This window comes from Berghia stephanieae, chromosome 7, assembly GCF_034508935.2.
Source record: "Berghia stephanieae isolate SIO BIC M18660-M18661 chromosome 7, UCSD_Bste_1.3, whole genome shotgun sequence".
NCBI classification, from domain to species: domain Eukaryota; kingdom Metazoa; phylum Mollusca; class Gastropoda; order Nudibranchia; family Aeolidiidae; genus Berghia; species Berghia stephanieae.
This window is the reverse complement of record NC_088366.1, coordinates 30,079,573-30,151,661: the sequence shown is the minus strand read 5'-3', so window position 1 is coordinate 30,151,661 and position 72,089 is coordinate 30,079,573. Positions and strand designations below refer to the sequence as shown.

Sequence of the window (72,089 nt, the reverse complement as noted above, 5' to 3'; positions counted from 1 at the left end):
CAACCTCCACCACATCAACATCATTAGCATTACTACTAGAACCACCACCACCACATAATTATCACTACCACTACTACTATAATCACCATCACTACCAGTACAACTACAACCACTACCCATGTATCATTATCACTGAGTGGGGTTCCTTACCTCCGATTGTGGGCAGGGAGGCACTTACTGTGTCTTCTACCCACCTATATCTGTATTCCAACATGCTTTCTATCTTTGTCTTGGAATGAGATTACTTGGTTTTGTCCAGAACCTGGCTGGGAAGGAAACAGTCAAATGTTTAGAGTTTTGGGAGATGATATTTTTTTCCTTGCAAATCGTATCTCTGTTTTGCACTGTATTATGTTTTGTTTACATGTTATATATGATTTGAGTAAACATTTGAGTGTATTCCTCTTAGTAGGGAGCTGTGCTTGTGTCTGGATGAAACTTTTAGGTGATCTCAAGCTAAGTACTTTGATAATGTGCTCTTGGAATCTACATCTGTTTCCTATTTGAACCAATTCCCCTTTATCTTACCTGTTCTTGGATGCTTTAATTGTAATTCTAGAACTTTTTACTATCCCATTTTCTTCCTTTTTACTGGCGCTGATATGACCTTAATGTTTTGCAAGCGCAAAAAACCCTGTAAAAACTCTGTAAAACCCTTAAAAACATAAACAAACATATCATTATCACTGTCACCACTACCACAACCACAGCATTAGGTTATGGAGCTTTACTTCATTTAAAATAAAGGGACTTTGGATGGTATTTGGCATTGTTTATTTATCATATAGTACTCATCAGCTATCAATTTAGAATAATAGGAAATATAAACACAATGCCAAGTACCATCCGAATTCCCGTTTCTTGTATGCGGAATTCCTCTTTCGGCATTGTAATTCCTCCGAGTGGTGTCTGAAATTCCTGTGAGCCAAATTTTAAGTTGGCATCTCTGTATTCAGGGATGTAAATCTTTCAGACTTTCAGAATTATTTTGAATTCATATTATTTTAATTTAGTAGAATAAATAAAGAATCAAAATAGAATAAAAACAGATAAAAGTAATAAAATAATATATTTTAACAAAAAACTTCTGATTAAATACTACACTAAAATGGTGCATATAGGCTCAGGCATGGCGAGCACTCCCTATATACACGGAAACACTCCACTTGCTGTTTGGAATGGAACAATTTCTAACTCTCCCATTCTTTTGCTCTCCAGAATGTTTAGGAACTTTACCTTTACAGAGGATCTAGACATCTTGATAGCTAGAGAAGTTCTAAGGAATAATCCATTTGAGTTGGCCAATGGAGAGAAGCGGTGGATCCAGGCAGTGGACATATTGAAGGGAGAAGATACAAGACTCCTCAATCTCACACCAAGACTTATTAAAAAACGTATCAGATTTCTCATAGACAAATTTGTTGCCCTTAGTCACGGAAGGTAACTTTTGATTTAATACCAATACTATTATCCCACCAAAAAATGTTCAGTTCAATTCATCGATGGGCTTGCTAGTAAAAGAAATTAAAACATTTTTTTTTTGGTGGACATCTGAATTTTTCTTCCAGATTCATATTTTAAGTCACAAGAGGAGAATTGATGAAAATATTTCTGTTTTACTCACAAATATATTGTATACAGATTTTGGATTTGAAAACATATAGCCCAATATTTAACTTACTTATGCTTCATCACCCGTCCCATTTCCTTTTATCGTGGGCTGCTCACTTTAGTTATCGCCATGCCCATTACATATCTATCTAGAGGTCTATTCACCCAGCTTTATGGCCAGGTTATCCTTTTTGTTTTACATATTCCAAAGAAAGGCTTGATGTCTAATGTTTGTGTGGGGTTATCCAGATGGTTTGTTTAATCAACTTCTGTTTTCATCTCACTATTTCATTGCCAATTGGTTATTGATGAGTTTTCTCCAGAGCTTTGTAAGGCTGTTTTTTTCTGGTCTTTTATGTGAGATTTTCCTGCAAAAATTATTTATAAATATTTTCATTTTACTTATTGCGGTTTTTGTTCTTTAGGATTTTGCACTCTGTGTAATGCTTTTACATTATTTTAGTTTTTAGTCTCGTTTGTTCCTCTTGACTGTATTTTGAGTTCTAGACATTATAATGCAAAAAAACTCACCCCAGCTTATTTTCTTTGGGAATAACAAGAGAAACTATTCTGATGGTTTCCTATGACAGTTTCTATTGAAATAAAAGAAACCAGTCTTGTGAGACACTCATCATGCATTTTTATGTATTTTACAATGTGTTGACGTTAGGCAATAAATAGATATTTCTATTTTGAATTTTGAATATTCAATGATTTTCAAATTTCATACTCCTGAAGTAAATGTGACCCCGTCTCTCAAAATGGTATTGTATGGGAAGGGATACAGCTAAGAAAATTAAGTGTAAACTTAGTATGATCAGATTAAGGAAATTGAACTGTTTTGAAGTGTGAGACATAAAACCCTCACCTCAGTTAAAATATTTATATAAGTCAAATTTATTATTTTAAGCTTAAGAATTAAATTCTAATTCTAAGTATCAGGTTCCCCCCCTGATATAATACCATTTTCAAATTGTTGGTCACAAATGTTTGCAATATGCTTACTTTTTTAAACAAATTTAATTAAAAAACTAATATTTAATTAATTAATTTATTTGTTTATTCAGAATGCCCACAGCAGAAGATGAGATGGGAAATATTTTGTACGAATTGAATAGAGCTAAAAGAGAAAGATTGGATAATCCTCCTGGAAGAGGCAGAAAACGCAAGAATGCTCAGAGTGTGAAGTTCTCTCCCATTACTACAGACAATGGTGACTTTGATTATGAAGAAAGTGGAGCTGAGGAAGAGCCTCAAATAGGTGAGAAATGATTTATAGATTTTTTAAGGATTTAACTGTAATACAGCGCAATTTCCACTAAATGTGCTCAAATTGGTTTACAAGGGGTCTCAAGCCATGAGCTACACTTAACAGATAAGATGAGACATGATGTTTTTAAGGGACTGTTATTATTTTATCCGACAGACAGACAATACTGTTTATTGCCAGGTCCTCATTTTACACCCAAGTATGGTGAATGAAAGTGAGTAAAGATACTTTTCCCAGCTTTGTACCTTCAACAGCGGGATTGGAACCATGAGGATTTTACAGGTCTGAAGGTGGAATCATTCTTTACGAGAATAGAGAACAGCTGCTTCACATGTTTACTATCCTATCTTTCAATTCTTGATAATGGGTCATTTCACCATGGAGAGAAAAATAAATTGAGTAAATGTGACTCATATCGAAGGGGACAACACAAAACAAACGTTTCACATAAGGCCAGAGGCCAAAACATCATTTGTCTTGTGTTGTCTCCATTTGTTATGAGTCACATTTACTCACTTTATTTTTCTCCCCATCTTAATTAGCTCATTACGGCACTCCAGGGTGTCCAGCGAGGTCGGATAAGTGGGATAAAGTCGGATTTTTTACCTTAAGGTCGGATTGGTAGGAAAAAGTCGGATAATTGCATCCCAGGTCGGATTTTTTTGCCGTGTCAAGCATTTTCCTCAAAACCACAAAATCACCATTATGTCTTATGTCATATTTTGACACCTGTGCTCAGTCTCTTGAAATTGGTGACGGTCCCGTTTTTATGACGTCGGGCCAGACAGAATGGCACCAGATGTCACAATTGATACAGAAGACCAGTGGTGTTCTTTGATTAGCTGGTTGATGGTTGAAGGGGAAGGGAGGGACAAATGGGTCTGGATTTTTTTCTCCGTTGTAGGTACCTATTGCCTTTTTAATACCCCCTCTCTCTCTCTCTCTCTTTCTCTCTCTCTCTCTCTCTCTCTCTCTCTCTCTCTCTCTCTCTCTCTCTCTCTCTCTCTCTCTTATAATCATCTGGTTATACAGAGATAATAATATATTATTAAAATAAAGCAATGGTGATTGGCTTAATTTACTCTTTCTTTTTACCTTTGGGCTATGGCTTTAATTTGAGAGATTATTGATTATTGATTATTTAAGCTGAATAACCACTATGTTTCGGTAACAAAGATGTTGTAGTATGCTTTATGAAGTAAAAATCAAAACAAAACAACACTTTCTGGTCTTTTATTTGAATAGCATTGTAGGCCTTTTACATATGGAAAGGACAATTCATTACATGTTTTCAAATAGTAAATTTATGTCTAATAATAAGAATGGATTTATACTACTTATAGTAATATATTAAATAATACTAATACAAAACTATGTTCCTGTTATTTTTACACTTTGCTTGTGTTTGATCTATAGACGGAGACATTTTCCTCCTTTTTGACAAATTGCTATTATCATCACTGAATAAAAAACACTCACCAAAACCACTACATCAACATATCTACCACCACTACTATTACAACCACCACCACCACATCATCATCCCTACCACCGCCACTACTACTACAAATAACACCACATCATCCCTACCACCACTACTACTACAACTACCACCACATCATCATTGCTACTACAACCACCACCACACAATAATCTCTAAGACCACCACTACTACAACCACCACCACATCATCAACCCTACTACAACCACCACCATAGCATCATCCCTACCACCACTACTACTACAACCACCATCAAATCATCATCTCTAAGACCACATAACTACTACAATCACCACCACATCATCATCCCTACCACCACTACCACATCATCCCTACCACCACTCGCGGGTGGTTGGATGGGAGCATCACCCTTGAATCATATACCTATGATGTTCGCATGGGTGTACAATCCGATAGTGATGTCGTTTCTTCTTCTCTTTACTAGCCTATCCTGCTTCTTTGGTTTGTGATTGTATTTTTGACAGGGGATATTTTTTTTCCTGTAAATCCTCTGCCTGTTTGTTCTTGGTTATTTATAATTTAGCTTATGATATCTTTAGGTTATGCTTTTGATTGACATTTGTACTATTTTTGTTAGATTGCTTGTTTTTTTGTTTCAGCGGTCTCTCATATAACCTCAATTGTGTTGGAAGAGACCTAAAGCAACAAACAAACAAACAAACCTACCACCACTCCTACTACAACCACCACCACACCATCATCACTAGCACCACTACTACTACAAATAACACCACATCATCCCTACCACCACTACTACTACAACCACCACCACATCATAAACCCTACTACCACTACTACAACCACCATCGCATCATCATCCCTACCACCACTACTACTACAACAACCACCACATCATCATTCCTACCACAGCTACTACAACAACCACCACACAATCATCCATACGACCACTACTACTACTACAATCACTACTACCACATCATCCCTATCACCACTACTACTACAACCATCACATCATCATCCCTACTACAACCACCAAATGTTTAAATTACACTTTCAACTTTTGAAATTCCACCGAGTAGTGTCAGAAATTGCTGCAAGACAAATTTTGGATCGCATCTCAGTAAATTTGAGTGAAATTCAAATGTATAGGTTATGGTCGCATGGATGGGTCATGATCTTCACGATGAAAAATTTCCTCCTTTTTTGTGACCAGTCATTTTCACCCCTGCTTTTAAATTGCTTGGTAGGATTTTTTGGGGGGAGGTAGGATTTTTAAGTCTGATAATCTGCTGGACACCCTGCTATAGCTTTTAGTTTTACATCTCACCATAGGTAAGTTTGGTTGAGCTAATGGTTGCATGCAAAATAAATGAAACAAGGAGGAGAGAGTATTAAAAAGAAATAGAGTGTGTATAATAAATGAATGACATAAATGAAATGTTTAAAAAAAAAAGACCAACTAGATAGCATTTAAAACACTTAATTGGGCAATATTTTACCACTCAGACAAATTATACACACATCACATTTATTTGAGTAATCGCTTCAAAACTCTTGTCGACTGTTGAGATCATAACCCTAAATTTACATTAAGCTGGAAAATTTACATATAGATACTCTGACAATTAGAGGGGTAAATTTCTGGGACCTTTTTAAAAAAAATGTTAGCCTGAGTTGGATTCATTGCCAATATATTCATTTAAACGAAAGGAGTTACTATTTTTTTAAGTGTCAAATTCCCCCCCCCCCTGCATATTATGATAAAAAGGACTAGTTTTGAATTGAAATGAGTGTAAGAGCTTCAAAAATATAAGGAGTGAAATAATGCTGAACATTTTAGCCCAAGACCCTTAATTTCCAAAATAAAAAATAAAAAAAACGAAGAAAAAATGAAACAGTGATATCTTACTCAGAATCCATAAAGATAGAAGTAAAGCTCTATTTAAATTATTCGTTTTAATAATTTTTGACTTGGCTGAAGAAAAGTTTTAAGCCTAAAATATTCCATGTTATGTATTTTGTTCTTTTTTTAAGCTGCCATGCCCATTTTTGTTCAATATTTTTTACTTTATTTTATAGTTCATAACTTCAAGCAGCTTTGCATTGCATTGATATAGAATTTGAGGCGCTATTAATTTATATTTTTCTTTCTAGGTACACGAGGCCGGAAAAGGAAGAGAAGTACGTCGCCTCAACCTAAACCATCCTCAAGCCATGAACTAAGTGCATTTATTTCATATCTTAAAAGGAAAGATGAGGAGGACAGGAAGATACGATTACAGGAATTGGAGTTGACCAAGGAGGAGTTGACGTTTCGAAAGAGAGAAATGGATTTTCAGAAACAGAGATTTGAGTTTGAAAAATATGAGAGAAAAGCTCATTTGGACTTGTTGAAAGCACAATTGGCAGTTTTGGAAAGGAATCAAGTAACCCTCAAACAGGAAGTGGTGACAAAAGAACGAGAACAACCTGTAGAATATACAATTGTGCTGGATAATAATCAGCACACTGTTGTGCAATAAATTGATGTTTTATTTTCTTTTAAAAAATGTGTTTTTCTAATGTTTGGAAGTGCTATTTAACCTTTTACAGATGGGGTTTTGGTTTTGCTCTATTCTGATATTATAGTCTCGCTTTCATTACGAGTGCAAACATGATATGTGGTGGTTACTGCTCTCTCTGTAAAAATGATAAAGCGTGCAGTTATCATCAGATAGATAATGAGAGAAAGTATGCAGATTGACCTACTATAACAAAAAAGTTTGGAGAACTATAAATTAATGGGCCCAAGTGCAGAGCTACAGAAGCGTATTTAATCTTGAGTTCAACATGAATGTAGAGCAAATCTTTTCAATTGTCCATTCATGTGAATGCAAGGGTTAATGGAATTACATGTGGAGAAAGGTAAATTCTGGCAGACAGCCATTTATTGAGGCGTTTGAAGTGTTATTTAATATTCCTGAGACCAATACACATGTATATTATATCTCTCAGAGAACTTAACATTTTTAAAGCTTTCAATAGGGCAAGATCGAATTATAGTTTGTAAGAAATTTACAATTGAAATTTGAATTGCTTTTAATATCATGGGTACAGTACCTACAGTCTCTTGCAGACATATTTACTTTGTAAAGCAATATTTTAAATTTCATATCTTCCACTTTGGGAAGAAGTTCACTTGGGCTGTCTTCAACTTCTATCCCTCTATATCTGTTTTTCTCTTTCCATGTTACTCTCTATTTTTGTTCAGGATTGAGATTGCTCTTATTTTTCTTGGTCCTGGTGGGGATTCTGAGCCAAGAGGGAAGCAGCCAAATGTATATAGTTGTTTTTTGAGAGATTACAATTTTTCCATTGTAAATCACCCCACTGTTATATACTTTGTATTTATAGTTTTTAATCTATTGTATGTACTTTGTAAGCATTTGAGTGTATCCTTCATAGGGAGATCATTTGCTTCGGCTTGTGCCTGAATGGGACTTTTAGGTAATATCAAAACAGGCACAGTGATAGATTGCTAATGGATCCTGTTTTCCCTCTTTGAACCAGTCCCCTTTGTCATACTTTTTTTTGGTCCTTCATCTTCAGATCTACGACTTTTTCACTGCCATCTTTTTTTTTTGATTGATGCTGAAATGACATGAAAGTGCCGCTAGCATTGCAAAAGCCCCCTAAAATCTAAACAAACAACAAATCTGGGTACTGTATTCTGCCAGATTTAGCACCTTCCCCAATAACACAGATTACTACCAGTTGAAAAAGGCATCTTCATTTGAATTGTTAGAGGACTGAGCTAACAAGGAAATGGGTGTTTAAGGAATCAAGAGTATTTTTTTTTTCTTTTCTGATTTGTCTTTTTGTCCAGCAATGATTGGAAAGCAATGTCTAACAGACTTTTAGGTGACATCAAACTAAGCAGCCACTCTATGCTAGTACTCGTGCAGTGCATTAAGGAACAGTATGGAGAAAATGAGAAAGAGGGAGAAGAGCTCTTTTGAGTGAATGGCAACTCAAATAAAAAACATGTTTTTCCTTACTCCTGGCACTAGAGAACAACAGCTTGGCATTAAATTATATTCTCATTAATCCTCTACCAGCTGACTGTCTCACAAACTCATTCTACTTACTGCCCATAAAGCCTATTGGAATGTTGTATGTTGGGCAACCAAGAAGGACCTCCACCTTCCTCTGTCCGTGGCCGTCATCTTTAGGGAGCTCAATATCTCTCCTTCCACTGTTCTCCTCCAAGTTTCCCCTGGCCTTCTACTTCTACTTCTTCTCTTTCCTTCTGGTTTCAAGAAAATAATTCAATCCCCAATTATTTATCCATCTAGCTGTAACTGAAGGCCTAACAATAACAGAAATGCGACTCAGGTTTCACCGAAGCATCGCTGTATTTTATTTTTTAAAATAGAGATATATTGTCAGTGTCAGGCTATGATGAAATAGAACGGTGCTTGTAAAGTGTTCAGTTCAAATGATATCAATCTGTCAATGTTGGGGTGTTATTGTATTGTTTTGTTTTGTTGGACAATTTCATTCCTGAAGCTAACATGATACTGTGACAAAAGAAACATTTTGTTGTTGTTATTTGTATTTTTATTTATCGGGGATGCCAACTGATTTTTGAAGAAAAAAAAAATAACAACCCTGAGAATAAGTGGAGAATCATATCTCACCTCAAATAAACCTTGTAAATTTTTAAAATGAGGAAACAAAAAGCATCTCTATTACCTCTCTCCTTTCCTGAAAAAAAAAAGAACCCTAGGAAAAAACTGGAGATGTGGCATCTGATTTGTTCACTTTTATATTTCAAATTGCGTTGTGGTTTTGATTTGTGTCACTCACCTTCTGACCTATAGGTACCTGGGTCAAGTCATTGCCTTTGTAACAAAAAAAAGAAAATCGTCATAAAACAAGACAAAGATCACGGAAAAAGTTAATTGTGAGCTGAAATCAATAGCTCTGCCAATGAAATCATTTATTTCCTTGAGTGCCTCTACTTCTAACAACAATTCACTTGCATTTGGTGATCGTCGTCATCTTTTGTCTGGGTGGGGTCTTTGACCTTCCATGGTGGGCAGGAGGTCATGCTGTGTCTTCTATTCCCTCTATCCGTTTTCTGAGTTGCTTTCTGTCTTTGTTTTGGAATGGATGAAAACATGTTTGTAAACATTTTAATTTATTCCTCTTAGCAGGGACATGTGCTTTGTGTCTGGATGAGACTTTTAGGTGATCTCAGACCCCATGTCCACCAAAACAATCCAACCGAGTAAAACTGGGTGGGGGTCCCGACCTCCTGTAGTGGGCAGGGAGGTACATACTGTGTCTTCTGTCCCCGATATCTGTTTTCCAACTTCCTTTCTGTCTTTGTCTTGGAATGAGATTAGTTGGTTTTGTCATGGCCCTGGCTGGGACTGGGAGGGAAACAGTCAAATGTATCGTTAGTTTTGGGAGATGATATTTTTTTCCTTGTAAATCATATTCTCTTATACACTGTATTATTTTCCCTTTTACATATGTATGATTTGTAAACAATTGAGTGTGTTCCTCTTGGTGGGGATCCCTACCTCCACAGTGGGCAGGGAGGTACTTACCGTGTCTTCTATCCCCTTTAGGCTGTTTTCCAACATGCTTTGTGTCTTTGTCTTGGTATGAGATTGCTTGGTTTTTTCCTGGCCCTGGTCGGATGTCCTGACTGAGAGGGAAACAGTCAAATGTAGAGTTAGTTTTGGGAGATGATATTTTTTTCCTTGTAAATCATCTCTCTGTTATGAACTGTATTATGTTTGTTTACATGTTAATATATATTTGTAAACATTTGAGTGTGTTCCTCTTATTGGGGGCCTGTGCTTGTGTCTGGATGAGACTTTTAGGTGATCTCAAACGAAGTACTTTGATAGTTTGCTCTTGGAATCTACATCTGTTTCCTATTTGAACCAATTCCCCTTTGTCTTACCTTTTCTTGGGTGCTTTAATTGTAATTCTAGAACTTTTTACTTTTCCATTTTCTTCCTTTTTACTGGCGCTGATATGACCTTAATGTGTTGCAAGCGCCGTAAAAACCCTTAAAAACAAAAACAAAAAACGAGTGTGTTCCTCTTGGTGGGGACCTGTGCTTGTGTCTGAATGAGACATTTAGTGATCTCACTGAAAGTGTGCTCTTGGAATCTACATCTGTTCCCTATTTGAACCAATTCCCCTTTGTTGCCCTTATTCTTGGATGCTTAAATTGTAATTCTAGAACTTTTTACTGTCCCATTTTCTTCCTTTTTACTGGCGCTGATATGACCTAAAGGTGTTGCAAGCACCGTAAAACCCTTAAAAACCTAAAAACAAATTGAAACGACTAAAAGTATAAGTCATCAGTCTTTCGAAATAAAAAAAGGACCCCATTATTTCCTCTACCTGACTACTAAAAGAAAAACAACCTGTGTCTACTGGCACCGATACGAAACGATACATCTTTAGCCCATTTCCAGCAAGGTGCTGGGAATAGTTCATGCACTATTTGGGTCGGATCGTATGATGAGTCAGCAGCCATTTCCTTAGTCGTGAGATTTATAAAAAACACATTTTTGTGCTTACATCTATAAAATAATGTCAGAATCGAACTCAGCACCTCAAAATTAATCAAACCTATGCGGAACCTATGCGGCGTGTGCTTATGTTAAATGTTTTTTTTACCACATTTCCATTTTATTTGCTATTCATTTTTTTTATTCAGTCAGGTATGACCTTGTGACGCTGTTTTCTTGAAATTTTCCTTCCATCCCTTTTGTTTGTTTTTTATTATCATACGCACTCGTTCATTCATCCTGTTTCTTTGGCTACTACTACTACTACTACTACTACTGTACTTCTGCTAATCGCCCTCCTCTTCAATAATAACAATATTACAATTGTTGTTGTAGTTGTCATTGCTATTACTACTATCACTGCTACTAGTACTATTACTACTGTCACTGCTACTAGTAATAATAATAATAATAATAATAATAATACACATTTATACAGCGCTCATTCTCGTGTAAAACACAAGCTCTGGGCACTTTAGTACTTTTACTACTGTCACTACTACTAATATTACTACTACTGCTACTGTATACTATTTAAACCATCATCACCATTACCACTACTACTACTACTTCTAACACTATAGTTGGCTAATAAACAGGTCGTGTCGTGCCTGTCTCGGTGGACACACGGGATAAAAGAAACGACCCGATTAGATTTTGCCAACTGCACAAAAAATCTGGTTGTTTCCACGGTGGTGGACACGCAGCCTAAGTACACTCATAGTGTGTTCTTGGAATCTACAGCTGTTCCCTATTTGAATCCTTCCCCTTTGTCTTACTTTTTCTCCTGTGCTTTCAATTGTAAAACTGTAAATGTGTCGCGAGCCTGTAAAAGCCTTAAAACACAAAACATCTTTTGTGATGCCATTTTTTAAAGTCAGTATCAGACCTTAAGTTTACGAGGGCCACGGTTAAGTCTACCTCTGGCAGCACAAAGGCACGTCATTGGAAAAGGCTCCTTATTCACATTCTCTGAGCTCAGGCTGTAACAATAGCAGTGTTGTCTCTATTACAATTCTTTAAAATTGGAATATCACCTCACAGGCATCATGCCTTGTCCTACATTTTAAGAGTTGTTGTTGGCTTGGTTAAGGACCCCTTGTAAAGCGTTTCAAGCACATTTGGTGGATAATGCAATAAAGGTAAAAGCTCATGTTATTTTTTTTTGTCACTATAACAGTGAAAACGTCTATGTATACCTTCCTTGGTATTGCACAAAACAAGCTGATTGCTAGGGGCCGGGCCTTCCATCTCTCATGATGGGCTTCAAAGATCACTCTTGCTATGTCCTCTATTTCTATCCCCCTGCATCTGTTTTTATTTCCATTTCATAGCAGCCAACGGTCCTAATAAAATCTCCTGATTTAGCAATCTAAAAAAAAAAATTCTGAAAAAAAGGGACTGTTTATATTGTAACGAAATGACCCTTGCACATCCCAGGTTCACTAGAAAATTTAAACAAGCATCAGAAAAAGCTCAAAATCTAGATTATATTATAAATAATAATCCAAACATACTGCTGTTTTGGGTCATTATGGTATTGTGTGTTAGGGTATCCGTTTTAGCTTTTTGAAAAGTTGGCCATGTTGCTCTCTTGTTCTGGAATGAGTGTATCCATTGTAGGATCCTTTGCTTGAGTCTAGATTGGATTTATGGGTAATACTAATACATATAAAAATACAGTAGGCACTTTGATGGATTACTCATGGATCATCTGTTCACTATTTGAACCAGGCCCCTTGGATGGGACTTTTAGTTTTTTTGTTTTTTTTTGTTTGTTTGTTGCTTTAGGTCTCTTCCAACACAATTGAGGTTATATGAGAGACTGCTGAAACAAAAAAACAAGCAATCTAACAAAAATAGTACAAATGTAAATCAAAATCATAACCTAAAGATATCATAAGCTAAATTATAAATAACCAAGAACAAACAGGCAGAAGATTTACAGAAAAAAAATATCCCCTGTCAAAAATACAATCACAAACCAAAGAAGCAGATAAGGCTAGTAAAGAGAAGAAGACACGACATCACTATCGGATCGTACACCCATGCGAACATCATAGGTATATGATTCAAGGGTGATGCTCCCATCCAACCACCCGCTTTTAGTTTTAGTTTTTAGGTGATCTCAAACCGAGTATATGATTGCAGACCTGTCAACTCTTCATATTCCAAAAGTGGAATCAGAACATAAGAAAATAGGAATTTGAGACAAAAAATAGGAATTTCTTACCAATGGTAATTCTGTATCAAGATGACCAACTTTGCCACCAAACACATAAAAACAATATTCTGGCACAGCTAGCAAAACTACATCAGATGTGTTAGGAAATGGAATGGGGAAGGGGGTAAGAAATGCAATTAATTTTCCTGCTTAGCTCCCTTTTGGTAATCATAAAATAAAAGCATCACCTTTTTTACCCCCCCCCCCTCCCCTTTCCCTTTTATTTTTCTTACCATTATTGTTTTTATGTTTTTAAGGGTTTTACGGCACTTGCAACACATTAAGGTCATATCAGCGCCAGTAAAAAGGAAGAAAATGGGATAGTAAAAAGTTCTAGAATTACAATTAAAACACCAATGAAAAGGTAAGACAAAGGGAAATTGGTTCAAATAGGAAACAAATGTAGATTCCAAGAGCACACTATCAAAGTACTTAGTTTGAGATATTCTAAATGTCTCTTACCATTATCATCATTTCTGAAAATCGGAATTTTAGAGGCAATGGCGGGATAAAGGGAAGGAAGAGAAAATAGGAATGATTCTGCCAAAAGTAGAAGGGTTGGCAAGTATGTGATTGCTTGTTCTTGGAATTTACCTCCATTTCCTGTTTGTCTTACTTTTTCAGTCGTGCTTGAAATCATAAATCCAGAATTTTTTATTTTCTTCGTTTTAACATGTTACTCGTGTTGCTATTGGTCAGGGATAAGAAGGTCCTGGTTCGAGCCTTATTGCGCATAGTTGAGTATTTGTAAAAGTCTCTTTATTCTAATTCTCTCACCATACTCAGGTGTAAAATGAGTTCCTGGCCATTAACAGTGTTGTCTCTGACGGAAAAATTGTAATATTGCCTAACAGGCATCATGTCTCATTCTACATGTTACGTGTTGCTGTTCGTCAGGAACCCTTGTAAAGCGTTTTTAGCATGGTAAGTGGATATTGCGCTCAATTTTTATTTTATTTTTATTTTTGAAGTAACCTGAAAAGAGTCGGAAAGTGCCGTAAAAGCTTTAAAAACAAAAACAAATAAATAATCAAGTTCTCGACCAACTGAGCTTTAAGTATCCCCCAAACGTCATTGAACTCCTACTCAACAATCATAAAGGTAAACATCGATACACAAAAAACGTACTCATTAAGATAAAGGAAATATTGAATAAAGTTAAATAATTTACTCTGTACATCAAAAGAAAAAAAAGGTAATAACAATAACAATAAAAAGAACCGAAATTTCGGTTCAAAATATTATGAGGTACTTTGATTGAGACTAGCAGACATTTAGAAGTATTACATCGATTATATTAAAATTACAAGTAAGTTTGATGTATAAAACATAGATTGGTAATCTAGTAAAATTATTTTTGTCCATCAATGGAAGGCACAATTATAAATTAAATGGTAATGTTGAAATGTACGATATTCTAAAAAGAAAAAGCATGTTATTAACCCTGTATCCACATCACAATTCTAATTCCAGCATCTGTGGACATGAAGTGACCTCTTTCATATGGATAGGGTCAAATGTAACATAGAATTACTTTGTAGATTAAAATAACATCGTAGTAAGAGCAAACAGTTAAATTAAAACACTATTTTACACAAAAGTAAATGCCAAATGCTGATAAAATCACGCTCAACAACATCACCATTAGGTACGTTGTTGCAATTGCAGTATTGAAAATAATTGGGACATACATTAGACGTACGAATGATCATATTGGTTTCAATTCTTATAATGAATACATGAATATTATTAATTGTCAAATACATCTTATGAGTAAAATATGAAATGCTATTTCATTCAACATTGATGAATCATTATAATAAGGATGGTGATATTATAACTAACTTTTAAATAACAGTTATAATTTATAAAAATTACAATAATTATATCAGTTATAACATAAATAATGATAATAATAATGATAATGATGAAACAATAACAATAGTAATAATAATAATAATAATAATAATAATGATGATGATGACTACGATGATGATAATACAGTGCAACCGCTTGATAATGACATTGCCCGGGACTGGAAAATTATGCCGTTATCCAGGGGTGTCGATATTTCGGGGTTTTCAAGATGGTGAGAAAAAGGGGGTGTGGTGAGACCTGTGAATACATAACAGATCCAGCAGTTTTTCACTAATGGAGAAAAACATCCCAAGAACAAAGTTTGCTGAGTGTGGTTTTGCATTTTCGGCTCCAATCGTATGGAATTCTTTACCACCCAAAACCCGACAATGTGAAAGTCTACAAGTCTTCAAACGGCATCTAAAAACCAGATATGAAGTGAATAGAAAAGTGCCAGAAGACAATAGAGAATAAAAATTTTTTTATTCTCTATTGTCTTCTGGCACTTTTCTATTCACTTCATATCTTGTTGTTACCAACATAAGTGCCTGCTCCACTCACTTTTCTGAATTAAAAATTTTCCCCATCTAAAAACCGATCTTTTTCATTCTGCTTATCGTGATTCTATGTGAATTTCGAACAAGATGTGTGTGACTGTTGTAGTGATTTTGTAGTTGAATGAATGAACATGTGTGATACTAAAAACACGATTGTAAAGCACCTCTGAGCACTATTTGTGGATATTGGCGCTATATCAAATAATAATAATAATAATAAGTGCCATGCATGGACCAGTGCCTGAGAGAAGAAACGTCCCAACAATGTTAGAGTGTTTATTTCTCCTAGTTACAAAGGGTATACAAGTAACGCTTTCACTCTCTAATGTGTGTTGTCATTGTTTTGATCATAAACAGTGCTTGAACGCCATTTAACAAAACTAAGAATAAATCAAGAAAATCAATTGCCAATATGAAAATGCCACACAAGAACACAGAAGCACACATCTAGTTTTGATTTTAATTAAATTCCATGCGATACTGCTGATGACTGAATACTGAAATTTTTATTTAAGTGCACCAAAATTTACAAGCACTTAAAATTAGTAGATCCACATCTTGCAATATTAGAAAACAACCCCACCACCAAAAAAACAAAAAACAAAAAAAAAACAAGGTATTTACCACATTAATATCAAATTTTAACATGTTTAGAAAAACAACAGATTCTTCAAATGAAAATAATAAAGTGCAATCCCAACATATTATAAATAAATATTCATAATTGCCTCTATTGGGCATAGCAATGCCTGATATCAGTTAACAGACAGACAGGTAGCTAATAGGGAAAGTCTATGGACTCTTGAGAGTTCCATCCTCTGATAAAACTTCTTTTTGCTGCGGTTCCATTCTAGAGCTGATTCCACACAGTGTAGTAGACATGTGTTCTGATTGGTCGGTAATAAAGTGATCTTATTGGGAGGAAAAAAGCATTTTTTTATTGGTTAAGAGTATGAGATAACGACGATGATTGGGTATCAAACATCGGTATCAATTGCTGATTATTGTTATAACGATGTCACTACAAAGGTGTTGTACTAAAATGTATGTTGCTATTTTGTTTTTTAAAATTATTAATAACAGATGTCAATGTCGTCAGGGTTTTTCGTTATTCAGGGGTGTCATTATCCAGAAGTTGCACTATTACTATTACAATAGTAATAATAATAATAACAAAAACACTGTCACAATCACAAATAATATCAAAATGATTGATTTGAATGCACTAATATAGTAAAGACATGAATACAGAAAGAACTTGTGGTAAAAATATATTTGAAAAGCATTAGTAACTTTGGTAAGGATTAAATAGTGTCATTGACAACTGTTTAAATTAAACCATAAATGGTGAGGCTGCATTCTTTTCAAACAATTATCTTTCTTTCCCCGAATATGCGACAGCTGTAGACCTACTGATCTCATTTTTGGGGAATTTATGCTGTGTATTGGTATTACAATTTAATATTCAATTTTTGTTATTGCTGAAGAAGGCTTTTATCTCAAACGGTTATTGTGTCAACATTTTTATTATTATGGTTCACAGCTTCATACACCCTAATAATAAACACTTTTTTTATTTTGGTTGGCTCTCTGATTTGTCATTAGCTGTGCATGTTATTCCCCGCCACTCAATCCCATTAATGCCAACTTTTTAATATTTTTTTTTTCTGGTACCACCGTCATATGAGGTTACTTTGCTTCAAGAGGTGACTTTGTCTTAACTGATTTGGAACTTGTTGCAGATATTTCCCTTGTTATAATAGTATTCATTTATCAACTATCGGTAACTAAACTAAATATAATCTAATTTGTTCAAATCTAATGAGGCAAAGTCACCACATTTGATTGATAGTACTTAAGTACCAGGTACTGTTCCAAAGGTAAAATCAATTACATTTAACCCTTTACATGCAGGTATTATTCCGGATTCCAGATCATACTATTTTTATCAAATAAGCAGCTCCATCAATTCAGCCTCACTGGCATAGCTTTAGTGCTGTTGTGTTGTCTGAAGATATGACTCGACTTCAGACCTGTGGAGCCCCAATGAGGATGGAACAAAGTTGAGTTATTTGAAAAAGTTCTTTACTCACATTTTTGACCATACAAGGTAGCAGAATTAGTACCTGGTGTGTAAATAGCTTTGTCTCTGTTGAAAAGAGATTATAAAATCGCTTCATTGCCTTCTGTGTTACTGTTAGCAGTTAGCAGGACCCATCGTTAAGCGCTTTGGATATTGAGCTATATAAAAGCTGGTGTTTTTTTTTTTTACTACTCTCTTGCCATTACAAGATTAATATTGGCAGAAACAATGATTTCAAATAAATTTGGTCTGGTTGTAAAATGGGACCAAAAAGGGGAAACTCTGTGTTAAATGCTCTATTGGATGAAAGACATGCAAAAATTAAAAAAATTATGCATTTATGTTATATCAATATCATTCTTTCAACAGGCCTGTAAATCGTCTTTTCCAAAATTGTCTGAAGATTTATTTTAACCACCAATGACTTATCTTTAATTTTGCCTTTTATCAATTGAAGGTCGCTTCCGCAATATACAAATGTTTCAGGCATGTTGCAGAATCGTTTACTATTAGTACTTGTATTTCTTCTTTGTCTTATGAAAATGTGGCTTAGTGAACTTTTTTTTCTTGCAGAGGAAGCTGGCAAAACATAACTAAACAAAAGACATCCATTTCACTTACGAATTAAAAAAAAAAAATAATCGCTGAAAAATCATTTCATAGTTAATTGTACAAGGCCATTGCCCTCCCTCAATATTATGCCATCCAGTCATAAGTGTAATTCATTACATCTATTCATTTAAATTGCCCCTGATAAATTTCAGCTACATTTCTCTGTTTTTAGTTAATGCATATTATATTTTTAAAAAATAGATTATCTAATCAACTCATAGATGCACACACGCAATTGTAAACACACTGACACAAACATTTACAAACATACAAAAAGACTTGTGACATCTGTAACTATAGAATGTCAATTTACTTTCTCTTCATTATTAATTATTACAACTCATTTACCAAGACATATTTATTACAACTCATTTACCAAGACATATATGTTTCTTTCAAAACAGACGCGCAAATATTTATATATTGCAGGTCTGATAACGAAACACAATTAAGGGCATGATTTAAGATTGTTGTAATGGACAATATTTGGTCTTGTTTAAGAGTATTTCTGTTACAACAATGAGCCCACACCATTTTGGGTTAACAGGTGGGTTAAATAAGTATGCATCACAGGATACCTATAAAACTACCACTACCACAGCTAGTGTAAAGTAAAAAAAACTTTTTCCCTCTTTACCTCCCATTTCTCATATTCCTTTTCACTCACACCACCAACAGCACCGAGTAAACTGTCATCGAGCCCGCACTCCCCCACCTCGTCCTGTTCACCCATCAACACAAATCTGCTCTTCATATCATCTTCATTCTCCTCCTCCCCAAGTTCCATGCACAAGTCTGCATTGAGACTTGAGGTAGAAGTTTCACTGATCTGTAAACGGCTGTGCTCAGCCTGCCGAAGCATCATGGATGAAGAAACTTGTCGCCGCAGTCTCGACATGGCTTTACTTCTCTGCTTGAAATCTTCGCTGATATTTGGCTTGACTCCTTTATCTACTGCTTCTCCAATCAGATTGACAATACTATTGAAGGCAGATGGTCTATCCGCATAAACATGATGGCCAGCACCTCCAATTTCCTTTAGGAAAGTGAAATTAACAAAAGTAAAATGCAAATAAACAAAATATCAACTAACATAAACTTAATCAAAAGATTAATGTAAACTGAGCCCTTCATTAAACTGATATTGAGGATTGTCATAAGGCAGGGTGAACCGATCCTATGCATGTTGCTTTTACATTTTTAATATCTTAATAGACAAAGCTATTCATTTAGAAAGCAAATATGTCCTTTAAACAGCATAAACCTGCCATTTTGACAGTTCAAAATAGTGAGAATGAGTTTAATATTTGTATCATGCTTGTGCAGAAAAATTAATCTACCCACCCCCGCCAATTAAAAAACCCCAACAAACTTCACTTACATGTACTTCTACATAGCTGTCATGTCTGTGGTGTTTTGTCTGCCAGCCACACCCACTCCTGACCCATGATTTTGATCCAAAGATGAAAGTAATGTCAAGGTCCTCTGCCCAGTGATCTACTCGCTCCTCCAATGGCAGACGTGGCCAACCAAATGGAATGGAAAGTCTATCATATGCAATTTCTCCACTGTGAAAGAAAAGTACCCCTAAAACAATTATTGGCTAAAAAAAAAAGATGCAAAGATAATTATAATTGTTTAACTTTTGTATAAATTATGGTTAAGACCGACGTGTACATATATGCAGGTCTGACAACCAAACCCATTTAATATTGTTGTAATGGACATTTTTTGAGATTTCCATTACAACAATGAGCCCAGAAGGAATTGGGTTATCAGACCTGCAAATAAGTGCACGTCGGTTAAAACTGAACTATTTTTTGCCATGATTTACATGAAGGAAATGAAACCCAGCATGATTAAATGGTGGAGGTCCAGTTGGTAGTACACTCGCAAAGGGGTCGAGAAATCAGATACAAAAAAAACAGAAAAAAAAACAAGGTAATTTAAAAGTACGTTAGAAACATACTCATTCTCTTCAATAGGGCTTATATATAAACTTCATCCAACTCTTGTAGTATGGCAATCACCTTCAGACCAGTAGGTCCTGGGCTGAGTCCCGATCTGATTGATACAAAGATGAGTCATTGGAAAAGGATCTTAACTCACATTCTCTCACAGTACTCGGGTGTAAAACGAGTACCTGGTCGCTAACAACGTCATTGTTCAGAAAAAAAATTGGACCTTTTGTGAAGTTCTGAGCACCATTAATGGATGTTTCACAGACTATATAAATGCTCAAGTTTTTATTTTTTATAATAAATCTTCAAAATTCTCAGCATTTAAACCACCCTCATACAATTCTGTTTTTATACTTAGAATCACACATCATATGACTAAATAACCAAACCCATCCCTCTCACTTTTTACTATTCATCATCCACACATAGATGTAATCCTGCATGGTCATGTCAGGGAAGTATCCGGTTCGTTCCTCCATCATCAGCTCCCTGATGCGTTCAACGTTTGTCTTCTGAGGATCCAGTCCCTTCCAGAAAGCCATGAATTTCTCTTTCATGCCCAGCCTGAAGATTCTGTAGAGTGGCAAGGCTGGAGACAAAAAAAAAAAAAGCCATGAGGAAACAGAAATATCAATGGAAAGATTTTTCACTTGATCCACCTTGACCCTGGTGTCAAGTCTGTATAAAATTTCCATTTCAGAAAAATCATGAGACTGTCCTTCAATTCTGAATGGGTTTGTTTATAAAAAATAAAACTCCTCTTTCTAAATATCTCAGTAAAAATAATCTGATGCAGATGTGGGCTGAGTAAATTGGGTTGTTAGCTTTTGAGAGAATGTCTTTTTCAGGCAAAGCTTTCTTGAAAATATTTATATAAAAATGTAGATTAACACAACGCATTTCCATGGTTATTTCTTCAGAGAGCCATATGGTGCTTAATTTTCATTTCACACAGTAGTATACATACTGTCGGTTTTGCAATCTTCCATTTATGTCACTGACTACACTCAACGTTGCTTTACTTTAAGAAAGATGAGACACCAACTCAGCCATATACATCCAAATTATATCAGTAATAAGGAGGGCGAGGGGAATAGGAAAAACTAGACATGCGTTAACTGTTCTAAGAACTGTATGTGCAGCTTTGTGATCTTAGTTTTATGACATGACAATTAACACAAGGCCTGTGGGTCCCAAGTTGGAGTCCCAATATGGTTAGCACAAAGTTGAGTCCTTGGAAAAGGTTCCCAAATCAAATTTTCTCACTATACTCAGGTGTAAAATGAGTACATTGTTGTCTATGTAAAAAAAAAAATAATTGAAAAAACACTTGACAGATTTCATATCTCTTCCTACATGTAAGTGTTGCTATTGAAATAATTGTCCACTCTAGATCAGTACGTTTAAAACAAATGTATTAAATTGAATTCTTTACTTTGATTTGTTTTGTTGAATCTCTAGCAAAATAAAAAAGGGAGGGACACAAAATAAAGGACACTGCCAATCTGATACTTTTAAGCTGACTAGCTAAATTAAAGTAAAGAAGTCCTAACCATTGCTTGCTACCCTTTGGGGATAGGATGCCGGTCTATCATTAATTACATTCCACCAGGTCTAACAGACTCAGTTACGCAATCACTAGTGGGTTGATAGTAAGGGAGGGTGGGGAAGGTGGGGTCAGGTGGAAAAAATTTCGACTGCATCTGGATCGATACCGGTCCCTAATGATTATCAGAGTATTATATTTTGTCATGATCTGTAAATTAATTCATGTTGAATTATCATACTGACCAGTTTCAGTTTCATCAATTGAAAGACCAAGGTAGTTATCTAAACACAATAATTACAAATCCATTCATAGTTTGTATTTACTAGCTGACCCTCACCGATTTCTTTGGGCTACTATTTCTAGTTGATTAGATTGACATGACAACATTGACAACTACATAACAGTCCACTTATGATAAATGATAAACCCTCGTAGAACAGACTGAAAACTCGTCTTATTTTTATCAAGAGCTGCCTACCCAGTAAAACTGGCTAGGACTGCTTCTTTTTTTTTAAAAAGCGGGAATTAAAAAAATAAAACTTCTTTTCGCAAACATTGGTTTCTTAATTTTTTACTTTTGAAATTCAAACTATCAATATTATTAAAAACAATAAATAAAATATGTATTTGATGAATAAATCTTTAATTGTTATATATATGCCTGATTGCTCATGATGTAAATGATTCATGATGAGTCATTTTTTTTCACAGGATATTCAAAGGCCTTACTATATCTTATGTTATGTTATACATTATTAAATTCAAGAGAAAGAAATAGTAATAAATTCAATTATTCTTACAACAGTCTTGATGCATCAAAATAATGTGAAATTCGAAAGCGAAAGTCTTCAACAAAATGTAAAAGAATTGCCATGAGCAACACTTAAAGGTTGTCAGATTCGTCATATCATCCGTGCAAAAACTACTGAATCAGGAGTAACACAAATCAAAGACAACTTGGGGTTTAAAAAAACGACTGTCATGATTTTATAGCCTCTTGGAAATCTTGGTTAAAAACCCGGAGTCCTACCTTATCCAAAACCCATGGTAAAAGATCATTCATTTAAAAGAGATATCAGGACTAAATTCAAAGTTTACCTAAAATAAACATTCTTCTGCCTGGCACTGTAAGATGCAGTCACCTTTATATACCACAAAGGAATCTATGAAGCAAAAGTATGATGCTAACAGTACCTGGTCATGAGGTCCAAGTGAGAAAATTTGGAGCAATAATCTAACCCCCCCCCCTTACAAATTTTTTTTTTTTAATGTCAAAGTACCCAAAGTGAGACCTGAACCAGGGACCCCTTGGGCCACAATGTAATGTCTTGACCACTCAGCCATTTCTTCCAATTTATATAAAGGAAATGTTTATTATAAAGGAGGTTATCTTATCTAGACTACAGTGTAAAACAAACTCTCACTAGTCGTGTTACAACCAACATGACAACTCTCTTGATTCTTATCTTGTTCACGACCAAATTCCCAAGGTCAAGGTTATCTTAATTCAGCACATGTTATAATAGACTACAAATAAATAAACATACTAAGATTGACATTATGCTTAAACATACTACATTCTCCACTTTGTACAATATTTGCAGCTAAACTTTCAATGATATACAGTACATATTATGATGTAATATGGATTTAATATTTCAATCATTAATCACACTGATTTTATTGCTTTTTGTTTGTATCGAGGAGTTTGTTTTGTTTGTTTTTAAGGGTTTATGGCACTTGCAACACATATAGGTTATATCAGCGCCAGTAAAAAGGAAGAAAATTGGGAGAGTAAAAAGTTCTAGAATTAAAATTAAAGCACCCAAGAAAAAGTAAGACATAGGGGAATGAGAACAAATAGGGATCAGATGTAGATTCCAAGAGCATACCACCAATGTACTTAGTTTGAGATCACCTATAAGTCTCATCCGAACACAAGCACAAAATCCAACAAAGAGGAATACACTCAAATGCTTACATTATACATTCAAAATAACAAATATAATAATACATAACAGAGAGATGATTTACAAGGAAAAAATATCACCTCCCAAAACAGTAACCCTGCATTTGACTGTTTTCCTCCTAGCTAGGACTCCGGCGAGGGTCAGGACAAATCCAAGTAATATCATTCCAAGACAAAGACAGAAAGCATGTTGGAAAACAGATATAAGGGGATAGAAGACACAGTATGTACCCCCTGCCCACTATGGGAGATCAAGGAGTTTAAGAGCATTTGAAACACTTTTAGATCATATCAGTGAGAGGCCATCACTATGCCATTATCATATAAGATGATGATGATGACATAGTAAAAAGAATGTGTAATTTATAATCCATGGTCTATCTGAGCTGAAAATAATAATAATGTATAGCATTTATAACAGAAATAGGCAAATGGCGTGTTCCAATTTTTGATGTAAGCAATGCAAAAGTCTTTACCAGAATACAAACGAGGTTGGATTCTAATTTTAAGTGGGCGTCATGGTATTCATTGATTATTGGGCATTCCATTAATCTAGGTCGTAATCGAGGAATTTTTTGGTAATAATAATAATGATAATGTTAATAATAATAATGATCATGTTAATAATAATAATAATAATAATTATAATAATAATAGTAATAGTAATAATAATAATAATAAATAGTAATAGTAATAATAATAATAATAATAATAATAATAATAATAATAATAATAATAATAATAATAATGAGAACAATTCTCGTCATAATTTCTATCAACAGCATGGACTCTGAGCCAATTTTTATTCTAGACAAGGTAATAATCACTTGTTACCAATGTGCACTCTTTTTTTCATGTCTGATAACCCAATTTATTATGGGCTCATTGTTGTAAAGGAAATCTCAAGCAAATGGTGAACTCAAGAGAGTAAAACTAAGCCCATAATTGCGTTCGGTTATCAGACCCTTTGTATAAAATTCGGGTCTGTATCTATTTACTTACCAAACGGTCCTAGAATTCTTATGGGTGTGAAGATATAAACTTTGGCATACAGCTCTGAAACCATTTTGATTGGCTTGTTCTCCATGAAAGGTCGATTATCAGCTGATGGCGGTCGACGGCTGTAGCCCCAAGGTTCAGTCAAGATCAAATGAGCCACTCGGTGTGGGTAGAACATACTGTATATCGAGCACATATAAGAACCAAAACCATGGCCTTGTGGGTAAGAAATAAATTATTTTATAAATGATTAACTATGTCTCTAGCCAGCTTTCAAAACATGACATCCAAAGAGGGTCAAAATGTAAAAATTAAAAAAAATAAATATCATAACCTCCCCCCTCACACACATATGCCTGTGTTCTTTTCTTCTTTATTTAGTTTATACTTTACTTTTGAGGGAGTGGGGAGGGGGGGGGGGGGATGAACATTTTTTTCATCCCTAAAGAAATCTGTCTTTGAGTGAACAAAAACCTGAATCACAGTCAGACCAGTGCCCAATGAGCTGATGTCTGAAGAAAAACTGGAAAATGAATATAGCTTTTGAACCCAAAAACATGTTTTCAATCTGTAAATACAGAAACATAGGAATTCTCATTTTCAGCACAAATTTCAGCAATAATAATGAAGGCAGTATTAAACGCTTTTTATTTTAAGGTGAACTATCGTTTGGTTTTATTTACAAATGGAAGAAAGCCTTCTGAAATAACCGAAACATATGGTGAGAATGCAACATCTAATAAGACTCCGGTGTATCAGTAGTGTTCTTGGTTCAAAGACGGTCATGCAAGTCTATAAATGGACCTGTCTGATCGGCCAAAGATGTCAAAAAGTGATGAGAACGCTATTCGATAAGATCATCAAACGGGATAGGACACTGAAGATTTAGGACATTGCTTTAAAATTTAAAATCCCAAAAAGCGCTATTCATGAAATTGTCCATGACATATTGGGGTATCCAAAAATTTGTGCCAGATGGATTCCAAAACTTTCAACAGAAGAAAATGACCTTAAGAGAGTGGAAGTTTGACGAAACCTTCTGGATCGGTGTCAACAAGACGGCATAGCAGAGACACACCTCATAGAAGGGCCTGATGGGGACATTCAAGTAAAAAAAATAATCTTTTGGAACATTTAATTACCAGAGTCCAGATCTGGCACCTATTTGGATCCTCAAAGCGTCGCTTAGTGAGAAAGAAGTACATAGAATAAAATCTTGTTGAGGAAGTTCAAGTTTGGTTTTCAAAGCTCAATGAACAATTCTTTTGGTTGGGTATCTAATCACTGTTGTCATGCTGGTAAAAATGCATTGATCTGTATAGAGACTTCATTGAAAAGAACCTAAAGACTTTCTATCACAGTCATAGGTGAGTTTCAAGTGGATGTATTTAAAACTTTTTGAGTATTACTAAATTCTGGTTTCTTTTTGTAGGTCTCCCATAATCAAAGTAAGACAGAATTGTGGGTAAAATGAGAACCAGCTATGAGATGAAGACAACATCAATGCGCTGTGCATGGTAACGCTTACAATAAAATAATTTCTTGACTTTCAGTTGATTATTATTATTATTATTATTATTATTATTATTATTATTATTATTATTATTATTATCATTATTATTATTATTATTATTATTATTATTATTATTATTATTATTATTATTATTATTATTATTATTATTATTATTATTATACATTAAGAAATCATGCCCAGAAAAATAAGTCTTAAACCCATTGTATTTTCAGAGGTTGCACGGGTATAAAAAAACAAAAAAACAACACAAAATAAACCAATAATATTCCTTATATCATGGAGATCAAAGATGATTCACTTCGATCTGATTATGCAACTTAAGTATGAAAAAAACTCAGGGTGCATCTATTCAGGTGTCTGACATTTAAATTGCTAAATCTTGTTCCATAATCAAGCTCAATCACAAGTTTACAGAGCTCCATAATAAAAGCTTTAAATAAATACCATGCCATTATTTCAGGTCTCTAATAAATGTTTAACCTCCGATTCAAATAAAAAAAAAATATAATGCACTTTCCCTAACAACAAAAATCACCATTCGGCTTTGTAACTGCCTATTTATTAGGACTCACCAAGTAAAATAGCTTTCTCAATATTTATTTTCCGAAACCACATCTCCAAGGATTGGATGTAGAATCTTTCCACATCAGCAGCATCTGTGTCCACCCACCAGCCATTCTCATATTTCACACGAATTTCAGCTTCTCTGCTTAATCCCCAGCCAGGTAGGTCAATTAAATAAACATTGCGCTGGAAAATAAAATGAAATATTTACAGGGACAGATGCAAACGGAGCAAGTGTTTTAAAAAAAAATTAACAATTTTTGAAAATCTACATTTACAATAGATGTAAGCATCTTTCACTTTATATTATGACACACAAACAAATAAAATAGTCGCATGAGCAACACATGTAGCTCAATTGGAATTTTTTATTTCTTATTTATAAAAAAAAACTATACAAACAGCAGCAAAAGTATTTTCTGGCTCAAAATTAGATATTTGGGCTTCAAGGGATGTGGTTTTCCTCACACACTTTCATCATGCTTTAAGCACTGCACAATTCATTCCTCAATCATGTCAAATGGAACCAAACTTCTATTTTATAAAGAGCATCCTTTTTTTATTTTTTTTTTACAATACTCTTATAATACTCACATATACCAGGTACTCATTTACATTTGAGTGAGGTTTAAAAAAGAGACCAATTTTTAAAAAATTCAATCCTGAAAAAGAAATCCAAACTCTAAATCAGCATGAATGCATACAGATAAGATGAAATCTTTTTTCATATCAACAATATCTCCACGATATCATAAATCAATGCATTTCGAGACAAAACTTTTAAAAGTGAAAGAAATTTCATACACAAAAAAAGAAAGAGAATCATCACTTCTCATTATAAAATAATAATTCATTCCATAGCATCCAATAATGCATATATTATATACCCTAACATGAAAATACTTTGATAAAATACAAAAGCAACAAAACAATAGACAACCCAGCACCGATTTTGCCTTCTCTTCATAAGGAAAACCCAAAGCAACATGGCGCAGAATGGTGGAAAATGAGAGGAATAAATTAGGATGGCACTCCTGAAAGGTTAAGACTGCAGCCAAGGACTGTACGAAATAGAAGGAAAATATCCAGGCCTTATGCGCTTCTTGTTGCTGAGAGCTATAACGTTAAGGTAAAGCCTTAATAATATGATTCACATATATAGAATAATACCAAAAAATATTTTTTGAATTGTTTTTTTTATTTGGATTGTTTCTACAATACATGAGAGTCACATTTACTCTCAATATTTTCTTTACATTTCGATTGGCTCACTTGGGCATCTCTAGATTTTAAAAGTTTTAGTAGTCCTTCAGAGCCATTAGCCCCAAGGGTTTATTCCTGTTTCTATAGCTTGAAAAGGACAAAAGCAATTGATTGCAATCCTTTATATAGGATGCTAGTCTATTGCAAAGTAATTTCCACTAGACCTTATAGACCCAGCAACCCAATCACTGCTGGGTGGACGGAGGGGGGGGGGGGGGTAGAAAAAATCTTGACTTCGCCTGGAATTGATCTATGTCACTTTGTATGTGAAGCAAGTGCTTTACCAACTAAGATATTGGGACCCCTTTTTTTTTAGTTTTACTACTCACATATTTGGCAAATTCATCAATATTGTTGAGGAATAAATTACTCCCTCCTGTTATGCTATGAAATAAAATGATAGGGATTTCAGACTCGCCCTTGTCACTCTTCACAGATACCGTCCATAGGCTGACTTCCCGGCCATCCACATGCACCTTCACAAAATCTGCAGTATGTTTGTGCTTCAGCACTGGAAAAGAAAATACAAAAAAACCCAAAAAACAAAACTACATGGATGTGAAAAACATTTTATTGGTAATAATGACAGTTCTCACCAGCCATCCAAATTTTTAATTTAAAAATTTGGATTTTATCAATGCCAGCCTATGTTCAATGAACTGGATGATCAATATTCGTCGAAGGAATCAAACATTAACATTACCAATATTTTGTTACTTTTGAAATGCATAACTTTAAAGTTCCATTTTTACATGATTTACTTGATATTTTGTAAACTATCCACTTTCTCTGTCACAATTAGAGGAAATATACGTATACACGGAAGGGATGTAGAACTTGGTTCAAGATGTTTTGCAGTAGTAATGACTCAATTAACCAAATTCCACAATGATTTTGTTTGTACCTCATAGAGTAGCATACTATGTTGACTTGTTTTCAAAACTGCAGATTTTTGGGTTTTGCATAAATGCAGTAACACTCTTTGAATGGCTCAATGGCTACCGTGACTGCTTGCCAATCTCTCTCTCTCTCTCACAGCAAGATGGAGTGTGGCGTATTAATTGGATCTTGAATTTGGCTCTCTGACACCGTGATATTATTATTCTCTTTTTTCATCTGTCACTTCTCTATACCCAATATTTGTAATCCTTATTGATATAAGTGCCCATCCTACACGTTTCTGAATTTTTAACATTGAAAGTTTGATACACTGATTACAAAATTTTCATTTTATTTAACTTCAAGTGTATTGACCTCTTGGTATCTCTGTGTAGCCATGAATTTATATATATATATAACCATGCACTTCTGTTCTTCAGCTATCAATATTCACTTGTCTACTGATTAGATTTCATCTGCCATCTTCGACTTCGACTTACAGTTTCTGTGTTTTGGACAAGGAAGGGAAGTACCAGCACTACATTTACTATATCACAGCCTGATGCAGGCATATATTTAAATTAGGAATGCTTATAAAAGCCTGTAATAAATACTATAATCTTGGCGTATGAGTTGAATTTTCACTTGTATGCCGACAATACTCAAATTTATTTCCCTGTTACTAACGATACGAGAGTGGACATTGTATCTCGAGTGGAAGCGTGCATGAAAGACATAAAAGATTGGATGGTTTTAAATAAATTAAAGTTAAATGAGGATAAAACGGAAATAACAAGTTTTTATGGAAATAACCAGAAAAGAACAGAAATAGAATCATTGAGCATTACTGGTAGTCAAATAAAGATTGTAAATGGTGGAAATGTCAGGAATTTAGGTGCATATTTAGATTCACGCTTGTGTATGGACGCTCATGTTAGTAAAGTTGCTCAGATTTGTCACCTTCATCTCCATAAAATTTATAGAATTAGACATCTTTCGGATACTGAGACTGTCAAAACATTAATGACATCATTTGTACTTAACCGAATAGACTACTGTAACGCTCTGTAACAATCGTCACCAAAATATATAATTAAACAGCTTCAGAAAGTGGAAAATAGAGCTGCTAGAATGGTGACTGATTGTGGGGTGAAAGAGCATGTAACGCCGATTTTAATATCTTTGCATTGGCTCCCTGTTAACAGTCGAATTATGTTCAAAATTCTATGCTATGCGTTTAAATGCTTTAATAAGACAGCTCCTGTATACCTACAAAATATGGTTAATCTCTATGTGCCGGAGAGAGAACTTAGATCCAGTGGTCAAGATCTCTTCCAGGTTCCTCGCTGTAGATCGTCTTTTAGTGAGAGATCTTTTAGCCAGTCGGCACCCGTCTTATGGAACCAACTGCCTTCATCACTCAAAAAATGTCCCGACTTTTGAAAACTTTGAAAAGAAACTTAAAACACATCTCTTTAGAAAATCATTTGATGTTTAACATTTCTATTAGGCCTACATATTATAGATATCCTAAATTTTCATCTTGTAGCACAGTACGTGGTAATTAAATTACAAATTGATTAATGCTATTCCAATATGATAGATTTTATGCTTAAATTATCAATTTATTGTTGTGTTTTATTTGCGTTGTAAAGCGCCTCTGAGCACATTGTGGATCTAGGCGCTATATAAATTCATTCATTCATTCATTCATTCAAGAATGTGAATCATACTTACAAGATCTTGCTTTCTTATCAAGTTTTTTGAGCCAATCATTAGATTGTGGACACCATCGACATTTGCACATACAATAATACCTGATTTGAGATAAAATTAAAAGTTCACAGTAAATCTAATGAAATCAAGATAAATGTCGAAGTAAAAACAACAATGAAGTTTAATGTAAGCTCTAACACAATTTTTAAAAAACAATCAAAGTGGACCTTTCAGGTTTGCTTTACATCAACACTGTGGAAAAATTATAAATTTGACATTAATAATTGATTTGTTTTAATCAGGAGCTTACATTGAACTTCGTCCCTTAAAAAATTTCTTTGAGTTTCAACTTTACAGGCATTGATTGGAAACTAAGAAAGCTCTATACACTGTCAGTGATTTACCTCACCTCACCTCATTCTCCTGTTCGAGGTGGCCTTAGAGGAGACATGAGAGATGACTTTGCAGTGAGGGCCCTCCATCCAGATCTGTCCTCAGCTCTAATCATTAGTGTTGGGCTGTCCATCCTTGTCCACTCTTTTACATTTCCATCTAGCATTTTGTTTGCCATCCTCTCCGTCTGCCTCCCTCCAATGAGCCTTGCATAATGGTTTTTGTCAATGTCCCATGGCGAAAAAAATGAACAAACCAATACAATTTTCTTCTTTTTACTAAAGACAGGACAGATTCCTGTGGTCCTGTTATAGAAACAACTCTTCTGTTAACTTCTTCATTTACATAAACTCTGTCCAGGTGATGACCAAAATACACATAGGGCATTATTTTTGAATGATTGTATCCTCTTAAGGATTTCTGAGGTCAATATCCATCTTTCTCAATATTATATTATAAGAAGATTTATATTACAAGTGCCTTATATAACTTAAGTTTGGAACTAAGAGCCATGTTCTTGTTTTTCCACATCTTATCCAGTCTCGTCATTGCATTTATTGCCCTTGCTATCCTACATTTTAATTCTAATTGTTGATCTGCCATCTTTGGTGATTGTCGCTCTAAAATATTTAAAAAATGCTACCTCTTCCAGCTGCTGACCTTTGACCACGATGTTGGCTTTGATGTTGTCTTTGCTATTCACCATCACTTTGAAATTGTTTTTATTTAACTCCATTTCAAATGCAGCTGCTTTGATAACCAGCCAGTTAGTGAGATCTCGTAATTCTCCATTAATTCCTGTTTCAAGGTAAATCTATCAGCAAATCTGAGGTTATTGATAGTTGAAAGGAAATTGTGAAGGGTTTCAATGATGTTTTTCTTGAAGAATAGATTGAAAAGCACAGGAGATAGTAAACAGCCTAGGCGCACTCCAATTGATGTTTTGAAGAACTGAGCATTCTGGTTGTTCATAAGAATGGCACTGCTAGAGCTTTTGTAAAGAGCCTCTATCAATTGTACCTGTCCATCTTCTATTCCGAATTCTCAGTAGTGTGTGCCATAATGTCATGCCAAACCCTATCAAAAGCCTTCCTAAAGTCAATAAAATTACTGAAGAGATCTTTTTGATGTACTATATGCTTTGCAATTAAGATTCTACAGTTAAATATTTGCTCAATAGTGCTTCTGCCAGTTCTGAAACTCACTTGATCTTCTGCAAGATATTCTTCGGCTTCATGTTTAGTATAAAAAAAATAAATAAATTACGCCCTTTCCCAACCGTATAATTAGATCCCGTCACCTAGGTATTCCATAAAGGAATCACCCAAAATTTATTATGAGCATAGTAATATGTGTCTTATATTCCTATGCCCATACTGTCAATTTATATGCCAGAAACATCTAATTTTTTCAATCATTTATGAACTGCATCTTTAAGTTTATTGGTGTATAATCCTCTTCGGGCCTTGAGTCACATAGGACAAACGAAGATGCCACATATTCAATAAACATACATTTTTGATTGCTCAGCACTAAAAGTGAATGAAATCCAATGTTCCTTTAACTGTTTACTTCAGAGCATTTGCTTATAAATTTATTTCTGTTACTATAAGGAATGATTCTCTATAGAGGGATTGTTAAATCACTGTTCAGTTAGTCTTCACTTCCAAACCCCAAGGAAAATAATACGACAACAAAGACAAGAACAGAGTTGGAAAATTGAAAAATTAAAACTTATGCTACCTATTTCTTATTCAATGACGATCTATTTGGAGATTTGCCTCTAATTTCTAATAATTCGATATTTAAAAAAAACAAAACAAAAAACAAACGAACCCAAAGCCAAAACTAAAAATCCACCAGTATATAAAACAATACCAATAATAAAACAAAGGCAAAGGCTATTCGGACCCAAGTCTGACTTGCTTCCCGTGGCAATTCGGACCCCGAGTCTGAATTGCCTCCCATGGCAATTCGGATCCCAAGTCTGAATTGCTTCCCGTGGCAATTCGGACTCGAGTCTAAACTAAATAGAACTCCGTGGTAACCAGGGTCGAGTCTGAATAGTCTCCAATGGCTCTTCGATTCGGAATACTGCAATGCAATGCGCCCGAATGATGAACTTATAATTAGTATCATTAGTGAAACTCTCAGTTACTATTCTGTTTGCATTTACAGAAACCGTATTAGTCCTAAACACAAAACACACACACACTCACGAGTATCTCTAAGTCATTAAAAACAAAATAATCACAGCCCCCCCCCCCCCCCAACAACCATTTCCACAACCCAAGAGTCAGCAGCTTTTTCTCTTTGATCTCTCATCACCATGTTCGATGATCAATGTTTTGTTTTGTTTTTGCTTTTTTTTTAAGGCGCTTGCAACACATTTAGGTCATGCCAGCGTCAGTAAAATGGGAGAAAATTGGATAGTAAAAAGTTCTAGAATCACAATTAAAAAGTACCCAAGAAAAAGTAAGACAAAGGGGAATTAGTTCAAATGCAGATTCCAAAAGCACACTACCAATATACTTAGTTTGAGAGCACCTAAATGTCTCATCCTGACACAAACACAGGTCGCCTTTTCAAATTCTTTCAAGATTTGCATGAATTCGTTGAAAGAAGAATATAGATCACCGCTTTTGAAGCTACCACGCTTCACTTTCGCCCAGCTTCCACTTCCGACACTTCCTGTGATTTCGCAGGCGCATTGTGGCAGGAGTCCGAATTGCCACGAGAAGCAATTCCAACTCAGGTCCGAATTGCCACTTCATAAAACAAAACAAAACCTAACAAACACAACCTAAAAAAAAACAAATTTAAAAAAACAACACAAAACTACAATACTACAAAAACAACAAAACGTTTTCTTTAGCTAAAATTTGTGTCTGCTTTTTTCGGAGATATTTTGAAAATAGATAGGCGCATTGTGGCAGGAGTCCGAATTGCCACGTGAAGCAATTCAGACTCGGGTCCGAATTGCCACTTCGTAAAACAAAACAAAACCTAACAAACACAACACCTAAAAAAAAAACAAATTTTAAAAAACAACACAAAACTACAATACTACAAAAACAACAAAACGTTTTTTTTTTAGCTAAAATTTGTGTCTGCTTTTTTCGGAGATATTTTGAAAACAGACAGGGTTACTTTTCAATCTCTCCCTCCCCTCCTCCCCCCCCCCCTGCCACTGCCATACTCTGTTACCACCGTCATTGTTGTTTTAACTTTCGAATCCTTTTACTTTTATCTATTTCTTTTGTTATTTTTAGCCAACAAACCCTGTCATTATCAATGAACTATCTTTTTAAAAAAATATAATGTTCGAGTGGGGTTTGGGAGGGGGAAAACTTTTTTTTTATTTTTATAATGTTCTAGTAGGGTGGTTTGGGAGGGGGGAGACTTTAAAAAAAAAAAAGTTTCCCCCCTAACTAGAACATTATATATATATATATATATATATATAATATATATAATATAGAAGTGGCAATTCGATCCAGTCTGAAATGCTATCCAGTGGCAATTCGGACCCGAGTCTGAAATGCTTCCAGTGGCAATTCGGACCCGAGTCTGAATTGCTTCCCGTGGCAATTCGGACTCCTGCCACAATGCGCCTGCGCAATCACAGGAAGTGTCGGAAGTGGAAACTGGGGCGAAAGTGAAGCGTGGTAGGTAGGGTGGGGGGAGAAGCTGCTCGTTCTCAGTTGTCAGTGTCAGTTGTCAGTCGGTAGGAGGGCGAGTGAGCGAGCAAGTCACGTTTTAGAACTCCCGAAGGTGACTGCCTTCAAAAGCGGTGATCTATTATTCCCCTTTGTCTTACTTTTTCTTGAGTACTTTTTAATTGTAATTCTAGAACTTTTGCTATCCAATTTCTCCAGTTTTACTGGCGCTGATATGACCTAAATGTGTTGCAAGCTCCTTAAAAAAACAAAACATAGATCTAAATAATCGTGGTCTTTGGGAGATTACAATTGTAGTCGCAATTGTAAACGTTAACAATCAATTTGCCCTCGCAGATAAAAAGTGTCTTTGTGTAATGATTGGAAGATTTATTTGATTTGCTATGAGCGTGTTGCTAAAGATACATGCATGACATATCTCTACATTAATATAATTTGTCATTTGCTGCCGCGAAAAAGTGCAATATGACTTTGGGCATTGGGCGTTTTATTTAAAAGGCAGTATAGGTCGGGCTTTGACAAAAGGCAGTGTCTTAATTCTTTTTTAATTAAAAAAATATGCTGTTTCATTTTTAAATATAAAAATAGAGGCGATTCTTGGCAGCAAGCCATGCAATAGAGCCCCGCCACTGGGGTAGGGGCAGAGTACTGTCTAATACTAATATTATTAGATAATACTGGACTAGGTACCTAAATAAAATAAACACTGGTTGAATACGGAAAGAAAATGATCAACTGGTAATGGGATTGGTGGGGGGGTAACCCACAAACGACCGAGGTGCTGGACGCAGGGGAGAACATGGTGATACGAGATCAAAGAGAAAAAGCCACCGGCTCTTGGGTTGTGGAAATGATTGCTGGGGGGGGGGGGGGGGGGGGGGGGGGGGGTGTGTGTGTGTGTGTGTGTGATTATTCTGTTTTTAATGAATTAGAGATACTCATGAGTGTGTGTGTGTGTTCAGGAAGACCAATACGGTTTCTATAGCTGCAAACGGAATAGTAACTGAGAGTTTCACTAATGAAATGATACTAATGATAAGTTCATCATTCGGGCGCATTGCATTGCAGTATTCCGAGTCGAAGAGCCATGGAGTTATTCAGACTCGACCCTGGTGAGGCACGGAGTTCTATTCAGTTTAGACTCGAGTCCGAATTGCCACGGGAAGCAATTCAGACTCGGGTCCGAATTGCCACGGGAAGCAATTCAGACCCGGGTCCGAATAGCCTTTCCCATATATATATATATATATATATATATATATATATATATATATAAGAATACTTGGGGATGTAGGAGCTTTCGAAAGGCCTCCCGTGGAAAATCCCTCTTATAATAGTCGTATGGATCAATTACATGGATTCGAACACTGAAATGAATTTTGAATTTCTAAACTTAAAAAAAAAAAATCAACTTACAAACATGTTAGAAAGATTAGCAACACTCGAAGAGGAAAAATTAAAATACAACGATAAAGAGACATTTGTTGCCCGCATCAGACAAAGGCCGTCATTGACTTATACGTTATTCCATGAGTTCAGTCTCAATATTTTATTAATTGAAAACTAAAAAAAGACTGGTAAAATTTTTCTTCGTTGACTCAATGCCTCGATCATGTTTATTGTTTACAAGGATTTCTAAAATATATAACTTAAAAATCTTTCGAAATTATTCTTCATTGATTACAGATTCTGTCGTCAATAGGTTATCCATAGCTCTGAAATAAAATTCAATTATTCTGCCCACAACTTATTACCTAATAACTTTTTTAAAAAGTATTTTGAAAAACGTTTTGCACTTAAATTTCAAATTAAAGAAATAATCTTATATCGCTAATTTTAATTTCTTTTTTTCTAAAAACAGAAAATTAGAAGGGAGATTACTAGAAAAAAACCCAAACAAAACGATATAAAAGAGGCCCGAAAGCGTTACGCCCCATTAACCCTATCCCCCGTATTGCGACTGATTGCGACTGTTGACATCAGTAACCTATCCTCCTGATGCGGGCTGATGCGACAGATAGGTAGACATCGTAGTTTTTAATGAGCTCTTGCAGTAGTTTTAGTTTCGTTTTCGCTCTCGGCGCAGTAACTCTTTTAAAATGAAGAGTTGCTTTTTGTTTTGGTTTTTATTTCATAAAAATCGGACCGGAACTTTAACCGATACGAATTATTGAAGATTGTTTACACTTGACAACACATGTACAATGATTTCTAGCTATGGCGTTTCAATTCATGCAATCACTGATCGATTAAACGCAAGTTGTAGATGAAAATAACTACGAAGATGATATTATTGAAAGGGAAAGTGATATAGAAAGTGACATTGATGTAGATTTTGAGCCTCTAGACTTCGATTTTGATGAAATTTCAGACGGAATCGGCAGTGAACCCCGTGATAGTGATAATGGAGAGTGGAGTTCACAACTCCAACCTATTGAAGTTGAAGAATTCACCGAATTTACTGGAGTTAAGGCTGATTTGAATGGGAGGAAGAGAACTGCATCTACAGCAGGTCTCGTCCCAAATATTACTAGCTACACAGCAGTCAATCCTGACTCGCACAAACTTACTCGAATGCCTGGACGTCACCGCACCTGTTTTCAGTGTTCCAAGGAAAAAACAAAAACAAATGCTGGAAGAACCCCAGAAACTGTTTATGGCTGTGTGGTATGTGGTATAAGACTGTGTAAAGGATCCTGCTTCTCTAAGTACCATAATTTTTGACATTTATTCACTTAAAAGGACAAAAACATGATTGAAAAGTGAAAAACAAGACTGAATTTCAACAATTGTTTTATTTTCATAATTTTTTTTAATATGTATTCATTAACAAACATCAACATGTGACATATGTACTTTTTCTATTTTAAATGACCAATTTTTTGGAGTTAATTGCAATAAATTTCATTAATTAGTACATTTTCTATGATTTTTTAAAGTTTGTAACACCTTTAAGAAAAACAGTAATTAAGAGTTACGTCCCTTGGCTTAGGAGGATAAGGGTATTTGGACTTGAGATTTTTAGGAGTAGGTACGGAAAACCCAAATTTAGATTATATAATTGTTGTCTTTAAGTTGCATTCAATAGGTAGAACTTTTTTTCCTGATTAAAATGGTATAAAAATTATTAAAATTGGTTAAAAATTTAAAAAGATATGTTATTTCGAAATTTGTAGAAAATCGCCCAAATTTGGGCTGCTTTGAAGGCAACCTTTTGTCCGTTTTCAAAATGCCGTATTTTCATAAATATTCAAGCCAGACCTCTGTATCTTTCTAACAATACACATCTTTTTATAAACAATATGTGTATTTTTTTCCTGAGCTCAACTCTAAGTAAAAAAGAAATAATTTGCCCCCAAAGTAGCTGACAAAGCCAAAATTGTCAATTTCAACACGAAGTTTCGAAATATCAGCGATTGTGCCCCTTGCCTGAGCCGGCGTATGAGTGAAGTGAATACGGCAAATTTGTAGCTGTAGTTTCGTTTTCAGTTGGCTGGTGACTGCAAAGCTATAAATCTTGCTTTCGTATACATCATTTTAAAGCTGAGATTTTAAACTTTCTTTTGATACCAGAATCGTCCAAATTTTCAAATTTTTCTTAATTTTTTTATCAAATTAAAGTTTTTAACTTGAAACTTCAAACTTTGAAAAAGATCATAAAAATGCGAATCTGGTATCGAATGAAAGCTTGTTCAATTTTCTTTCTGATGCAGCCATTGGCGTTACTATTAATAGCGCTGACGCGAACAGCCGAGCGGAGAGAAAAGATGACCGTCAGTTACGGTGTTCGAGTAGCGGAGCGCCGGTTCAAAAATCGGAGTTTAACCCTCTTCTTCAACTCAAAGCCATAAAATAACGGCAAATCCTATGAAAAAAGCATAAACATTTTTTAAAAGATGAAGATTTGAGATTTAATCTGATACCAAACACGTTTTATTTGACGGACTGAAAATGAGAAAAAGAGAGTGACGATTTGAGTTGAAATTCTCGGTTTGCCAATAAAGCCATGACTCGATAAGAGGGTTTGCCGTACCTATTAGGAGGGATAGGGTTAAAAAAAAAAATTATAGTTGGCACCGTTGTGCTCATATCCTACATGTCTGATAACCGCAAACAAGTATAATTATGGGCTTGATTTAACGTCGTTGTAATGAACATTGTTTTACATCGGTTGTGAGAGTATTTTCATTACAACAATGAGCCCATAACAATTTGGGTAATTAGACCTTGCTTGGCACTTACATTACATTCATTTTATTTGTTTTTAAGGGGTATGCGGCGCTTGCGACACATTTAGTTCATTTCAACGCTAGTAAAAGGGACGCAATTGGGATAGTCAAGAAAGTTAAGTATAGATTTGCAATTGAAAAGCACATGAGAAACATTAAGACATCGGGGAATGGTTCAAAAAGGGAACAGATGTAGATTCCAAGAGCACACTATCAGTTTTCTTAGTTTGAAATCACCCAGACACCAGCACAAGTCCCCACTAAGGGGAACACACTCACATGTTTACAAATGGTATGTTAAGAATAAAACACAATAACAGTACATAACAGAGGAAAAAAATATCTCCCAAAAATAACTATATATTTGGCTGTTTCCCTCTCAGCCAGGACAAAACCAAGTAATCTCATTCCAAGACAAAGACAGAAAGCAAGTTGGAAAACAGATATAGGGGGATAGAAGACACAGTAAGTACCTCCCTGCCCACCATGGGAGGTCAGGAACCCCACAGAGAGAGAGAGAGAGAGAGAGAGAGAGAGAGAGAGAGAGAGAGAGAGAGAGAGAGAGAGAGAGAGAGAGAGAGAGAGAGATCATTTCAGTACCAGTAAAAGGGAAGCTGGTGGGATGGCCGACATAGAATATTAGATCTGTATTAATTTTGGGACTCGATCAAACACAGCAGATCCAAGAGTAATCTCTTCATTTCGTGATTAGTTTGAGGTAATCAAATCCCCCACAGACAAGCCAAAACGGAACACATTTATACAGTATTTTAAGATTATCTAAATCAAAAGCAATGCATAATTTTTAAAGTGATGCTATGCTGCTAGAAGCAATGTTTTTACTGTGTTGGTTATCAGCTTTTGAGCCCGGAATGTTCTGCGTATGGTATTTTGTTCTTTTTCGAAGCCATTAGATTCATTTTTGCCCATAACAAAGCATGCCATAGGGAGATGATTTACATAAACGGGGAAAATGTCTCTCAAAAAGATACATCCATCTGATCACCTCTCAGCAAAACGCACTTGTGGAGCCTGGGCAAAATTGATTGGTCTTATGTATTCTAGGACAAGGACACAGACATGTTTTATATAAAGGGACAGATGGATGGATGGGATAGCAGAGACAGCTCAGCAAGGTGAACTGATATTTAAACTCCCTCAACCCTGGGGATCAAATTTGCCTCGTCCCTCAGGTGGTTGGGGGGTTCCCCTCATCGCTTCACCAAGATCTTGTGCATTAGAGAATAAAGAGCCCAACACATCATAATATCAAACAATTTTTTTTTATTCAGATAATTGTGATTCCAATAAAAATATTACATTACATTGCATGACATCAAGTTTTAGTTTTAGAAAACAGTGGAACTGTAGCGAGATTTAACTAGGGTAATAATAATATAATTCAGGTCGTGTACATTTGACTGGTCAACGTTTAGTATATTATAGTTTTAGAAATTTCACAGCACTTGCAACACATGAAGGTCATTTCACCATGAAAAGAAGATGATAGATGATACACAAGACAAAAGGACAAATATTAGAATGGTTTAGATTTCAGTGTCAGGGTCAGTAACGACAGGCGCCTGAGAAGACATGGAATAAGTAACAAGAAGATATATCAACAGTACCCCACCCCTGTGCCCAGCCTTCGGTTACTTGAAGTCTCACACTCACACAGACAATGGAATGGGATCCTCTTGATATAAATATGCAATTGCTCAGAAAGATGATTTCCAAAAAAATTAAAAATTATCAACTTGTTCCCTCTGTCTCATTTTAAATAATTCCTTTCTGAATGCATTTCTTTGCTAGAGTTTAATCTTTTAAAAAAATTATACACCACCTCCCCTAAACAAATTTAACAAAAATTTAATGTGATTGTTTTCCTTCATAACTGTTACTGCATTAAAACATAAAAATAACCTGACATCTGAAAGCCACCCTTCAAGAGATATAAGCAAAGGCCTGGTCAAATACAAGTTGACCTATATAAAACATAAGGAGAGAGGAAAATGTGCAGAAGAGATTGTTGGAATTGATCTTTAAACAAAACATTCACCCACTACATTGGATTTTAAAAGGTACTGTCATCAATCTGTTTGATTAATAATGTTTTGTTTTTAAGGGTTTTACGGCGCTTGCAACACATTTAGGTTATATCAGCGCCAGTAAAAAGCAAGACATGGGATAGTAAAAAGTTCTAGAATTACAATCAAAGCACAAAAGAAAAGGTAAGACAAAGGGGAATTGGTTCAAATAGGGAACAGATGTAGATTCCAAGAGCACACCGTCAAAGGACTTAGTTTGAGATCACCTAAAAGTCTCATCCAGACTCAAGCACAAGTTCCAACTAAGAGGAATACACTCAAATGTTTACCAATCATATAATATAATATGTAAACTAAACATAATACAATGCATAACAGAGAGATGATTTACAAGGAAAAAAATATCATCTCCCAAAACTATAACTGTACATTCGACTATATCTCTCCCAGCCAAGGAACTCCGACAAGGATCAGGACAAAACTAAGTAATCTCATTCCAAGACAATGACAGGAAACAATTGGAAAACGGGTATGGGGGGATAGAAGACACAGCATGTACCTCCCTGCCCACTATGGGAGTTTGATTAATAAAAAGTAGATATTTGAAAGCAATGTATCCATGCAAGAAGTATCTAAGTACAGTTCAGATATTTTAAAATATATATATATATATATATATTGATTTCCGTAACATTTCTCGACCTTGTGTATAAAACTGTTTATCTTTTTTAAATTTTAATTTTCTGAAAACATTTGTCATTAACTCATGCTGTAAATAAGTAGTCTTAGGATTTAAGTCCCCCAAAAAATTCATTTTTTCCGTATTGTTGTACAGTTAATTAATGAAGACCAATGTATACTTTACCGAAGGTATTTCTTGCATAGAAGCATAGACATAATGTGAGTTTTACTGTGATATACAATTCAGAGTAATTTTGTGTGATAAAAGTTAAAATGAGAAATTTAAAATCTTCCCTAAGTAGAATTGAACACAAATTCCTTTTTTCAACATCTGCATGTGTACGTATGTATAAGCAAATGGTTTCCTATTCATATTTACAATGAAACAATTCTTCAATGAATAAAAATTTACTATAACTTTACATGACAAAAAAATACAAAAAAAAAACTTCCATTGAGTTTGCATAATTAGAAAATTGAATAATAATAGAATACAACAAAGTTTATTACTAAAGCATCCGTTAAATTCAAATGACAGCTCGAAAAGCATGATTACAATTACAATAAAGTGTTCACAAAAACCAAAACAAGTCCTACCAAATCCAAAAAGGCAGAACAACATATTAAGATTTCAAAGATAAAAAAAAATTCAACAAAAAAAACCCCACATGAATTTCTATTCAATGAGTTAATTCTTGAAGCAAAACCACAAACATAAATTCTCTTGAACCAAATAAAGATTTGATTAAGACTGACTTTTTACATTAAAACATATTTTTTAATCAACTGAAATACGACACAACCTAAGAAAACAAAAAATGAGAGAGACAGATTTTGTATGTGTAACTGTACGTTTTTTTTTTTTTTGGTAAGGGTGTTACGGTGCTTGTGACACATTGAAGTCATTTGAGCACCAGTATAAAGGAAGAAAATGGGATAGTAGGAAAAATTCTAAATGTACAATTCAAAACATACGAGAACAAGTTAGACAAAGATGAATGATTCAGATAGGGAACAGGTGTAGATTCCAAGAGCATGCCATCAATGTGAATAGTTTGAGATTTCCTAAAAGTCTCAGACACAAGCACAGGATTCCACTAAGAGAAATACACTCCCACTTACGACTATTAGCAAAGAATAAAGATAGAGACATTAAATGTATAAAAATGTATGAATGTGTGATGTTGGAAGGAATGTAGTAGTTTGCGTGTACACTAGCATGCATTTGTTATATCATATATTTATAATTACTAGATTGATACCACTAACATGAAATAGCAGAATCAAATTTATTTAACAGTAACAGATTGATTTGGTTAATCTTAATCTTAAAATTTAAATCACATTCAGACCTGGGTCAAGATTGCCATGGACAGAACTAAATGACATAACTTACTTACTTAGGCCGCCCCTTGGGGCGCCCAACACGAGCCACAAGTCTTCGCCATTCTGTCTTGTCCTCCATAAGCGTACGCAGCTCCCGGGTGTTGTCCATTCCTGTGTCATCTAGCAGACAGTCAATGTAGGTTTTATTCTGCCTGCCTCTGCTTCTGGTTTGCTCAGGTGGTTCCCATAGCACAAGGCTGCTTGCAATCTCCTCCTTGTGTCTCCAGCAGTGCTCCGCAAGTCTAAGTCTTCTCTTTTGAATCTTTGAGGTCACTATAGAGCTCTTCATTTGATATGTGCTCTTTCCAGCTTACATTGAGGGCCACCCGCAGCATACAGGTGTAGCAGCCGTCCAGTTGCTTCTCAAGGGCATAAGCCAACATAAATGTGGAATTATATTTGCTCAAAACTGAAGAGGTCAGCAGACCTGTTTTTTACCTGTTTTGACAACTGCACCATCTTTAAAAAATCACCAAAACATGCTGTTGAGCATTCGCTGACATTGTTATTCCTGCCATCACTTCCTATATCAAAAGGTATTACATTGATTAATTGATTAGAATGTTAACTCTCGATGACCTTATCTTGTTCTTGAATTTAAGGACATATATCAACACTATATGTCACACCAATACAATTACCAGAAAAAGAAGAAATGGGAAGAGTTAAAAGATGATGGATCTTGAAAACATCCATAAAAGGTAAGAGACAGGGTACCTACTTAGTTTGAGATCACCTTAAGTTTCATCCAGACACGAACATAGGTTTTAGGCTTTAAGGGTTTTATGGCGCTTGCAACACATTTAGGTCATATCAGCGCCAGTAAAAATGGGAGAAAATGGGATAGTAAAAGGTTCTTGAATTACAATTAAGCACCCAAGAAAAAGTAAGACAATGGGGAATAGGTTCAAATAGGAAACAGATGTAGATTCCAATTCTAAGAGCACACTATCAAAGTACTTAGTTTGAGATCACCTAAAAGTCTCATCAAGACACAAGCACAGGCCCCAACTAAGATACACTAAAATGTTTGCAAATCGTATAATATGTAAGCAAAACAATACAGTGCATAACAGATTTATAAGGGGAAAAATATCTCCCAAAACTTTAACTATACATTTGACTGTTTCCCTCCTAGCTAGGGTATCCGGTAAGGGCCTGGACAAGACCAAGCAATCTCACTCCAAGACAAAGACAGAAAGCATGTTGGAAAACAGATATAAGGGGATAGAAGACACAGTAAGTGCCTCCCTGCCCATTATGGGAGGTAAGGAACCCCACCCAGGACACGAACATAAGATACCATTTAGAGGAATACACTCATATGTGTACAAATTATTATATCTTAAACCAAAAGTGCCCCCCAAACAACAAGATGATTTACAAGGAAAAAAAAATCTCATCTCCCAAAAATAATAACTAATATTATACATTTGAGTGTTTCCCCCTCTGGAAAACACATTGGTTAGGGCCAGGACAAAACAAAGTAATCTCATTCCAAGACAAAGACAGAAAGCAACCACGAAAAGGATATACAGGGGGATAGAAGACAAAGTGAGAGTGAGCTCTTCACAAAAGACCCCAACCCTGAATGAGTCTTAATCCTCTTATAAAGTCCAACCAGACATAGGACAATGATCTCAGCCAGAAGGCATATAATATATATTAATGAAAATTGCATATATATAATTGCGATATGATTAATAAAAAAAAAAAAAAAATAGCTGTTTCCCTCCAAGATACACATCCTACCAGTGTCATGGGTGCCTTCGGTTAAGGGGACTAAAATCAGAAACTGAAATATCATTTTGCTAAAACTGGAAAAAGAGAGATGCCAATTACGCTTAATTTGACTTCTGCTCTCTGAACAGAGGTTTTATGTATTGTGAATCTGCTTCCACATATGAAAAAAATGACAAAGTAACTTTTGCTATATTTTACCAGAAACAATTAATCGATGAATAAATCCTGTCTTTGATGAGAGCCTGGAAGTTTTGAAACTGAATATTTTCGAGTTATCTATATTGCAAAACTGGAGAACTGGCAACCATGGCCAGCGTCCAAACCAAACCAAATAGTTGCATTCCAAGGATAATGAAACAAAGCCACATTGAAAGGGACAAAAGACAAAAGAAGTTAGAAGAGACTGCAACAGTTGACCTGAACTTCCCAGTCCATTAAATAAAAAAAAAAGTTATCCTTCTGGTGCCCCCCCCCCCCCCCCCCATTTCAAATCACATATTAAAATGATATCTTCATGACACAGAAACTCTTTTACATTTTTTCTATCTGTAATGGAACTGATTGTAGTCTGTCTGAGGCCTGATGTCTCTTGCTTGTTGCTGCGGTTGTTGTAGTGATTGGGGCTGAGGATGTGGTTGATGGGGCAGAGTTGTTATTGTCATTGGCATCAGTGCTTGGGGCTGTGATTGTGCAGGGTGTTGCTGCGGATGTTTCATCATCATGTTCTGTTCAAAGACCTGAAGCTGAGATTTCAACAAATCCAAGTGGACCTTACGCTCCGTTTTCTCAAATTCAAATCTTTCTTTTTGAAACGTGAGCTCGTCTCGTCTCATGTCTATCTCTTTCTGTCGCAATTTTCTATCCTCTTCCATTTCTCTTCGTCTTGCTTGCTTATCTTCCTCAATTTCCCTGCGCCTCAATTTTCTGTCCTCTTCATCTTTCTTTTGAAGATATGTCAACAACTTTGACATTGACATGTCCCCGCTGGCTACAGCTCTTACTGGAGTGGAGGATGGGGTTTGTTTCAGTTTTGGCTTCTTAGCTGGGCCTGGATTGAGGGAATTAATAAAATAGAGAAAGAAAAAGAAAAATTAGTATGTTAAAGTAGGGGTACAAATTAGAATGAAAAAATGATACAAATAAGTCAAATCAAATTTTTAAAAAGAAATCAGGGAGTGGGGGGGGGGGGGGGGGGTTACTACTGGGTAGGCCGGCCCTCTACCACTTGAACTGTGGGACCTTCAATAAGTTGCTAGATCCTAGCTCACAGACAGAAAAAAAAGAATGTAAATGATGAAGAAGAAGAAGAAGAAGAAGAAGAAGAAGAAGAAGAAGAAGAAGAAGAAGAAGAAGAAGAAGAAGAAGAAGAAGAAGAAGAAGAATCTCTTATTAATTCCCTATCACAATTACCACCAAACAAATAAAGACAGCATTCTGGCACAGTCGGCAAAACTATCAAATGTGTTAGGTAATTGGAATGGGGAAGGGGGAAAGGAGTGCAATTAATTTTCCTACTTATCTCCCTTTTGACATTCATTTTTTTTTTTAAATAAAAAAATTCACCCTTTTCACCACCCCCTCCCCCCCCCCCCCCTCCCTCTCTCTCTCTCTCTCTCTCCTTTATTTCTTTTTTTTTTTTAAAATCATTATCATCATTTCTGAAAATCGGGATTATAGAAACTATGGCAGGAAGGAAGAGTGAAAATAGGAATGATTCCAACAAAAGCGAAAGTGTTAGCAGGTATGCCTCCACCCACACCTTGCCATCATTGCTAGAAACTGCCTCCTTGAGGTTTCTCTTAAGTCTAAAGAAAAGGAAAAAGTCACCAGGAACTAGATCAGGATTGAAAAGGGGTTGGTTGGGGTGGGTGTTCTACAATTTCATGAAAACTGCTTCTTTTTATCTTATCATGCGATTCTGTGAGCATTCTCGGTAACCAACAGCACATATCTATATATGTAACCAAGGTTTTATAGAACCATTTACCCAACTTTTAAATTCCAAGCCATTGCAGAGTGTCTGATTGTATTATCCACGATTGTCTTGGATAAGTTTGTCAATTTTTTGTTGTTGCTTTGCTGCGGTCGAAAAAATTTGTGGACGGCCACTGTGAACCTATGATTAATGTTGGTGGAGACAGCACCAGCTAGCTCCGGTAGAATAATTAACCCAACTTTAAACTGTTCGAATATCAACACATGAGTCACCGTTAATACGTTTCAACCATTTATCTCTCAGCAGTGAGGAAATCAATAACACCCGCTGTTTGATGCAAATTCTTTTTAGGTGACTTCTTTGACCCACATGTTGGAACAAGTTGAAAGAGCTTATATAAAAACAAGGATTAGCAGCTAAACAAAATTTGGTGACATGATGGAAGAATAAATAGCACACATTTTGATGTCTAGTGTATACTTGTGTGTTTTATACAATCAGAAACATCTGATATATCCGATAGATGTAAAGACTTTTTCAGCCACACCTAATGTATTACACATAGCCTATTGCCAAATAATGAAGGGACAAATAGAAATTCATCAATCAAAAATCTTCTTTTTAAAACCAGATTACAATGGCTAGTATGATGCTTTCCAGCTGTGCTTCATATATCAATTATAAGGCTACAAGAACAATGAGACAATTGAAGGTCTATACTCTTCAAACCAACTCCAAAATAATCATAATCATTTGATTACGATGTGGAACCACAGATAATCTTATCAATATCTGTGAAAAATGCTTAAAATTTACACATAACTTCAGATCATATCAATTGAGAAGAGTGATTCTTATTTTCTCCTGTCTTTCTCAGCATTTCAAATAGTAATGAAGTAATTCTACTGTTGGCCACTATGCTACTTACTGTAAGAGACCAATTCATCATCGTCAATATCATAAAATTCATCTTCATCCTCCGACTTGACGGCATCTTTGCGAGGGCGACCACGTCCTCTCCTCTTTCTGGGCTTGGGCAGAGCGATGGTTTCTTCACTGTTTTGTTCTTTTATCTGGTCTAATTTAAAGAGCATCGAGCCCAATTCATCATCTGCAGCTGGTTTTCTGGAGGGGAAAAAACAGTAAAATTGAGACATTATCTCTTACTACTACAGGAGCATTAATAGGCAGGAGAGAATTGAAAACAATGCTTTCAGAGGGAAAAGTGAATTCTTGATTGGTGGCGTGGAGCTTTCACGGGTGGTATTGGTGAATAGTCATCTTGAAAATGTTTGAAAATATGATACAAGGCATTCCAGGCTTACATTAAGCCCTTTATACATTGCAACCCACTTATACTTATAATGACATTGATTGTAACATCTCGCTCATAACAATGTCGTGTCAAAGTTTCATTTCCCCCTCCCAAATATTATTAATAATGAAATATTTAATCAATGCTGATTGTGCCATAAAATGAAAAAGGATGAAAATTTTGAATGATTGTCTTTTAGTTTAAACCCCATTTCACTGCACTTTTAGAGCAAATGAGTGATAAACTATCATTGATTGTGTGAGAAACCGCATCTATTTGTTCCACAACAACTCAAGTCTCTCACACTACCAGTGCATTTGACTGAGGAAAATGTAATTTTTTTAAAAGGAGGAAATTCCTTCTTTGACTCTGAAATCGCAGATTTCCACAGATCCGAGGAAAACCATCAGCGCCGTTTAATAGAAAGATATAAAATCTAACAAATTCCAGTGAAAATATGAAATACCAAATTAAGACACTTGAAAATATTAATAAAAAATGTGGGCATCCAAAAGAAAATTCTTGCATGTCAATCAATGAAATCAATGCTTTTTACATTAAAACCACCAATGAAAATGTTTACTTGTTCACCAATCAGTGAATGTGATTATGATATGTAATGATTTGGTCGTGCTGGTTGTAATAGTAGTGGTAGTGATGAAAATGTGGTGGTTGCAGTTGTGTCAGTAGTAGTGATGATGCTAATTATGATGAAGATGAAGGAGGAGGGAGGTTGTGGCAGTGAAAATAATGATGTGGTGTTTGTGATAACCCTTGAAGTGGTGGGGCTATGCTTATAACAATATGACCTCACCGGAATTCGATGGAAGGTGCACATGAACCTAGAATTTTTTTTTTGCTCCAGACCTGAATTTTTTCCAGTGAAACCAGAGTTCTGGCATCTTAAAAACAATTCTAATAAACCACACAATAGCTATGATGAAAGTGGTATAGTCCTATTAACAAATTACGGAGCAGGCACTGGTGTAAGATTTGAAAAAGTGTGTATTGCAAGAGAAAGCAGAGAAAAAAATACAAGAAAAAAACTATCACAAAAACCAAGCCTGCCCCTACTAGGGATCAAACCTCAGATATCCTGATTACTGGTCAGTTGTGCTACCATTACACCACAGAGACAGTTGGGACGATTTAATGCCTATATTCTTCATAAGGATTGGCATTTCCGCTGTGAACCTTTGCTGCACCACAAAACACAAATATTGAACATGAAAGAAGAGAACTGTATCTGTCTTCATCCTCTCGTGTTCAATGTTTTTTTACACCAGAGCCTGATCCTTAATTTGTTACTTTGACATTTACAAAATAAAATAAAGGGAACTCAAATGTCTTCATCTTTGTCTTTTCATGTTCAATGTTTGTTTGTTTTTTGTTTTTAAGGGTTTTACGGCGCTTGCAACACATTATGGTTATATCAGCGCCAGTAAAAAGGAAAATGGGATAGTAAAAGGTTCTTGAATTACAATTAAAGCACACAAAAAAAGGTAAGACAAAGGAGAATTGGTTCAAATAGGAAACAGATGTAGATTCCAACAGCAAACCATCAATGTACTAAGTTTCAGACCACCTAAAAGTCTTACCCAGACACCAGCACAAGACCCAACTAAGAGGAATACACCCAAATGTTTACAAATCATATGTTAAAAATAAAAAAATAATAATACAAAACAGATGATTTACAAGGAAAAAAATATCTCCCAAAACTATAACTACATTCAACTGTTTTCCTACCAGCCACGTATCCGACCAGGGCCAGGACAAAACTAAGTAATCTCATTCCAAGACAAAGATAGAAAGCATGTTGGAAAACCGATACAGGGGGATAGAAGACACAGCAAGTACCTCCCTGCCCACTATGGGAGGTAGGAACCCCACCCATATGTTCAATGTTTGTTTTGTGATGCATCAAGGGTTCACAGAGGAAATGTGAACCCTAGTGAAGAAAATGAAATAGGCATTCAATTGTCCCAACTATCGGGGACCTCTGAGTTGTAATGATAGCACATCTGACCAGTAATCAGGAGGTCTGAGGTTTGATCCCCTGCGAGGCAGGCTGAGTTTTCCTTGTATCTTTCAAAATAAAAATGGAACTAGCTCAAATGTCTTTGCCCTTCCTCTGGTGTAAAGTTTCTGTTTTGTCATAGACTTGGGGAAATGTGTGCCCTTGTTAATTGTTCCATCGTGAACCTCTGTGGTGTAAAGTAGCATGACAGACTGGTAAAAAGAAGGTCTGAGGTTTGATCCCCAGCTGATATTTTTGGGATGTTTTTTAAATCTGGTATTTTTTCCTCTCTGCTTTGCCTGGAACCGTTTCATATATACTTTTTCAGAGTTTTACAGTCCTATAGTTTGTTGTAAAGATAGGTCAAAGCTTTATATACCACTTTAGTGATTCCACTATTCCGATGTCTTCGTAATCTGGCAAAATGCTGGGAAGGAGGTGTTCGGATTATGGAGACGTAACTGTATATCGTTTATCAACACCTCCCCCCTCTTACAAGATATTATTATAATATTTGAAATAAAATGCATACATTTTGAAGGGACTAATTAGACACACAAAATGTGTATTGATTGACCAAAGAGGATGATCTAAAATCGACTATAACTCACTATCCCGGAACATTGTGTATCTGTAATTTTGTAATCCGGAATTCCGGGAAAACCCATAAAAGTGGACCCATGTCTCAAGAATCGTTTATTACTTATTGGCCGATAAATGTCACAAATTAGAGGATATTTCGGGTAAGCTGAAGACATGAGGGCATGAAAGTAATTTCACAGCTCTAGACCTTTCCGCTACATGAAATGCATCCTAATTTGATAAAGTGTGTATGAAACAGTGCCAGTGAATGTGTCAAAATACATGAGAAACATACTGGTGCGGCTTGACACCCAACAGCATTATTTCATATAAGATATATATAAATTTTATCATATTTGCATATATTGGACATAATACCTTATTAAAACATGTGATTTCTTATTTTTAATATACTACCAGGCCTGCATCTGCCCCCTGAAAAAATTGCCTGAAAATCCGCGAAACATTTGGGTCCGTTGCCCCCCTGAAGCTGAAGCTTTTTAAATATAACATGAGCAAAGATCCCCATTTCCCTGAATATTTTCTTAGAATTTTACCAATTCAATAGGCTGTGAAACAAAATGAAAATTTTTTTTTTTTTTTTCTCTCCGGCGGAGTGAAATTGCCAGCATTGCCGGCAAATTTACAGGCCTGTACTACAGAAAGATCATCTCATTTAAAAATACACCCATCTGGCTGCATCACTTTAAACAAAATACACAGGCAGGGGCTGGGCAAAACCAAATGGTCTGATTCCAGGAACAAGGATGCAAAGCTATTTTGAAAGGTAAAAAAAAGAGAAACAGGAGATAGAAGAGACAACAAATGATCCTCCTGGCCTTCACATGAGCAAACTACAATTTTTAAAAATTAGTGTGACAAAATCAAATGATAACAGGAGTTATAATACAAAATGATATCAGGCAGCTCCTCTTTTAGATCAGAAAATCTGTGGTTATAACTAGAAATCAACTGAATGGCTGACATGCCACTTGTGAATTTATTGAACGATTATTCACAAAAATTGCATCTTTTTTAAAGTACTTACTTTCCTTGACTGATGGATCTAAAATTGTCCAGGAGTAACCTTGTACGTTTTTTGATAAGTCGTAGAGTTAAAGATGAAAATCTTTCATCACAACTCTTCAAATTGTCCACTGCTTGTGACCATTCCTTTTCACCATTTTTGAACTCAAACGGATTTGTTTTCAGCACTTCCTTGACAATCAAAAGATCCAATTCTTCTGTAAAATTGAAGACTCTAAAATTTCTGAAAAAAAAACAACAAAAACCGATATTCCCTTTATTCACTCCAAAGAGAAATTTATTTTGAGGGTCTATTCTATGTCTTGGTTTGAAATGAATAGCCTAGCTAGCCGTGAAAAACATTTACAAACTAATGCAGAAAATGCTCTTTTTGCCATGAGATGGGAGGGGTAAGGGATCACATTATGACAAAAGACACCTTAACGTGTAAAGGGAGAAGACGTAAGAAATGATGGGTCGCCTGATGACATAGTACATAGGATTTTCACTGAGCATGCAACTATTTTAATCCCTTAACAGCGACACTGATTCTTTGTTTTCAGATAATAGTTTCCCTTTAACACTATATTATCTTAAGGCAGAATAAACCGTTTCCACCAAGTGAGCAGTAAGAGTATTGTGACTCGGGCTTAAATTAAGCTATAATTGCATTTCTGTTACTTGTCTTCTGATGAAAATAGTAAGATCTGGTGTTAAATTAAATTAAGATCGAATTTTGCCTCTGAAGGGTTAAATACGTTTTTTTCCCCCAAATCCAGCAAACAGCTGTTTCCTATTCTCTAATTGACAAATGGTTTGCAAATCGGTTCACTGCACAAACTTTCATGCCATGCACACACAAAACGAGACAGCTTTGTTTTGAGCTGTGGCAAAAACCAAATGGAGTTGTCCCTCCCAAAAATGAGATGTTGCTCGCAAGACAGTGGGGTCTCTGTCAGGGTTGCCCATTCAGGAGGCAAAAATTTACTGAACTTTTACACAAACATATAGACCAACCCCTTTATGAGTGCTGAACTCCAATAAAAAGACATTATATATATTTCTTTTCCTGTTTAGCAGGTGATTGGAAAATATACTGAGGGTTTATAACATACTGAATTCCGTAAATATATGGAAAATTGGCACACTTGGTCTCTGTAATCTGCAGTATGAATGAAATGTTAGCGTGGCGTGGGTAGAGGATAGGGTGCCCCAGGGGGGTGATCTAATTGATAAGCAAAGGTCAGCGTCAGGGAACAGAACTTTCCAGACTATAATGGAAGATAAAAGACATATTGGTAGTAGTAGTAGTAGTAGTAGTAGTAGTAGTAGTAGTAGTAGTAGTAGTAGTAGTAGTAGTAGTAGTAGTAGTAGTAGTAGAAACGCTGTAGTGGAACAGTAGGGGGGGGGGGGGGGGGGTGGAGGGGGCGAGGGGAAAGGGTCACGGCGGAGGTGGGGGGGGGGGGGGGGGGGGGGGGGGGGGGTGTTGGATGAGCGAAGGTCGAATCTTCGCGAAGGAACGATGCGATAGTAAAGTGGAATACACCGATAAATAGATAGATGGATAGGCAGATAGATAGGTAGATGGTCAGAAAGAGGGGAGAGAAGGGAGAGAGAGAGAGAGAGAGAGAGAGAGAGAGAGAGAGGAGAGAGAGAGAGAGAGAGAGAGAGAGAGAGAGAGAGAGAGAGAGAGAGAGAGAGAAGGAGAGAGGAGAAGAGAGAGAGAATAATAAAAGAAAAAAAAATTAAAATAAAAATTTAAAAAAAAAAAAAAAAAAAAAAAAAGGGGCGGGGGGGGGGGGGGGGAGGGGGTTGGTTTGAGGCGGACCGGTAGAGAGGGGGAATCAGAGAGAGAGAGAGAGAGGGGGGGGGGGGGGGGGGGGAGGAGAAGAGGAGGGGGGGACAAAGACAGAAAGAAAGAAAGAAAGAAAGAGAGAGAGAGAGAAAAAGGGTGGAGGGGAGGTGAGAGAGGGCGAGTAAACAGCCGAGTGATAGCTGGGTCTATATGTATATTAATGGATGAAAAAGTGGATGATTGGACACAATGAGAGAGAGCTAGGAAGGTAGATGACTATGAATCGGTGGATAATCAGTAGATAGATAGATAGATAGATAGATAGATAGATAGATAGATAGATAGGTAGGTAGGTAGAGTTGTACTTTTAGTAGTATGAACAGTAGTAGTAGTAGTCGTAGTAGTAGTAGTGGTAGTAGTAGTAGTAGTAGTAGTAGTAGTAGTAGTAGTAGTAGTAGTATAGTAGTAGTAGTAGTAGTAGTAGTAAGCAGTAGTAGTAGTAGTAGCAGTAGTAGTAATAGTAGTAGTAGTAGTAATAGTAGTAGTAGTAGTAGTAGTAGTAGTAGTAGTAGTAGTAGTAGAAGTAGTAGTAGTAGTAGTAGTAGTAGTAGAAGTAGTAGAAGTAGTAGTAGTAGCAGCAGCAGTAACTGTAGTGGCAGAAGTGAGAGCAGCAGTGGTGATGAATATGGGTGACGTTGACATCTAGTGGTGGTCAATCCTGGTGTTGAGTCCGCGTGGAGTCAGCGTTCCCAACAACTTGATCAGGTGAGTTTCCCTACGTCGATGGGCGGAAGTGTCCGAATGGCAAAAACTGAGCACACACACACGCACACACTGTACATCGCAGTGGTCTGGCAGATTGAAGTGTCTGGCCACTGCTGTGTCTGCACAGTTCGATATGTCACGCAAGTGCTGCACGAATCTGTCACCCAGCCTCTTTCCGGTCTCACCAACGTAAGCAATCCCACACAGGGAGCACGTAATCGCATAGACTAGATTACGGTCAGTGCAAGTAAACGGCCGCCTGATGTCCCAAATCTTGTCTGGAAAGCTGACTCTGTCATACTCCCACAGGTGCCCACAAGTCTTGCATCGGGGTCGCATACACGATCTGGCTTTAGGTCCATCCCTAGGTATGGGTTCCAGGCGGCTTCTGACAAGGAGATCCCTCAGGTTACGATCCCGTCGATATGCTACCAACGGGGGTTCTGAGAAAACTCTGTGTGTGTCTTCGCCCGCCTGGAGGATCCCATAGTTCTGCAATAGGATGTTCCTCACTTGATCGGCATGGGGGTGATGCGTGAGGACTAAAATGGGACGCTGTGTCTCCTGCTTCCTGGCATTGCGAGGCCTCATTGCTGCTTCTCTCGACACGAGGCTGGCTTTCCGGACAGCCTTAAGCAAAACCCTTTCGGGATATTCCCGTGCCCTAAAAAAATCGAGCATGCGATCACGTTGAAGCGCAAATTCATCATCTTCCAGACAGAGTCTCCGCAAGCGGAGTATCTGACTGAATGGGATGGAGTCTTTACACCTCACCGGATGGGATGACCGATAGAGCAGGTAGCTGTGACTGTCCGTTTCCTTGTAGTGTACAGTGGTCCGTACGCCCGTGCTGGTCAATACAGCCTTGATGTCCAAAAAGTTCACCTCAGAGGTTGAAATCTCATAAGTGCACTCTATGGACGGGTGGAAGGAGTCCATCGCTAGGATGAACCCTTTCAACTGGCTGTGGGTCAATGACGTAATGCCGAAACAGTCGTCAATGTACCTTTTGAACAGCTCGGGGGCAGGTCCACTGTACTGATGGAAGAAGGTTTCCTCAAGGTAGCCCATGAAGAGGTTAGCATATGAGGGACCCATCTTGGTGCCCATCGCAACACCTGAGATCTGATGGAAAAATACATCATTGAACTCAAAAGTGTTGAGTGTGAGCACAAGTTCGGTGAGCCTCACAATGCTGTTGCTGGAAATCCCTGGTAATGGATGGCGGTCGACGAAATGCCTGATGGCACGCAGTCCGTCAGGATGCGGTATGGATGTGTACAGTGCCTTCACATCCATGGTGAAAATTAGCCGTGGACGTTCATCCTGGAATCGAATTTCGTCAATGACACCAAGAGCATGGTTAGTGTCCTTGATATACGATGGCAGGGTGGGAACTATACGTTGAAATACCGCATCGAGGAACTGCGATACCTTCTCAGTGGGGCACGAGATAGCCGACACAATCGGCCTTCCAGGTGGAGTGTCAGACAATTCCCGGATCTTGTGTATCTTAGGGAGCATGTAAAAACATGGATTACCTAGGTCGCTGGGGTCGTGTTTAAGGACCTCTGCTCTACTAGGTAATTCTCCCTGCGATATCAAAGACTGGATTGTCTGGTGGACTCTGGTGTTGTTAGCAAGTGTTGGGTCCGAAGTCACTTTCTCATAAAATATCTGGTCACTCAATTGCCTGTGACCCTCAGCTCTATAGAGCTCAGCGTCCCAAACAACTACGGCCCCTCCTTTATCAGCCGCTTTGATCACTATATCACGACGTGATCTAAGTGATCGTACGGCAGCCCATTCAAGACGGGTGAGGTTAGACCTCTTGATAGGTGTGGGTCGTAGTGCCTCTATCTGTCTAAGACAAGTCTGGATAAACAGGTCGAGTGTAGGGGACTTGCCAGGACTAGGAGTCCAGTTTCTTTTACGTCGTGAGAAAGCGGCAAACGGATCCTCAGGGTCACGGTCATAGTCATGGTCACGTTCATCATCTTTGAAGTGATACTTCAAGCGTAAAATACGCATGAAGCGACGTACATCCGACTCAATGCGGGACTGGTCGGACGTTCTTCGCAGTGGGATGAACTTGAGACCTTTCCTTAAGACCGATTCCTCTGCACTGCTCAACTGGATGGTCGAGGGGACAGAAACCACCAGCCGGTGGTTGTTGTGGTTCCTACTGGGGGGGATAGCTCCAACATTATCCATCACGTGGGTGGGTTCGCTGGTGGGTGGGGTGAATTGATCGCTTCCAGACTGGTCCCCGGCTGTTGGAGGGACTCCCAAACCACCAATGGTGACTGGCTGGTTATGGGTGCCATTAAGAGCAGTGGGGCCAGAGGAAGGTTCAATGGGTGAATCCACCGATGGGAGTGTTGCCGAATGGGAAGGGAGGTTATCGTCAAGATGTGTAATTCTGTTAGGAAAGAGAGCATCTAATTTACTGGTTTTGACATAATTTAAGCATGCATGGTAATGTTGATTACATAAATGTATGAATAACCTAATGGCTTTGTAAAGTAAATGATTATGATAAGTACGATGCCTCAAGCATGTGGAGGATGTGTCGATGGTGTGTGTTAATTTGGATATCTGTTTGCGAAGGATGTCTGTAGTAAGTCTAAGTCGTTGCATGGCACACTTGGATTCTAATTCCAGAAACTGGGAGAACTGGGATGAGGTTAGAGAGCCTAAAGAAGGGTGGAAATGTGAAACGAATCCTTTAGGGGCCGTGCGTTTCCTAAGGCAGTACATTAAGAAATTCAAGTGGCTGCTAGCTCGAGTTTTATAGAGGGTGGCGTGGGCGAGAGTGTAGCCTACTTGAGATAGGTGGATAGGGAAAGAGGAAAGAAACGTACGAATGTCCCGTAAGGAAGAACGCAAGAGTTGCTTGGGAGATGTATGAGGCATGGTGAAAATAGGGAAAGAGGGCGAAAGGCTAAAAGGATGAGTAAGGTAATCAATAAGTATAGGTAAACTGGAGAGGCGAGTGAATGAGAGAAAGGAAGGGAGGGATAGACTGTGGTAAGAGAGAGGTAGTGGTTGAAAACGTGGGTGTGGTGAAAAATAATGCTGAGATGTAAATGATAAGGAGGGGGGGGGGGGGGTAGTGTGCTAAAAGAGGTAGACTGGTAGGGGAGAAGAGTGTAAATAAATATATAAATATGAGAGTAATGAAAAGGTGATGATAGTGCAATGTTGGATAAAACTAGATTGATAAACTGAAAAGTATATTTAAAAAGTGCAACATATAGCAGTACAAATAAAACAGAAATAAACACTATACCTACGTAAAGTACTAGGTAACACTGATGGGGACGGTCCAAAAACACGGTATGGCAGCAGAAGTATAATTCAAGTGAATCAACGAAAAAAACTCAAATGAATCAAAACGGAAAAGTAGAAAACGGTAAGGGCTGCCTGAAGCCGGTGATCGTAAAATACTAACGAAAGAGTGAAAATGGAAAGGCTTCGTATGGGAACAAAACAGACAATGGACGTTTCGGGTACAAACCCTTCGTCAGCACAACAATACACAAATAAACGTGGAAAACAAATAAAATATAATGAAAAATAACTTGTATCGTCTGTACTCAATGGTGGTTGCAGTATGAATGAAATGTTAGCGTGGCGTGGGTAGAGGATAGGGTGCCCAGGGGGGTGATCTAATTGATAAGCAAAGGTCAGCGTCAGGGAACAGAACTTTCCAGACTATAATGGAAGATAAAAGACATATTGGTAGTAGTAGTATTTAGTAGTAGTAGTAGTAGTAGTAGTAGTAGTAGTAGTAGTAGTAGTAGTAGTAGTAGTAGTGGTAGTAGTAGTAGTAGTAGTAGTAGTAGAACGCTGTAGTGGAACAGTAGGGGGGGGGGTGGAGGGGGCGAGGTGAAAGGGTCACGGCGGAGGTGGGGGGGGGGGGGGGGGGGGGGGGTTTGTTGGATGAGCGAAGGTCGAATCTTCGCGAAGGAACGATGCGATAGTAAAGTGGATACACCAATAAATAGATAGATGGATAGGCAGATAGATAGGTAGATGGTCAGAAAAGAGGGGAGAGAAGGGAGAGAGAGGAGAGAGGAGAGAGTGAGAGAGAGGAGAGAGAGAGAGAGAGAGAGAGAGGAGAGAGAGAGAGAGAGAGAGAGAGGAGAGAGAGAGAGAGGAGAGAGAGAGAGAGAGAGAGAGAAAAAATTAATAAAAGAAAAAAATTAAATAAAAATTTAAAAAAAAAAAAAAAAAAAAAAAAAGGGGCGGGGGGGGGGGGGGGGGGGGGGGTTGGTTTGAGGCGGACGGTAGAGAGGGGGAATCAGAGAGAGAGAGAGAGAGAGGGGGGGGGGAGGGAGAAAGAGGGAGGGGGGGACAAAGACAGAAAGAAAGAAAGAAAGAAAGAGAGAGAGAGAGAAAAAGGGTGGAGGGGAGGTGAGAGAGGGCGAGTAAACAGCCGAGTGATAGCTGGGTCTATATGTATATTAATGGATGAAAAAGTGGATGATTGGACACAATGAGAGAGAGCTAGGAAGGTAGATGACTATGAATCGGTGGATAATCAGTAGATAGATTGCTAGCTAGCTAGCTAGCTAGATAGATAGATAGATAGATAGATAGATAGGTAGGTAGGTAGAGTTGTACTTTTAGTAGTATGAACAGTAGTAGTAGTAGTCGTAGTAGTAGTAGTGGTAGTAGTAGTAGTAGTAGTAGTAGTAGTAGTAGTAGTAGTAGTAGTAGTAGTAGTAGTAGTAGTTAGTAGCAGTAGTAGTAGTAGTAGCAGTAGTAGTAATAGTAGTAGTAGTAGTATAAGTAGTAGTAGTAGTAGTAGTAGTAGTAGTAGTAGTAGAAGTAGTAGTAGTAGTAGTAGTAGTAGAAGTAGTAGAAGTAGTAGTAGTAGCAGCAGCAGTAACTGTAGTGGCAGAAGTGAGAGCAGCAGTGGTGATGAATATGGGTGACGTTGACATCTAGTGGTGGTCAATCCTGGTGTTGAGTCCGCGTGGAGTCAGCGTTCCCAACAACTTGATCAGGTGAGTTTCCCTACGTCGACGGGCGGAAGTGTCCGAATGGCAAAAACTGAGCACACACACACGCACACACTGTACATCGCAGTGGTCTGGCAGATTGAAGTGTCTGGCCACTGCTGTGTCTGCACAGTTCGATATGTCACGCAAGTGCTGCTGTTTACTCGCCCTCTCTCACCTCCCCTCCACCCTTTTTCTCTCTCTCTCTCTTTCTTTCTTTCTTTCTTTCTGTCTTTGTCCCCCCTCCCTCTTTCTCCCTCCCCCCCTCTCTCTCTCTCTCTCTGATTCCCCTCTCTACGGTCCGCCTCAAACCAAACCCCCCCCCCCCCCCCCCCCCCCCCCCCCCCCTTATTTTTTTTTTATTTTTATTTTTTAAATTTTTATTTTAATTTTTTTTCTTTTATTAATTTCTCTCTCTCTCTCTCTCTCTCTCTCTCTCCCTTCTCTCCCCTCTTTTCTGACCATCTACCTATCTATCTGCCTATCCATCTATCTATTTATTGGTGTATTCCACTTTACTATCGCATCGTTCCTTCGCGAAGATTCGACCTTCGCTCATCCAACAAACCCCCCCCCCCACCTCCGCCGTGACCCTTTCACCTCGCCCCCTCCACCGCCCCCTACTGTTCCACTACAGCGTTCTACTACTACTACTACTACTACTACTACTACTACTACTACTACTACTACCAATATGTCTTTTATCTTCCATTATAGTCTGGAAAGTTCTGTTCCCTGACGCTGACCTTTGCTTATCAATTAGATCACCCCCTGGGGCACCCTATCCTCTACCCACGCCACGCTAACATTTCATTCATACTGCAACCACCATTGAGTACAGACGATACAAGTTATTTTTCATTATATTTTATTTGTTTTCCACGTTTATTTGTGTATTGTTGTGCTGACGAAGGGTTTGTACCCGAAACGTCCATTGTCTGTTTTGTTCCCATACGAAGCCTTTCCATTTTCACTCTTTCGTTAGTATTTTACGATCACCGGCTTCAGGCAGCCCTTACCGTTTTCTACGTCTCTGTAATCCCGAACTCCACAACCTGAATGTCTTAATTTTCTGGACAGATCACATAGGAGCGGTATATCTTCTTTATTTGTACAACGTAATCTGAAAATTCTTGTTTCCGGATTCCAACTAACGGGAACAAATCATTACAACATAGAGAAGTTATAAATGCTAGAATGAGATCCTTTTCTCATTTCGGACCTACTGTTTGGAACGCCTTACCACAGAGCATTCGTGATAAAGAATCTTTGTCTATTCTTAAACGTTCGCTTAAAAGATATCTGTTTCGTCTGGAGTAGATGGTATGAGTTGTGTGTGTCAATGAGTATGTTTCAGCCAAAGTAATTTGTTATTTAAACACTTAGAGATATAAGTTTTCAGCATTATTATTATTATTAATATTATGACTTATAATCCAAATATAATAATAATCTGCAGTCTTTCTGTCCAATCTAATTCAATGCAGTCTACAAACAACTGAAGTATAATCGGAATTAAAAACGCTTTGTCAGATCCAATTAGGATACGGTAGGTGACTTATTTGTCTATCATCACTGGCAGACAGCCCCGCCTCCTCACTCTGTGTGCAATAATTTGAAAAGCGTCAGTCATGTGTGACTGGTCAGTTTACACAATCCAATAGACAACCCCTGTCATTTGTTGATATTGATATCATTGGGCATACAAAGACTATTGTTTTTGATTAAGGTAAAGGTAAGTCTTTGACTGGCATTTGATCTTGCTTTCATTTAACACTCCTACTTTTCAATCGTCCCTATAAATTATGAATGTTTCACTTTCCTCAATTGCTCACCAAGAATTAGCAATACCCTGCTCAAGTTATATTTCTTGTAATCTCTCTGCAACTTCAACCCGGCAGCTCCTTTTTTTTTTAAATTGCCAATTAGTAGCATTAAAGATATTGACTCATAAAAAAACAAAACAACAAAAAACAAAAACCCAATCCAAACAAACATCGCTTCCTTTTTGAAAAGGAACCTCAATACAACTTTACTAAAGACATGCAAAAATAATAAAAATAATAATTAAAAAAAATAAATTAAAAATCAATCCCCCCCACGTCAAAATATTTAAAAAACATCTAAAATGCATACATAAACACAATTTTAATTAATAACACATTGGCCAATGGTGAAAGCAGTATAGTCTTATTGTTGTTTGCTGCAATGGTAGGCTTAGATTGCCACAATCTGAGGTCAAAACTATATGAAATGCCATTTTAGGTACTGATTCCATATTTGAATGTTTCTGTTAGCTGGACAAAATATTGGCAACGGAGATGTTTGGATTATGAAGATTGTAAACCAATTCCCAAACTGTTCTAGTAGTGGTGGTGGTAGTAGTGATGGTGATGATGGTCATATGGAGCAGTAGAAGTGATGATGTTTATGATGAGGTTTTGGTGGACGTGGGAGTAATGGTGATGGTGATGATGATGATGATGATGAATGTAGTGTAGTGATGCTGGGACTTCATTCATTTTAGAATTCCTGGACTTCAAAATAAAAAACAAAAAAAGCAGCAGTTTTGAAGCAGATATTGGTTTCAATTTATACTGCTAAATAGCTAGTTATTCTACTCTATGTAATTTATAAGGTTTACTACTAAGATTACTCTTTTTTTAAAATCTTTAATTTTAATGTAATATTTTAAAGTAGACAGACCTGCAGATCGTTAATATGTATATTCCAAAAGAGGCCAAGGAAATTTTTCATCTCATCCCAAACTCATAATAAAGAAAAAAAAAAGAGAGGAAAAAACAAACAAACAAGAATTTTTTTTTTTTCACAAAAAGGGAAGAGTTAAGAGACCACCCGCAAAGAATCTAAATTTCCCCCTTTTTCAGCGAATTAGCACATTGATAATAATACTCTCTGACTGATTCAGTCAATTTTAAAAACACTTGAAGCAAAAGTTTATCAGGGAAGATGTTATCTCAAGCTGACTGCAGTATTTTGATACAGATGTGTGAAACTCAAATCCCTACCTGGTTGAAGGGTGATTTTCTTCATGGATGAGGTCATGGTTGTTGTGGATTAGATGAGTCTGAGTGATCCTCATTGCTCCTTTACTGTAGGACACACGCATCATGGCATCACAACCCTTTCCCACATAGCTGAGGATGAAATGAAAATTGAATAATTCGATAATCAGACCTGAGATGATGACAAAAAGTGAGAAAGGGGGAAAATTTTGAATGATTTCCTTCAAGCCACAATTTTACTGCATGAACCCCCACTTTTAGAGCAATTGAGACGATAAATTATCGTTGATAATCTAGCTACTTTCTGGAGAGTAGGAAACTGCACCTATTTGTTCCCCCACGAATCAAGTCTTTCACTGCCAGTACATTTGATTGGGGGAAATTCGTCCTTTGACTCCAAAATCGCGGATTTCCGCAGATCCTAGGAAAACCATCAGTACTGGATAATACAAGAAAGTTGAACTACAGGGAAATTATCTAAATAGTAAATTGGAAATGAGCGAATGACATCAGATATGTTTCAAATTAGTATCATGTTGGGGTGAACCTGATGCTTAAACCTGAATTCTAAGCTAAACATTTTGAGAAATAAATAACCTAGCCGGTGAAGGGGGAGTTCTTCTCTAACACCATTGTGCTGGTGACAAGCGCTACACCCAACATGTTGTATGTGCTCAGAATGGCCAAGAATTGTTCATGACTTGATGCTGTCACTACATTTCTTCTAGCAGATTGTTCCACTCCTCTGTAGATCGTGGGGAAAAAAAAAGCTCTAATCATTTTATGTTGTATTTTTGATCTATTGATTTTGTTTCGTTTCTTCAACTTCAAAAAGCTTTTAATTTCCGAATTCTGATCCTTTTGAAACTAGAATCTTATACTTACATTGTAATCTTATTCATTCTATTCTATCATAATAACAGATTGATGAAATGGGTAATAACAGGGGTGAGAATGACTGGTCATAAAAAAGGAGGACATTTTTCAGAGTAGTGGTGGTAGGGATGATGATGTGGTGGTAGTTGTAGTAGTTGTGGCAGGGATGAAAACGTGGTGGTGGTTGTTGTAGTGGTGGTAGGGATGTTGATGTGGTGGTGGTTGTTGTAGTAGGGGTGGTAGTGATGATGTTGTGGTGGTGTTTGTAGTAGTAGTGGTCTTAGAGATGATGGTGTGGTGGTGGTTGTAGTAGTTGTGTGAAAGGGATGAAGCTGTGGTGGCGGTTGTTGTAGTGGTAGTAGGGATGTTGATGAGGTGGTAGTTGTAGTAGTAGGGGTGGTAGTGATGATGATGTGGTGGTAGTTGTAGTAGTGGTAGTCTTAGGGATGATGGTGCGGTGGTGGTTGTATTAGTTGTGTGGTAGGGATTAAGATGTGGTGGCGGTTGTAAGGATGATGATGTGGTGGTGGTTGTAGGAGGGGTCGTAGTGATGATGATGTGGTGGTGGTTGTAGTTGTGGTAGGGATGATGATGTGGCGGTGGTTGTAGTAGTATTGGTGGTAGGGATTATGATGTGGTGGTGGTTGTCATAGTAGTGGTGGTAGGGATGCTGATGTAGTTGTTGTGAGGCGAGTCTTTTTTATTCATTAAAGAAAAATTGAAAAGGCGGAATTGTTCGGTGATGGGCGGAGATAAACCACCATTTAGGCGGAAGATTCTCAGCCCTGTAATAATAAATCACTATCATGGTAACAGATTGATGAAATGGGTAATATTAAATCTAATTCACTCTATTCTATCATAATAATAGATTGATGTAATAGGTAATAATAGATTGATGTATTAGGTAATAATAAATCTGGAAGTCATAGATTCCTTTTCAGGATGATATTTCACATCTCATATTTGGTACATTTTAGTGTTATCAACTCTGACTCTGAGACAAAATATCACATGATGTGTCTAATACAAATATAGAGCATGTGAAGCCCAATAAATTCTGATTTGATGAGATAATATTTAGTGCATTAAAACATCTCTCTCAATTAGTCCAAAAACCAGGTATCAATTTGTGAAATATACATCAGCCCACCATGACTATGTATCCATAGTTACATCGAGGCAAGGGGAAAATATTTTGAGTTTATTTGAGTACTTTATCTTTAAAAAAAAAGTCTTGTGTCTTAAATTAATACAGAAGAGGAAGCCTTTTATAAAACAAACCACTGACTTGAACAGGAGAAGTATAGTTGAATAAAGTTTTCACAAATTAAAAATATCAGTTGACTAATAAATTTTCATGGATTCAATATGCTCAATGCTTTTCATAATTTGTAGTCACCCGATGTCCGTATCTATAATTGTCACACACTCATAAATTATCATTCTTGCCCAGTGCAAAATAAACACCAGGCAATGCTTACTTTTTCCTTCTTCCAGATCCACCACCCTCCCCATAATGAACACAAATCATTTTGATGGCAGCATAAACAAATCGTTCTGGAATCGGGCTTCCAATACGTCTTTCATTTACATGGTCCACTCGGCAGGCTGACCTTGCTTTAAATCCTGAAATTAAGAACAAAATTAGCATATATGATGTATAATTCAGTTTAAGAAAAGCAGATCTGCCTTAAGCAACAAATAAAAGTACAGAATTCCATTTTCCAGCCTTATTTTGTATGATTTGTCAATTTAAAATGGTCTAAAATAAAATTGATGTAGTCTTTGTTAATTCATATCTTGGATAAAAATATTTTAAAAACCAACACCTCCCCCCCCCATAAAAAACAACCCAAACCCTGAACAAACTTCAGTATTATATATCCACTTAACATGCTCAATGTGCTTTACAAGGGGTTCCTAGCCAACAGCAACACTTTATATGTAGGACGAGACATCAAAGCCTGTTAGGCGATATTACAACTTTTTTCTTTCTGATAGAGACAATGCTGTTAACGCCAGGTACTCTATTTACACCTGATTTGTGTTAGTTTTAAAGTTTTTAAGGGTTTTACAGCACTTGCGACATTTAAATCATTTCAGCGCCAGTAAAAAGGAAAAAGTAAAAGGCATTTCTCCATACCCTACAGATATTTCTCATTAGTAGACATTATAACGAATTACCTAACTTTTAAAATTACTGATTTGACCGTAATGTTTTAAAAAATGCTTTAAAATCTCTCTAATATTCTAGCTCTGGCACCAGAACTTCATTTTCAAGAAGTTTTATTGAATAAAAGATCTATATACAGTTCTTAGGTTGGAGCCCAAAATTTGTACTTCTACTTTTGTAGTGGTAGGGTCTGCTGCAGTAACAAGAGGTCTACTATACACAACTAAAAAATGGATAAATTAGACCTACTTCCTATATCCCTGGACAAATACAGTATTTAGACTTCAGTAATCAGCTTAATAATAATGTTAACCTGCATTGTTTTCTATGGACATTTTAGAGACTTACTGGTTCCACTCTTTGACTGAAATTCCTCAAGGTAATCAGTATATTCATCCCAACTGTCGAATTCTCGCTTCGTGCCAAAGACAGCATTGAACACATCTGTAGAGTCAAATTCCATGCCAACTTTCTCACTTCCTCCCCCTTCTTCATCATTGACATCCTTCTTGATAGTGGCCAAAGTAGTATCTCCATCTTCCTCTACTTGACCCTCTTGCATAGAGTTGTTTATTTCATTTGAAACTTCTTGTTTGCCCATAAATTCAGAGGATTGTTGTACAGTCACTTCCACCCCATTCTGCTCCATGATTACTTCTCAATTGATTAATACTCTGGAACATTAAAAAAAAAGTTAAAAATCAGTCCAGTCTGAATGGCAAGAAATTTCAAAAAGAAACCAGAAAATAAATAAATAAATAAATAAAGGCCAGCCCTAATTTCAATTAACTTCAATTAATAAAATAGCTCCTAATTCCCACCCATCTAATACATGATCACCCAATGTCACTCTAGTAATAGAGTTAATATGTTTGTTAAAATGTGGTGATTGCGCAGTGATTGGTTTTATTTTGGTTAAATTGTTTAAAATTAAAATGTTAAGATTATTTAGGTTTTTCTTGTTTTTTGTATTTTTTTAAACATGCCTGATTTTGGCTTGAACTTGAAAATGTCTTTGAATGACAAATAATTAAATGAGCAAGAATTGTGATAGTTGGGGACTGTTTCCAGACAGGACTTATTTATCATGAAAAGAAATTAATAAAAGTAAATAAAAATGAGCATGTTTCAACAAAGCTTGAGGCATAGGAAAATAAAATCCCTAAAATTTTGTTTCTTCACAGACACACGAGAGTGATATAGGGGGATGGGGGTGTCGAAAATTGCAAAGTGGGAGTAAGACTCATAGAAAGAGAAAAGGGGAATTGAATAAAAGTAATTTTTAGTGAGAGTAAGAGTAAGAAGACACACACCGGGGGGGGGGGGGGGGGGGGGGAGTGAATGACAGAGAAAGGCAGAGTGCAGAGTGAAGAGAGAGAGAGAGAGAGAGAGAGAGAGAGAGAGAGAGAGAGAGAGAGAGAGAGAGAGAGAGAGAGAGAGAGAGAGAGAGAGAGAGAGAATATTAATGATGACGATCCATCCAGTTTCTTCTTTTTCTGCACTCGATCATTCACGAACGGCTCCGAAAACTCAACCAATTAATCCGCGTGGGCGTAACGATGTCAGGTTTTACCAGATGCCTCTTTTCGACCGTTTGCGCTAGTGGGCGACTCCGCCAAATCCCACTGATCTTTGACGGCTTCCATCTATCTACTAAGTATGGAAAAGAAAGACACTTTACTGTTATTGAAAATGATGAGAATAGCGGCATGAAGTCACAGTTCCTTCCAGCTTTACCTACACATATTCCCGTGAGCTGCATTGATAGGAACGAGCATAGAAATAGAAGTCATCAAGGAGATAGAAATTATGAATGAAGACAGAAATGATTTGAATATAAAAAATTTTGGTCATAAAAAAAATTAATAAAATTTAAAGATTTGTAAATTTAAACTTAGTTGCCACTTTGGACATTATTTCACCCGTGACCCAAATCCATCGAAAAAAACATGGCTTCGGGATTTTAGCTTTTTTAGCCACTATTTAATACGGGGCACGGCTATTCTTTAAAATCTGAATAGCAACTGCAAAATGCACGACCACAGAATAGAAGTTCAAGCAATCGAAAATGTAGATATATTATGGACAAAATAGTTATCAAAAATGCTTACAAATACTTTTCCTGCTAGAATACTATGGAAGGCTTCGTTGATCATTGACCAAGCCAAAAAAAATTTACTCTTGCTTGCCAGACCTCCAAAACAAAATGAGGCCATAATGTGATATGGCCGTCCAAAAGAAATTTATCTCTGCGTTCCACGAGCTTTTACTGTTTGGTAAATTGAGATCTAACTACAAAGAAGACATAGTATTAAGCTACCTAAAAATAATTGTAACAAAGACAAGTTCATTGATGATTTGTCGAAAGAAAAGAAATCAAAATGAAAAAAAATACCTTTTAAAAACTCCAATTCCCGCGCATTGCAAAGCTAGGTGAAGTTGACTACAAAGTGGCCAATGAGGCAATCGTAATTCGATATAAAATCGATTATAAGCCGAGTACAGTACTTTAATTTTTTTTTAAAAATCACTTATATCATAAATTAATATCATACTACTACTACTACTACTACTACTACTACTACTACTACTACTACTACTACTACTACTACTACTACTACTACTACTACTACTACTACTACTACTACTGCCTCTACTACTACTACTACTGCCTCTACTACTACTACTAGTAACTGCTACTACTACGACTACTACTACTACTAACTACTACTACTACTACTACTACTACTACTACTACTACTACTAACTACTACTACGACTACTACTACTACTACTACTACTACTACTACTACTACTACTACTACTACTACTACTACTACTACTACTACTAACTACTACTACTACTACTACTACTACTACTACTACTACTACTACTACTACTACTACTACTACTACTACTACTACTACTACTACTACTGCTACTACTACTACTAACTACTACGACGACGACAAGTGCTTTACACGTGGCTCAAAACAAAGCTGCTCGAGTAATTTCGGGGACCAAAAGATATGATAGAAAACAAACAAACAAACAAACCCATTCCCTGTATAGGGTTCAAACGAATCGAATTCAAAGAAGCCTGCATAATCGACAAATGCCTACGTGAACAAGCTTCCGATTAAATTAAATCTTTCCAGGCGTCAACGTACCATCTAGAAGCCTTCGGTCTTTCCTTTCAACTCAACTCAAAATTAAACCGCTTACACCAAGAACAACATTTCCGACAGAGCTTTCTCAAATGCAGCTCAGAAGATAAATAAAAAAAGATCAAGAATTCCCTGTTTTCCACAATCAGAAATTCTCTCATCTTACTCTCAAGTTCAATTTAGAGGATTAACATTTTTGTTAAACCTTTTGTTTAAATAATGTAGTTTAATCATCATTGGTTAAACGCCTGGGCCTTGTCAACCTTCAAATCCGACGAAAACGAGCTAAACTATGTACTCTCCGTAAGATCTGCGACAAACGATTTGAAGTAGATTTTCCTGAAAACGTCAAGCACATCTCCAGACCGACTAGATAGAGGACACGCATATTATTATAGGATGACGATTCCCCCATCAAGATCAAACGTCCACCTTAGTTCCTTATATCCAACTTTTTTTTTTTTAATTGAGCTTTTATATAGCCCAATATCCACTAAACGTGCTCAAAGCGCTTTACAATGGGTCTCTGGCCAATAGCAACAATTACCATGTAGGACGTACGCCTGTTTGGCGACATTGCAGCTTTTTCGGACAGAGATAACGCTGTTAACGACCAGGTACTCGTTTTCCACCTCAGTACGTTGAGAGAATGTGAGTAAAGAGTCTTTTCCAAGGACTCAACTATGCGCCGAGCGAGGCTTGAACCCAAGAAGAAGAAGAAGAAGAAGAAGAAGAAGAAGAAGAAGAAGAAGAAGAAGAAGAAGAAGAAGAAGAAGAAGAGTGAGTTGGAAGCAAGGTTCATAAGAGTGGGCTTCGTTTCGGTACAAGGCACTTATAAATATCATCTCACTCAACTCAGGTGAAAATGAGTACCTAAAGGCAGTGACAAAGACATCGCGTTGTAAGACCGCAAGAAGATATCAAAAAGACGCCCAACAGTGTAGGTATATGAAATGGGAATTCTGTCCAAGGCTTAATTTGAGCAAAACGAACCATTGTGAAATTATATGTATAGATTGGTGCCATGTAAAACAAGAAGCATTTCGGAGCGCATTGAGCATGGAGAATCAATGGAAGTGCTCGATATAAATCGTCTGAACAAGTGTGAAAGACAGAAAACTACAAGAAAACAACCATCCCAAAAGATCAGTCTACCTCGACTGGCAACGAACCGCAGACCCTCTGATTACCGGTCAAACGTTCTACCATTACACCACAGGGGCTCCCGATAGTTGGGACAATTTTAATACCTATATTCCTCACAAGGGTACGAGTTTTACACTGTGAACCCTCACTTGCATCAAACAACACAGACATTGAACACGAGAGGACGAGGACGAAGATATATTAATAGTATAGTAATAAATCTTTATTGTCCATAAAATGAAAAATCTTTGGTGGTTACATTGCTCGAACAAATATAATAAACATTAATAGAAATGTGTGTATCTTACAATAATATGATCTCATAACAAATTTACTTCACAATGCACACAGACATCTTTAAAATAGAATACAACAGGGAATATAATGTTTTTAATGAATTAAAATTGAGACTGATTTCAAATGTATCCACAGTTACTAAGTTATTCACTCAAACTACTCACTCCTCTTCCAATACAATTTTAAACGGTCCCATTTTCTTTCACACATCATTCCTTTTTTTCGCCTCCCCCCCCCCCCCCCCCCCCCTCTCTCTCTCTCTCTCGATATATATATATATATAATATATATATATATATATATATATATATATATATATATATATATATATATATATATATCTTCCTCTCTCTTAATCTCTTCAACTCACGCATACACACACACACACACACACACACACACACACTCTCTCTCTCTCTCTCTCTCTCTCTCTCTCTCTCTCTCTCTTTCTCGCTATCTCTATCTCTCACTTCCTCTATCTCTATATATGGATGGCTCCATTTTTATTTTGGCAAATATCAAATTAAGAAACTAGGGAGCAGGCACCAGTATAAGATAAAGATCTCAACAAGTGTGCGGCTATGTGGTCTTCTGATATGACGCACGTTTTCGGATCGGAAGGTCCTGGCTTCGAGCCTCGCTCGGCACATGAGTCCTTGGAAAAGGCTCTTTTTTCACATTCTCTCACTGTACTCAAGTCTAAAATGAGCACCTGGCCGTTAACAGCGTTGTCTCTGTCGAAATTTTTTTTTGTAATATCGCCTAACAGGCGTATTCTCTCTTCCTATATTTCAAATATTGCTGTTGGCCAGGGACCCTCTGTAAAGCGCTTTGGGCACGTTTAGTGGATATTGCACTATATAAAAGCTCAATTAAAAATTGAAAGGTGCCAGGCAAAACAAGAAAGAAAAATACAAGAAAAAAATAATCCCAAAAAATCAGTCTACCTCGACTGGGGATCGAACCTCGGACCTTCTGATTACCAGTCAGATGTGCTACCATTACACCACAGAGGGTTCCGGTCGGTTCACAGCGTAACACGCGTACCCTTGTGAGGAACATAGGTATTAAAATTGTGCCAACTGTCGGGAGCTTCTGTGGGGTAATAATAACACGTCTGGCCAGTAATCAGAGGGTCTGAGGTTCGATTCCCCAGTCGTGGTAGACTGATTTTTTTGGGGATGTTTTTTTCTTCTTTCACTTTTCCTTCTTGTCTTGTCTAGCACCTTTCATACACACTTGTTCAGATCTTTATCGGTTAATTGGGACTATTTGATCAATATATGAGTTGGAAAATATCAAATTAAGAAATTAGGGAACAGGCACCAGGATAAGAGAAAAATCTGAACATATGTGTATGAAAGGTGCCAGACAAAGCAAGAAGGAAAAATACAAGAAAAAAACAAAACAAAACAAAACATCCCAAAAGATCGGTCTACCTCGACTGGGGATCGAACCTCAGACCTGATTATCGATCTTCCATTACACCATAGAGGTTCCCAATGTTTGTACATCAGGTATTTTGTAAAAAAGATTTTTGGTAAAAAAATGATAATTGAAAATATCTCAGTTGCCATGGAAATGGCGGCCATCCTAGAAAATAAACAAGTTTCTGGGACTCCATCATTATTAATTTTACTTTGATTCTGGTTTTTAAAGTTGATATATAAAACATAAGCATGGTTGTGAATAGCTGGCTACTTAATTTTATAATTATTCAATCTTAAAGGCTTAATTAAAAAAAAGGTGAATAACATTTCCTCACTTTTTTGACAATATTTAAAAAAAATGTTTATTTTTTATTTTTACCCCAAAACTATTCAATAGAAACAAAATCAAAGTAGTCAGCTATTTGTAATAACATATCAGCTATTTTAATTCCAAATTTCAAAGATCTAGCATTAGAATATAAAAAATGGTCAAGCCCCCAAAAAATGTTTATGGTGATTAGATAACAGTTTTGAGAAAAACGCAATATTATCATATTTTGAACCCACCATGCAACGTTGGGTAGGGGTTTTCAATTGCATTATTTTACTGCTTTAAACTACTCATTCAGCAAAAATATGGATTGACATGAAAT

The 72,089-nt window shown here is 36.7% G+C and overlaps 3 protein-coding genes across 12 annotated transcripts in view; 1 reads left to right on the top strand and 2 right to left on the bottom strand.

The window, feature by feature from the left end:
• Positions 1-8,938, top strand: part of LOC144977033 (uncharacterized) — a 14,919-nt gene extending 5,981 nt beyond the window's left edge. For all 4 annotated transcript variants that reach the window (XM_078921748.1, XM_078921749.1, XM_078921750.1 and 1 more), the window contains exons 5-7: positions 1,219-1,440; positions 2,679-2,872; positions 6,519-8,938. In XM_078921748.1, the coding sequence (XP_078777874.1) occupies positions 1,219-1,440; positions 2,679-2,872; positions 6,519-6,886 (784 nt within the window). In that variant the 3' untranslated portion in view covers positions 6,887-8,938. The remainder of the gene's footprint in view (positions 1-1,218; positions 1,441-2,678; positions 2,873-6,518) is intronic.
• Positions 8,939-17,237: 8,299 nt separating this feature from the next.
• On the bottom strand, positions 17,238-36,824 carry LOC144977032 ((Lyso)-N-acylphosphatidylethanolamine lipase-like). Of its 2 annotated transcripts, none has more exons than XM_078921746.1 (8): positions 36,199-36,824; positions 30,731-30,810; positions 28,444-28,625; positions 26,860-27,037; positions 24,757-24,969; positions 20,639-20,825; positions 19,657-19,843; positions 17,238-19,311 (listed from the first exon to the last, which is right to left on the bottom strand). In XM_078921746.1, exons 1-8 carry the CDS (start codon positions 36,261-36,263, stop codon positions 18,877-18,879), a joined length of 1,527 nt encoding a protein of 508 aa, XP_078777872.1. In that variant the 5' UTR covers positions 36,264-36,824; the 3' UTR covers positions 17,238-18,876. The 2 variants fall into 2 exon arrangements, with proteins under 2 accessions (XP_078777872.1, XP_078777873.1); XM_078921747.1 differs by lacking the exon at positions 36,199-36,824 and adding an exon at positions 31,114-31,236.
• Positions 36,825-40,275: 3,451 nt separating this feature from the next.
• Positions 40,276-67,833, bottom strand: LOC144977031 (uncharacterized). 6 transcript variants are annotated; one of them, XM_078921743.1, is made up of 7 exons: positions 67,791-67,833; positions 65,744-66,069; positions 64,704-64,848; positions 62,347-62,475; positions 51,771-51,992; positions 47,734-47,930; positions 40,276-45,917 (listed from the first exon to the last, which is right to left on the bottom strand). In XM_078921743.1, the coding sequence occupies exons 2-7, from the start codon at positions 66,042-66,044 to the stop codon at positions 45,412-45,414; spliced, it is 1,500 nt and encodes a 499-aa protein (XP_078777869.1). In that variant the 5' UTR covers positions 66,045-66,069; positions 67,791-67,833; the 3' UTR covers positions 40,276-45,411. The 6 variants fall into 6 exon arrangements, with proteins under 6 accessions (XP_078777869.1, XP_078777866.1, XP_078777871.1 ...); XM_078921740.1 differs by lacking the exon at positions 67,791-67,833 and adding an exon at positions 67,507-67,607; XM_078921745.1 differs by lacking the exon at positions 67,791-67,833 and adding an exon at positions 67,301-67,346.
• Between the last annotated feature and the right edge of the window lie 4,256 nt (positions 67,834-72,089).

Coding starts and splice junctions, on each gene's coding strand:
- LOC144977032 (XM_078921746.1), bottom strand. CDS start 36,263: ATGTCTCTTTATCGTTGTATTTTAATTTTTCCTCTTCGAGTGTTGCTA. Junction 27,038..28,443: donor TTGATGAATTTGCCAAATAT/GTGAGTAGTAAA, acceptor TTTATTTTCCAG/CGCAATGTTTATTTAATTGA. Junction 19,844..20,638: donor TGGATGATGAATAGTAAAAA/GTGAGAGGGATG, acceptor TTTCTTTCACAG/TGGAGAAATTGCATATGATA.
- LOC144977031 (XM_078921743.1), bottom strand. CDS start 66,044: ATGGAGCAGAATGGGGTGGAAGTGACTGTACAACAATCCTCTGAATTT. Junction 62,476..64,703: donor GGATCTGGAAGAAGGAAAAA/GTAAGCATTGCC, acceptor TTTCATCCTCAG/CTATGTGGGAAAGGGTTGTG. Junction 51,993..62,346: donor GAAAATCACCCTTCAACCAG/GTAGGGATTTGA, acceptor TTTTTTTTTCAG/AAATTTTAGAGTCTTCAATT.